The sequence below is a fragment of the Carassius auratus genome, chromosome 7 (genome assembly GCF_003368295.1).
Source record: "Carassius auratus strain Wakin chromosome 7, ASM336829v1, whole genome shotgun sequence".
NCBI classification, from domain to species: domain Eukaryota; kingdom Metazoa; phylum Chordata; class Actinopteri; order Cypriniformes; family Cyprinidae; genus Carassius; species Carassius auratus.
In genome coordinates this window covers 10,443,915-10,507,146 of record NC_039249.1, presented here as the reverse complement: position 1 = coordinate 10,507,146, position 63,232 = coordinate 10,443,915, and the positions used below count along the sequence as shown (strand labels likewise).

Sequence of the window (63,232 nt, the reverse complement as noted above, 5' to 3'; positions counted from 1 at the left end):
AAAATGGGGACATGGGTTATGTCCTCATAAGTCACCCTCTCCTTGTAATACCTGTGTCATACCCATGTCATTATACACAGTTGTGTCCTGATATGATACACACACACGCCCACACAACACAAGTCAGAAACAAACGTGTGTGTGTGTGTTTGTGCTCTTCTTATTCTGGTGATCGGACAACAGTTGATCTTTCCTCCTCCACAAAGACACACGAGTGGAGCGGCTGTTTGTTTACTGTGTTTGTGTGGAAGGGAGGAGGGGATACGGCAACAGTGTGGCATTGATTTGCAAACGAGTTTGTAATTAGCTGTTTGCAATAGGGTATTAGTGTGTGTGTGTGTGTGTGTGTGTGTGTGTCAGTCCTTAAGCACATTTTTGTGATTGTGTGTCGCTCTTGTCTTTGGTAAATGAGGTGCTCCATGATAAGCAGATAACACTAATTAGTTCTCCACCCATTTACTTGTTAAGTGTGTTTGTGTGGGTTTCTAGGCCGAGGTAATTCTGCATCCCACCCGCGGCTTCTGCCCGCTGGCCACGTTAAGGAGCCATATTTAAGCCTAATTAATTATGCCAAGTGGGGTTCCATGGCAAAGACTGGAAATAATGTGAAGAGACACTTCATACATGATCCGATCTTATCCGATCATAACCCATATAAACAAAGACCAGATCATTAATAAGCATATTGTGCATACAATTAGCATTTGATTGATTTTGTCATTTTTTAAATCTGTCTGTAGGAACTGTAATCTGTTTGCTCTACTTTAGTTTGCAGGATAAAAAAATACAATTAATTACGCTTAAGAATAATCAACCTATTACTTTTAATTGATTTCAGTGTAATATTTACTTTTTTAGTTTTAATTTATCATTTTAACTTATTGAAATTTAATATTTTGATTGTTTTCAGAAATAACAACTAATTATTAATTTTAAGATAATCTATCTATAACTTTGAATACTGTAAATGTTTGAAAAAATAATAACATTAACTTAATAAATCAGGGGAAGTACATTTTAGATTTCTTAAACAGTTATAAACTTTAGCTTTTTTATTAATTTTATAATTTTTTTAAATTGTATTAATAAGTAATATTTTTATATTATTTAATAAAAAATAATGACAGAAAATACAGCTACAGCATTATTTATGTTAAATGTGTACTTTTGGACTTTTGAATCAATTGAAATTCAAAAGGACGGTTCAGTTAAAAATTCTATATTTTTTCATATTATTTTAAAAGTTTTACATGTTTAAAAGTATTTTTTTTTTTTTATAACATGACACTGACACACTGAAGACAACTGAAATCAAAGGATTTATGAAAGTGATCACAGAACCTTTGAATTAATTCAAGTTTTGAAGGACAATTAAATTTACAATGAACAAATCAGTCATTATGTTTTACAGTTTAAAGGAGAAATTAAAAAACCAAAGAAACCTTGGATTACAATCCAGTTAAGAAAGTGTGTTACTCTGATCTGCTCCAGCCGCATTCACTGACTGAAGAATCGATCAATAAGACAATAAGTGAGACACACACACACACACACACACACACACATGTGCAGACACACACACACACGCAGACACACACGCACAGACACACACACGTAGACACACACACACACGCGCAGACACACACATGTGAACAGACACGCGCAGACACATGTGTGTGCATATTTTGAGTTAAAGTGTTAAAACAGACCGGATGTGGATGTGTTTTTGTGCTGTATTGTGTCTGTCTGTGTGTGTGTGTGAGTGTGTGTCTGCGTGTGTGTGCGTGTGTATGTCTGTGTGTGTGTGTGTGTCTGTGTGTGTGTGTGTGTCAGCATGTGTGTGTCTGCGTGTGTGTGTCTACGTGTGTGTGTCTGCCCGTGTGTGTGTTTGTCTGTGTGTGTGTCTGCGTGTGTGTGTCTGCGTGCGTGTGTGTCTGTGTGTGTGTGTGCGTGCGTCTGCGTGTGTGTCTGTGTGTGTGTGTGTCTGCGTGTGTGTGTGGGTCTGCGTGTGTGTCTGAGAGTCAGATTTATAGAGAAAATGATCTTCACTGAGCTAATTTCTCCCCTTCTGTCTTTTGTTGTTAATTTAATCACTTAATATTTTTTATTTTAATTATATAGTTTGTAAGATTAAAATGTCTAAAATCAGCTCATATAATAATTATAATTATATTTTAATTATACATATATTAATATATACATATTTTTGTAATAAAAAATATACAACTGGTATTTTATATATACACGAATACAGTAATCAGTAATTATAGGCCTGTGTCAATTCTATCTTCCTTATCCAAAGTGTTTGAAAAGATTTTATTTGACCAAATTGAAGAATATATTTTTAAATGTAATATTTTCTATGACTTCAGTCTGGCTTTAGGAGGAAGCCTCCACTGAAACAACAATTTTGTATTTGACAGATTACATAAAGAAAGAATTGGATAAAGGTAAATTAAGTGGGATGGTATTACTAGATTTACAGAAAGCCTTTGACACAGTTGACCATAATATTTTGTTATTAAAATTAAATGCTAAAGCATGTAAATGGATTAACTCTTATCTTTCAAAAAGGTGTCAAATGGTAGACTTAAACGGAGTGTTTTCAGATAATTTACCCATCTCTTGTGGTGTACCACAAGGCAGCGTATTGGGACCCTTACTCTTTTTAATATAAATGATCTAAAAATGGCCTGTTCTAGCCACCTTCTATTATATGCTGATGATGCAACAATAATTGTTACTGATGAGAAGAAAGAAATAATAGAAAATGAATTAAGAAGAGAGATTGGGGAAGTATCCAGCTGTTATTTTTCAAAATAAACTGATTTTACATTTAGGCAAAACTGAAGCTATTTTATTTGGTTCTGCGGCTAAATTGAGAAAATGTTCCAAATCAGAAGTGAGGGTTGGAGATTTGACGATTACTGCTAAGAAGTGAAATATTTAGGATGTACTTTGGATGATAAATTAACTGGGGATAGTATGGCTGTTCAGGTTAAAATTCTTAGGAAGACAGGCTGCTTACTTAGATACTCAAACCTTAAAAATGTTAGCTGGTGCATTAGTGCACACACATTTTGATTATGAGGCAACTTTCTGGTATAGTGGCTCTACGAAACGAGTGAAAATTTAATTACAGACTGCTCAGAACAAGTTGTGTAGAATTATTCTATGACTTCATCCACAAATGCATTTAAATACTAATCATTTTAGGGAAATAGGGTTTTTAAAAGTGGACAAGAGGGTAATTTTTCTTAAGTTGATGATGGTGTATAAAATATTACAGAGAAATGTTCCAGTATTTGTGTGATTATTATGTTTTCATAAGAGATATTCATAGTTTTTCTACAAGGTCAAGGATAAACAATATATATTTGTGTCGGTATAAGAGTTTAAATGGGAAGAATTCGTTTTTGTATTCTAGCGCTGTTGCTTGAAATGAATTGCCTGATTGCTTAAAACAAATAAAGGTTTTTTTAGAAGAGAAGTTAAAAATGTATTTTTAACAATGTTTGAGGTATTATATGATGATGTGTGTTGTTTGATCTCATTCCCATTTTTTAATTCTGAGGACCACAATGGAAATAAGCCTATGGCTTTTTTGTGTATTTTATCCTCGACAGTTTCTTTTTAAAGATGTGTATGAACTGGTCTTTTGGGCTTGATTGTACTTGTTTTAAATATATTGTCAAATAAATCAAATCAAAATAAATAAAAATCATGATGATGGCTTTGAGTATTCTTCTTTAGGTATATTTAATGAGATCATTATTAATGTCCTCTCAGGGTGTATTAGCTGTGATTTATTACAGGAAACAGATGTTAATGGAACAAAGGCTTTTGTGTTTCATGACAACAAACTTTCTGAACACATGCACAAATCCCTCCATAATGACAGATCAGTGTAGATCTAGACAGATCAGATAAAAGCCTCCAAATCTCGACCTTCACCTGACTGCAACCTTTACTGAGCAGTCCGTATCAAGATTTAGCATCATTTGCCCCGAGAGCACGATTAAGACTGGTTATGAGCCATATGCAGTCTGCAGACGCTCCACACACACACACACACACACACACACACACACACACACACACACACTTCTGTCGGATCTTTTCTCAGCACACAGTGTTTCACTGAAAGAATCCAATCGAAACACAAGAAGCTCTGAACTTAATAAATAAAAAATCCATTCTGATGTCAAAGGAGACCGATGAAGTGTACACTTTCTTCAGAAATGGTCTAAAGTGAATTTTAAATATTTGAAACATTCAAAAAGTGTTAAATGCATAATTGCTGTCGCTATATTAATGTATGTTGACTGGCGAAAAAATGCATATGATAAAAGTATAAAATAAAGGAGATTGAGTCTATATCTATATTTCAGGTCTCCTTAATAATGATTCTGAATGATTGCTTATTAATTTGTTTATTTATTAATTATTTGACATGTCCATGTAAATTTGAAATGATTCCTATTTATTATATTTCCTTGAGTTTTATCTAAAAACAGAAAATCCTCTATGTATGATATTATTGTGATATAGATATGAAATTAGTTTGCAGTATTAGTAGTATTAGTATTATAAGTTCATCATTTTATAAGATGTCATTGTTTGTTTAAAAACATTTATAGGTAGAATAAATACAAAATGTTTTAATAAACTTTTAATACATATTATTCACACAATTATATATATATATAGTCACAGCTGATGTCGGATATTCATTTATTAACATTAAGAAGAAAAACCAGCCTGTAATGAAACCCATTTCAGCAGTAAGGGTATAGTTGCAGGTTTGTTTAACCAGTTTGTTGACAGATGCTTATGCTAAACCGGATTAATAGTAAAATGGTCTTGTGCCGGCCTGATTAATGGCCAGAAGATCTGGAGGGGGATATTATTGTAATAAGGTGCTCAGAGCTGCTCCAGGGTCACAGAGGAGACGGTGCAACCGCGTCCAGATTAATTAAGGAGGTATTAGTCAGTCGGGATTGTGGTGGATTCTGAAGCGATTTAGGAAACATGCATCTCGAAATGTCTCCTCATGTGATAGTGATTTCCACGGCCTAAGCACCTCGCTCTGATCAAATCCCAATTAAAGACAGTATGACAACACCAAAGGCCTCTGGTCTATTTATCACATACAGCGCCTGAGCAACCCAAACACATTAGTGCATCTTTCTGTCCTGTATGGACAAATAAAGCCAAGAAAATGTATTAAAATAAACTAAAATCAGAACTGGCTCGACTGTTCAGAGTTTGAGCAAAATTTAAGCAAATAATTTTTTTTCTCAATTCTAGTTTTGGCACAGAATAATATTTTTATAACTATTTAGATTTTTTTTAATTAAGATTAATTTTCACCAACATGGATGCAAGTATTAAGGGTTACAAAGATAGACAGAATATTTATAATATTTATAAAGAACAATTATAAATATATTTTAATGACTAACATTTCTGTTAAATATTATTTTTAATTTAAATGTATTTATTATTATTAATAATAATTTTCTTTTTAAACAAAATTTTGTATTTTACCTCTAACATGCCATCTTTACTCAACCACAAATGATCTGCAACTTGTTTGACAGATTTCATTAAAAAAAAGTTTATTATAAGTGCAACAGAAAATGCATCATGTGCACAAATTGACAATTACAAAAAATCACTTGCAACGCCATCATATTCTTATACAAGCAAATATTTTAACATAAGATATTAATTGTTTACTTTTTCAGACGTGGATAGTGCATGCACTAAAATTGAAATTAATATATTTCTGCATCATATGATATCTAAAATAAGAACAAAAATACAAGGTTTCATAATATATCTAAGCAGACGGTTCCACTTTTCTTATATTAGGAACTTTTTAAGAACCTTTTTCCACGGTAAAGAACCATACAGTATGTGGGATGGAAAGGTTGCATCTTATCATCACGTGCTGTCTCCAGCAGAACACTTTTCACTGGCTGCATCGGGTTTCCATTCATGCAGCAGAATGAAATAAGTCTGTGACAGTTAATGTGCTCCACAGTTAGTCAAACAACCCGATCATCCCGTCAGTTCCTCCGCGAACAGCCCCCCGCCGAGCGGCTAATGACCGAGGCGCATAATCCTCCCCAAAACAAGCGCAAAGATGCTCAATCAATCTCTCTATAAATAGGCTTGATTCCGCCGCTCCTCCTTTACTAGAACTGGAAGACACCGCCGTTCCGCGATTCCCCCCAGATCCTACCGGGAAGTCGGTCGCTTTAGAGGTGTGTTATATAACAGGTGCATCCCGGAGTGATCGTGAAGCGGAACTTGCGCGCGCAATGGTGATATAAACCGACGCGCCAAACGCAGCTCTAAACCCCAGCCATGTTTCCTCTGCCGCTGTTCACACCTGAGCAGGTGGCTCGAGTCTGCGAGAATCTGGAGGAGACGGGAGATATGGAGCGCTTGGGGCGCTTCCTCTGGTCGCTGCCCGCCGCGGTGCCCGGTTCCGCCGGAGAGCTGCTCAACCGGCACGAGTCAGTGATGCGCGCGCGCGCTCTCGTCGCCTTCCACGGCGGGAACTTCGAGGCTCTGTATCAGATCCTGCAGAGCCACCGCTTCACGCGGGAGTCCCACGCCAAGCTGCAGGACCTGTGGCTGGACGCACATTACCGCGAGGCGGAGCGGCTTCGGGGGAGACCCCTGGGGCCCGTGGAGAAGTACCGCATCCGGAAGAAGTTCCCCCTTCCTCGGACCATCTGGGACGGAGAGCAGAAGACGCACTGCTTTAAGGTGAGACACACGGGGAACATGCACGCTAAAAAACGCTGGGTTAAAAACAACCAAACTTGGGTTATTTGGCAACCCAGCGCTGGAGGACACACGTGTTGGGTTAGTGTTTTTTATTTAATGTTTTAAGTATTTTAGTGTAAAGTTATAAAGACTGAAGGAAGGATATTTTGGATACACACACTCATTTAAAGTACTTGGCACATTTTTAAATGAATATTAGTCATAAAAGCTTGGAAGCAGCACAGATGGAAAGATGAGGGATGTGCAGTGACCATAAATCCAAACTCCCTCATGTTTCATCTTCTTTGAAGAACAACAACACGTGCAAGCTTTTCCTTCGCCTTTGTTTTGGCTCGTAACTCATGCATTTCAATTACATTTTTAGTTTTCTAAAGAAATTCAAATGCACAAATTATAGTGGTCTACAAAGCTAATTTCAAGTATCGACTTTCTGAAAGGTTTTTGACATCACAAGAAATAAAAATTCTACGCTGATTTAATTATTTAACCTAGAAACCACTTTTTACAGTTTAACTTAAAGTCTAACAAACTCTAAGTGACAAAGGCACGCTGAAAGTGCAATGCTTCAAATCAAAGTGTGCATGAATCAGGCTTTGCATCTGATCTAAAAACACAAGTGATACTTTTTCTGGCTCAGTTCTAACCGAATGTGACAAAGACATTTCGAAGGCCTGGCTGAGTAGAAATAGCTCTACATTTTCACTTTTAAAGTGTATTTAAACAGTGGCAGTGCAAACAAATGAAGGCTTAATTGCTCTTCATTCTCCACACTACAATGCAAACCCAGCATCTCTGACAGCATGAGAGACTTCTTAAGCCTCTTGAGCCGAGGACCACCTGTGGCATTTAAGCTCTCGTTCCCCATGATGACTTTCTACCTTTTCACCCTGCTCCAGATTAACTCACAGCTAAACTGCTTTGCAAAGCCCTCATAACGATTCCCTGAGTCCGTGATTGTTTTTGCAGACCGGCCGAATGTGAACTGAAACGGAAAGTGGATTATAAAGTGGTTCACTTCACAAAGGTGCAGGAAATGCTGGAAGTGAAGCGTAATCACTGCAGCAGACGGTGTATGATCGCTAGCCTCTTAACACACAAACTGGGATTGACTTCAGAAGGCCTGATCCCAGAACAGTGCTTTAAGCACGATAACAACTTCTGCCCTTCTTAGCTTGGATTTCCAAGGACATCATGATGAAATATCAACTGTTGCATGATTATGAGTGTATACTGTGAAGCTAATTACAATAAAGCAACACTATAAACATTGCATATGAAGGATAGTTGTTTTTTAGATGAATAACACTGGTTAATGTAATGCTACTTGCATTCTTTTTTTTTTTTTTTTTTGTCAGTGTAATGAGACTGATCCTCTTTAGCACCCAGTGTTTCTTCAGGTTATAGCGATCTATAAATACATCCTAACCTGCAGACCGATTATTTGAAATGTGCTTCAATTAGATATAATGCTGTTATCCATCTCAAGCTTTTTAAAAGACACTTAGCTTCACCAAATGTGACCCTGGAGCATGAAACCAGTCTTAAGTCGCTCGAGTATACTTGTAGCAATAGCCAACAATACATTGTATGGGTCAAAATTAACCATTTTTCTTTTATGCCAAAAATCATTAGGATATTAAGTAAAGATCATGCTCCATGAAGATATTTTGTAAATTTCCTACCGTAATATCAAAACTTCATTTTTGATAAGTAATATGCATGGCTAAGAACTTCATTTGGACAACTTTAAAGATGATTTTCTCAGTGTTTACCCCTTATGACTGGTTTTGTTGTCCAGGGTCACAAACATGTTATTACAGGTCATTCCAGGCTTTCTTGAGCAGTAAATCAGTATAATCAGACTGATCTCTGAAGGATCATGTGACACTGAAGACTGGAGGAAAGATGAGCAGAAAAGACAGAAAACAGCAGAAATATTAAAAAACTCAGAATTTTTGAACGATGCTGTAACTTTGAAGTCACTGTCAGTCTTTGGACTTCGTGACAGCTGTGTCTTGTTCTTGTGTTTTTTAGGAGCGAACCCGTAGTCTCCTGAGGGAGTGGTACCTGCAGGACCCCTATCCAAACCCCTCCAGAAAGCGTCATCTGGCTCAGGCCACGGGACTCACACCCACTCAGGTGGGCAACTGGTTCAAAAACAGGAGACAGCGGGACAGAGCGGCGTCTGCTAAAAACAGGTACACAGACGAACATTACAGCTACACTGTAAAAATAAATGGCTGAGAAACAAAACACAAGACAACATGATAACTTGAGATTTGTCTTGAAACTTGAATTTGCCAATTTGTATTTCACTGCTCATTTGGTGTTGTTAATGTTAGCCAAAACCATTAAAATCATTTTCATTATTCAAATGATGGTTCAAGTAAAACAAAATATGAATAGCAAGTAGAAATAAAAACACATAAATGTAAAATGTTGCCTCAACCACTAATTGAAATTAGTTGATGTACAAAAATTACATTATAATGACAAATGAAATTAAGGCTATATTAGAAATATATATAAAATCCTATAAAAATTAAAAAAGCACATTATGAAATGCTAAAACATCAGAAAATATAAAAGATTTATGCATACATAAATTAAAGCTTATTCAATGTTTTAATGAATACTATAATAATGTATTAAATATACTACATATAAGACATTACATGGTATTAAATAATGTTAATTAATGCATTTACTAATATTAACTAACAGTGAGCAATACATTTGTTGCAGTATTTTTAATCTTTATTAATGTTAATTAATACAAGTGTTAAACTGTTCTTTGTTAATTCATGTTTGTTTCAGGTCCATTAATTAAGTCAAAAGCACTGTAAAAGTATGCATGCGACTATATAGTTACATTTTGGAGCGTTTCTGACACAAATATTAAATAGCATGTTTCTATGCACACGATTATATGGACTTCCCTTATGGTCCTCTTAAAAATAAAGTTTTTTTTTTTTTTTTACTTCAATGGCTCCATGAAGAGCCATAGAACTATTCAATTCCACAAAAGGGTATTTTTAGTGGAATTTTTTACATTTTTTTATGGCTCAGAAAAATAGCAAGGAGATCTGTAAAATAATCCATGTGACATCAGCTATGAGATTACTTTTTGTATGCAAAGAAAACAAAAATAACTACTTTATTCAACAATTCGTCTCCTCCGTTTCACATGCGTAAACAACGCAACATACAGTATGTACACAGATATGTTAGTTTACTTTAAGATAAAGTGTAAACAGCGTAAACAGTGTATCCAAGTACATATGTTGTCTACGCATGTGATACCCTCCAAAATGGCAGGGGTGCACATAATGGTCCGCATGCACGAGCAAAATAAAAAATGCATTAGCCTATATAAATATGTTCTGACAGCGCATTTGCGTACCGACATGGTTGACAGCTGTTAATACACAATTACCATTTTAGATCACAAAACTGTACTATACAAGTTTTATTTTCAACCTGAAAGCATAAATCTAGGCTGTGTTTTCAAAACACAGTGCAAAACATCTCGGTTACGTATGTAACCTTGGTTCCCTGAATAGGGAACGAGATGCTGCGGTGACGTCACCACGTATGGGAACACCTCCGGTGTGACGAATGTCTGAAGCCCAATACCATCCCGCCAATCCTATTGGCCAAATGGCGCATAGCACCACCCTACGCATGCGCACGCATGATATACCTGGGTGCAGCGCGCCATTTCGCTCAGATTTCATGACTGAAGATGAAGAAGTTATCAAGGTACGGAACGGCCAGAACCGCAGCATCTCGTTCCCTATTCAGGGAACCAAGGTTACATACGTAACCGAGATGTTCCCTATCATAGGTCACTTCGATGCTGCGGTGACGTCACCACGTATGGGAACGATATACCAAAACGCCTGACGTACCTGATAACTGAGATCCGAGGAAGCATCTGCTCAAGCGGAAAAAAACCCGGGAGCCAGGAGCCATCCTCACATCCAGACTGTAGGACTTGATAAAAGTGCTCGGTGAGGACCATCCTGCCGCAGCACAGATATCATTCATAGAAGATCCACTGAGAAAAGCTTGAGAAGAAGCCACAGCTCAAGTGGAATGAGCCTTAATTCCTAAGGGCGAAGCGAGTCCGCGCGCCTCATAGGCCAAAGAAATTGCCTCCACCAGCCAATGGGACATGCGCTGCTTTGTAACCGCATGGCCCTTACTTTTATGTCCAAGACAGACAAACAGCTGGTCAGATTCACGCCAAGGGGCTGTACGATCCACATAAGTCTTTAAAGCTCTCACAGGGCAAAGACTTAGATCTTCTGATCCAGCCTCAGCAGGTGAAAAAGCTTCCAGGACCACTTGCTGAAAGCGAAAGAGGTTAGATGCGACCTTAGGAACATAGTTAGGCCTGGGCCGCAGCAGCACCTTCACAGGGCCCGGTGCAAATTCCATGCATGAGGGTGAAACAGAAAGAGCCTGTAAATCCCCAACTCTCTTGAGGGAGGATAAAGCCATGAGAAGAAGTGTCTTCAGTGACAAAAATTTATCCGATACGGTCTCCAAGGGCTCAAACGGATGCTCTGATAAACCTAGCAACACAATGGATAAACCCCATGAAGGAACTCGCACAGGGCGGAAAGGCCTCAGCCGTCGCGCACGCTGTACGAAACGAGAAACTAGTGGATGACGCCTCATAGAGGCACCGCCTATGTATTCGTGGTAAGCTGAAATGGCTGCCACGTAAACCTTAAAAGTGGCTGGTGTTACGCCATCCGAAAAACAATCCTGGAGGAACTCCAGCACTGAAGCCACTGGGCAGTAAACTGGATCCACATTACGATTGCCACACCAGGCTGTAATCAGTCTCCACTTGAAAGCATATAAGCGTCTCGTAGAAGCTGCTCTAGAATTCAATATAGTCTCAGTGGTTTCAACAGAAAGACCGGGACATACTAATGCACTCCGCTCAGTGGCCACGCCCACAGTTTCCACAGATCCGGCCTCGGGTGCCAAATCAGCCCCTGTGCTTGTGATAATAAATCCTGTCTGAGGGGAATCTCCAAGGAGAGCCCGCTAGCAGACTGATCAGATCCGCAAACCACGGCTGCGTGTGCCATCGCGGAGCCACCAGCAGCAGCTGTTCCACTCTGTCCCGCCGTATTCTGCATAATACCGCTGGGATCAAACGAATCGGAGGAAAAGCATACAGACTGGTCCTGGGCCAGCTGTGAGCTAATGCATCCACGCCCAGGGGCGATGGGGGGCATAGGGAGAACCATAGCGGGCAATGCGTAGTCATGTTTGACGCGAATAAATCCACTTTCGCTTGCCGAATATCCGCCATAAAAGATTCACCGTCTGGAGGTGTAATCTCCATTCTCCCTGTTCCAGAGCCTGTCTGGATAGCATATCTGCTCCGAAGTTCAAACGTCCGGGGACATGAACAACTCGGATCGACAGAAATTTCTCTGAGACCAGAGAAGAACATGTCTCGCCAGCCTGCACAGGGGGCGAGAGCGTAATCCTTCCTAATGATTCAGGTATGAGACAAACGCTGTGTTGTCTGATCTGAGCAGCACAAGACGGCCGATCAGCAGATTCGCGAATTACTGGAGAGCCAGAAAACTGCCAGTAATTCCAACCGGTTTATATACCAACTGCGTTGTGCAGCTGTCCACACTCCATGGGCTGGTAGCCCTTGACAAACAGCTCCCCAACCGGTCAAAGACGCATCCGTCGTGACGGTCTCTGGGAAAGCTCAAATCCCCAGCCGAACCCCGGTAGGAGAACTCGGTTGGCATCCATAGCTTTAATGACATCACACAACTCCGTGTCACCGAAATCGTCGGATGCGGAAGACAACGGGGTGAAATATTTCGTCTTTCCGCCCACTTTTCCACTGAAAAGGGCGCATGTGAAGTAACCCCAGACAAATTACGGGGAATGCCGCTGCCAATCGTCCAAGTGGTTAACAGACGGACGCCCTGGAGCCGCAACGGGGCCAGAGCTACATCCATGCATTGAGAAGTACGGGGTCTACGACTTCTATAGCCCCTTTGCTCAGCAGAGTTGACATCTCCTGTCACAACACTGCTATTACCATCAGTCTACCACCGTGGAAAGAATTCAGCGGAAAGAGGCGGGCCTCTAAAAACGAATTGGTGTATCCGTGACAATTGTGCGTAACACCCATTGAGAAATGCCGGGCAAGCGTTCCACGCGACCCAAAACGATACTAGCAGTCTCAAATTTCCGCTTTCTGCAACGCTGTCATACACATAATGTCCGTGCACGGAAAAGCCTGCGGCATTCGTGCACAGGGGAAGTGTATGCATAAGAGCTATTGCGTCCCGTTGTGTATAATCCTGAACGTGTCCACGGCAGGAATTAGACCAACGAATTGAACATCAGGCTCTGCCGCTAACTAAAACGGCGGCTGTGCGAGCCGTCATAAACGGGTCGTCTGTGTAAGACCCTTGAATCGCCCCTCAAGATCTGAAAGCTGGATTGCGCAGTGTCTGAGGGATTATTTTTTATTATTTACGCCTGGCGTCACAGCCCGATCCAATGCTGCTCGAAGCGCTGTTTGCTGCGAGACAGTCAATGTTAGAGCGTAGGGACTGCAGTGAGAGTGTTGGATGCGCATTAGCGGTCCAACAGCACTCTATAGTGGAGGGCACAGTCCCTGGCGAACATGAAGTAAAGCGCATGCGTAAACTTGCTGCGTTTCGTTGTGTATAATCCTGAAGCGTATCCACGGCAGGATTTAATTCACCAAGATAAAAATCGGGCCACGTCGCCATTGCGAGAATGTGGCGGCTGTATGAGCAGTCATAAACTGGCCATCTCTGCCAGCCTTTTGTGCCGTCCCTCAAACTCTGAAGGCTGGATTGTGCAGAGTGTCTGAGGGGGCGCTCAAATGATAGCTCAATCCAATGATGCTCGAGGTGGCTTTGCTGCGAGACAGTCAATGTTAGAGCGTGGGGACTGCAGTGAAAGGGTTGGATGTGCATTAGCAGTCCAACAGCACTCTCTAGTGGAGGGCACAGACCCTGGCAAACATAGAAGGAAAGTGCAAGCGTCAAACTCGCCGCGTTTCGTTGTGTATAATCCTGAAGCGTGTTCACGGCAGGATTTAATCCAACAAGATAACATTAGGCCACGCCGCTAGCGAGAACGCGGCAGCTGTGTGAGCCGTCATAACTGGCCATATTCGCCAGTCTCTCGTGGCGTCCCTCAGACTCTGAAGGCTGGATTGTGCAGAGTGTCTGAGGGGGCGCTCAAATGATAGCTCAATCCAATGATGCTCGAGGTGCCTTTGCTGCGAGACAGTCAATGTTAGAGCGTGGGGACTGCAGTGAAAGGGTTGGATGTGCATTAGCAGTCCAACAGCACTCTCTAGTGGAGGGCACAGACCCTGGCAAACATGAAGTAAAGCGCATGCGTCAAACTCGCTGCGTTTCGTTGTGTATAATCCTGAAGCGTGTTCACGGCAGGATTTAATCCAACAAGAAAACATTAGGGCCACGCCGCTAGCGAGAACCGTCATAAACTGGCCATATTTGCCAGCCTCTTGTGGCGTCCCTCAGACTCTGAAGGCTGAATAGTGCAGAGTGTCTGAGGGGGCGCTCAAATAACAGCTCAGTTCAGTGACGCTCGAAGTGCTTGTGCTGCGAGACAGTCAATGTTAGAGCGTGGGGACTGCAGTGAGAGGGTTGGATGTGCATTAGCAGTCCAACAGCACTCTTCAGTGGAGGGCACAGACCCCGGCAAACATAGAAGGAAATGCATGCGTCAAACTCGCTGTGTTTCGTTGTGTATAATCCTGAAGCGTGTCCACGGCAGGATTTAATCCAACAAGATAAACATAGGGCCACGCCGCTAGCGAGAACGCGGCAGCTGTGTGAGCCGTCATAAACTGGCCAAATTCGCCAGTCTTTTGTGCCGTTCCTCAAACTCTGAAGACTGAATTGTGCAGTGTCTGAGGGGCGCTCAAATAACAGCTCAGTTCAGTGACGCTCGAAGTGCTTGTGCTGCGAGACGGTCAATGTTAGAGTGTGGGGAAAGAACGAGAGGCTTCTCGTAAAGAACCGTAATAAGAGAATAAAATTTGCCGAAATAGACACGACTCGATACGTCTAGACGAGACTAGGTCGCGGCGGAGTTTGGCGCGATCCGTTCGGCTAGAGAGGTAGTCAAACGGCATCGCTATATAATAGCAGTCCGCCATGTCACTTAATCGTGGCAAAAACCCGCGCCGTTCGTGATATGCGCTGATAAGGCTGCTTCCAGGACCTCGAAACCTCTTGGTGGAGGTCCGTGAGAAGGGTAATTTATCCACCGCGCGGATAGCCACATAATAGCACACTGAGGAAGGGGAAGCGCGTTTCTCCTGTCCGCTCGGAGGGAGAGAACCGCTTATGCCGGTCAGAGCCTACTCTGAGTAGAAGCTGCGGTTAGACAACATAGTATAAAAGCAAAACTGCTCTGATTAACGCGCTCGAGTAGGGGAGAGCGAGCAAGTGGAAAACTCCAGTGCATCACTGTACTCATAGTCAAGCCGCACATATCGCCCCTAACCAACACCTCGTGCGGGGCCTCGGCGACCGCAGAAGCGAACGGTGGGGGTTAGACGCGAGGCGACTGAAGAAATAGACTCCAGAGCGCGGATACTTTTCTTATTTTACCATAGCCGTAGGCTATCACAGAGAGAACATGAGAGAGGCTGCAAACGAATCTCTCATGAGTGCCTCCCTGTGATAAACCCATATACGGCTCTTACCTTTCGTTGACTCATCGCGTCCGCGAAAGAGGAGTTAACACTGCTCGAAGAAAATCGCTGGAGAACGCGAGATGATAGGGCACAGATGATTCGCTATTCCTGAAGGAATGAAATCTGAGCGAAATGGCGCGCTGCACCCAGGTATATCATGCGTGCGCATGCGTAGGGTGGTGCTATGCGCCATTTGGCCAATAGGATTGGCGGGATGGTATTGGGCTTCAGACATTCGTCACACCGGAGGTGTTCCCATACGTGGTGACGTCACCGCAGCATCGAAGTGACCTATGATAGGGAACTGTGACATGCATCCACTGACGCTCTTTAATCAGCAGCAGCGCTAAAACCGGAAGCGCGTATACTTACTTCCCGGAAACCCGCCAAAATAAAAGCCTAATTTTTAAGTTTGAATGTGATGAAAATGCTTTTATTTATTTATTTATTTTTAGACTCTTTTATCCAAAGCGACTTAAAAATTGGGGATTACATAAAGCGATTCTTCTTAAAAAGGCAAAGAAAGAAAGTAGTAGTAAATATTAGCATTTTATTTTTAAGTTTACTATAAAATAAATGTATTTGTATTTAATTCTAGGACTGCCTTTTATTTTTAATAATATTAGCACACACTATTATTTAGTTTATTTACTTTTATTTTATAAAAAAAACTAAATAAAGTGCAATAATATTATACCTATTATTAATAATTTTTTTATAGTTTTTATAGTGTTCCTCAATTGGTAGAGCATTGCACTATCAAGCGCATGGTTGGGGGTTCAATTCCCCAGGATCACGTGATAGGTAAAAATTGATAGCCTGAATGCACTGTAAGCCGCATTTTATAAAAGCATCTGCTAAATGTATTTAATTTATAGTTATATTTAATGGGTCAAGCTATATGCAGGGTGAGGACCAAACCAAATCTCCACGTTCTCTTATGAGAACCAGGCTGAACAAATGATGTGCACCCCTGACTATAGAGTGACGCGGAGTGTCACATGGATTATTTTACAGATCTCCTTGCTGTTTCTGAGCCTTGTTCGTGTAAGGGTCAGAGAGCTCTCGGATTTCATCAGAAACATCTTAATTTGTGTTTTCCGAAGGTCGTACTGGTTTTTGAAATGACATGAGGGTGTGTAAATTCATGACAGAATTTTTATTTTTGGGTGAACTATCCCTTTAAATATAAAGGTTCCAAAAGAACGTTTTTCACAGTGATGCCATAGAAACAACCATTTTTGGTTTCCCAAAGAGCCCTTCAGTGAACATTCCTTGTTTTCCCGCTTTAAGAGAATGCATCTATGTTGATTTGCATCTCACGAGTAACTCTTTTTCCCCCAGGCTGCAGCAAGATTCCTCCCGTCATCCCTCGGGAAGTTCTCCTGAATGTTCCTCGGAGCACAACACACACCTGCAGGGCTCCTCACCGCATCGTCCCGGGAGCCCGGGGGAGAACAGCGACTGCAGCTCGGGCACGGGGCCGCGGGGGACCGGGGCCTCCACCCCAGACATATCCATCAGCAGCGACAGCGACTTTGAGTCGTGAAGAACGCCTGCACCGGAAACACACGAGCGTTTGAAGCGTCTGGAGAGCTGCTTAGACATGCACTTACAAGAAAAGACTAAACTAAAACTCCCTTTTTATGTTTGGTCCGTCCTTGACCAAAGAGGAGCTACACGTTTAAGACTGGTCCTCTTAAAAGGCACGTGCCAAATCAATCTCTTCAGGTTCATTGGCTTTTTTCAATCGTTCTTATACTCAGGTGGCACATGAATACGAGACATATCGCACAGAAGGATATATATTGTAGATCACCTTTCATAGCACTACAAACATGAAACGGTTTGATCTGCTTCGATCTTTTATAAGAGTATAGTGTAGTTTGTGTCAGTTGCTTGTGTTAAATGAGGATTTAGGACCACTGAAGTGTAATATTACATAGTTTAACTCACATGTTATGCTGCTGACCTTGCTGTGAATTTCTGAGCCACCGAAAGGTGTTGTAAAAACAGCAGCCGAACAGGTTTCTGTGTCAACATCTCACAAATCACACATCAACATACTCTACGTTTCATTTCAGTGAACACTCAGCTTTCTATGTGCCTACACTCATCAAACTCATTTCCACACCCATACTCACCGAAGTCACGTGAAGAACGCCACGGTCTTGTCTTCATTTGTCTGTTGCTTGCAGTTTTGAAATAAATGAAATTATTTTTGAAGAGACTCGACGTGTGAATTGAACCGCAGGTAAAACAAAGGCTGCTCACAACTTATAACAAGTGTACAATTAACTGTTCAAATAATACAGCTTTACAAAACCTAAATCACCATTTGAAGGAATAAATTAAAATACTGTCATGTCATTAAAAGCCTTTATGACTTTCTGTAAAACACAAAAGAAGAAATTCGGCTCTTCTGATCCATACTTGTATAAAATAGAGCTATATTTTATTCTGAAACTACATGTATTGCATTGCTTAATATAATATATTTTCACCTGTAAATAATAAGCCAAATCTTTTCATACAAAGCAGTTTTCTGTATAAATATGTATATTGCTTTAACATATAAATTTTCTCAATTATAAGGTAATATTTTACAGGAATTTAAATATCTGTCTTCTAAAATAAAATGCATCATAATTTGTAAATAAGTACATTTACTGTATGATAAGTTCAACAATTATTATTATTATTTTTTTACTATACATTAAAAAAAACATTGAATTACAAATTTACGAGTTTTTCTTTTGTGTTTACATTATTTATTTTAAAGTTTTACTGTAAAAGTTGCTTTGTTAAATAGACTAAAAGTTTTCTCAATTATACGGTAATTTTAAATAACATGTATTATCTTATAAAATGTAGCATTTTATTGTATGACGATGACTCAGTTTTCAAGATTTGCAAGATTTCTGCAATATTTTTCCATTAAATCACATAAGAGTTCAACTCTGCAACATAAAAGAAGAGGTAAGAGTCATTATTATAATGGATCTAAAGATCTATGTAAGAACTAAATCTGCTGCTATAGAATATCACTGATTTAAATACTGGATACTGATGCACAGGACTGAACATCAACACTATTTGTGTTGAAATGAATGTTGAAGAAACGTACATAGAACGAAATACACTGCAGTAACATTCTTAACTAAACTAAATGACATCCCATCATTCAATCAGACACAAAAGCTGGGAATACAGAGATCAAGGCCCCCAAAAAAGATAAAAAGACAAAACTGAAATAAAAATGTTAAACATATTATATGAAGAAATGAATGAACTTTTGAAATGTTGTAAAACCACATTTAAAACAACACAATTACACTGAAATAAAACAGCTAAAATAAACAAAAAGAAAATAAAGTTAGAAAATATAGAAATACTTAAAACAAACCAGTGATAAAAATAACAAAAGTTAATAAAAACGACTAAAACGTGAACTAAAATACAACCTCAAAATATTAAAATATAAAACAATTCAAAATATGAATAAACATATAAAGCTAATATAGTATAAATAAATAACACTAATAATACACATTGTCATTTAACAAGGTAGAAATACAAACATCTCTCATTAATTATAGATTTATTATTATTAAGAATAATTCCATTCCTCGTTTCAATATATCTTTTATTCTACATTTAAGTGCCTTATTCGATATTATCTAATCAGTGTTGTGATTCAAAGTAAAAAAAAATTAATAAATCTCTAATTAATGGGAAAAAACCCACTCAAAAAGCAGGCACTGATGCACTCTGTGTATCTGCAGATAGGGGGCAGCAGAGAGCTGTGATAAGTTTCTCATGCATGTACATTATATTTAAACTTATGCAAGCCCATTTCTGCCACTACATAAGAAATAAAATAAGGTCATTGCGACTTTTTATCTCACAATTCTGACTTTTTTTCTCAGAATTGCAAGTTCATACCTGGATTTTCTTGACTTAATAACATGCATTTGCGATATATAGTCAAAATTGTGAGTTTTAAAGTCAGAATTGCGAGCTATAAAGTCACCAATCTGAGTTTTTTTTTCTCACAATTGCAATTCTGACTTTCTTTTTTTCTCAGAATTGTATTATAAAGTCAGATTGCAAGATATGAACCATCTTCTGAGAAAAAAAGCTAATTTTTATTTAGTGGCAGAAACGGGCTTCCATATAAACTTGACTGGGCTTTTTACAGAAAATAAAAGTTTGACTGACCTTTCTTGTGTGCAGTTACCAGACGATAATGGTCGGAGGAGAGAGGTTTTGAGGCTCTCATCTCATCTCATTAAGGTGGAGGGTGTTGGTGTGCCATCCAGGCAGCACACATTGACACCAGGTCAGCATCATCCTCAATTAGACCCTCAATGCTTGACCCTGTGCAGAAGTTGCCCTGACGTATGATCAGTAATTGGACAGATTTGTTCTGCAAATGCAAAAGTTAGGGGACATTTTTATCCAAGACCTTCCGGAGAGACATTTCAGGATAAATACAACCGAAGCACTTTTTCCGAGGCCATTCTCAGCATGTCACAGTTGTTCCTGCATCTGGATTTCTCCCTCATGTCTTACCGTCCATCTGAAGGTCAGATTTCCTCAAGCTCATCGTCCTCTGTCTGGAAGAAGCACCATGTTCCCGTCTGGAGCGAGAGATCAAGCAGCTGGAGACACTGAGAGACTGTCTGTAAGCTGTTATAATGCTAATGATGCTCATTTATATGCTAGGATGTCTGTATGATTCCCCCTCGTAGAAACACCCTCAAAACTAGATACATATATATAATAATGTTCAATACTGAGACTTTGTTTTAAGCTTACTTGTATTATTTTCCCATTAGAAATATGTATAAACCTCAGAATTGCTAGATTTATGCATAAAACAAGACAAAAACTAATTGCAATTGATAAAAATAAAACAGATAATATAATATAAAAACTAACTCAAAATATGAAATAAAACTATAATAATTATATCGCAATAATACTTAAATAACCCTCATAGTTTAGACTTCATACCATATTGATTATTTCAAATAAGACTAAATATTATTACTGTTGTCTTACTAAACTGAAACACCAAACCTTATCATTTTAAAAAATAAAAATAAATATTTTTTTCTCTATTTATGAGCTGTTTTAATTTCGATTTTGTCTAACTCCTGGAGATTTCGACCAAGCAAATTTGTCATCAAGAATAAATTTTGAATGATGCTGAAATAAAATATAAATATTAGATGGAAAGGTTAAACCTAAAATAACTTCAAAATTAAACTAATACTGAAATAAAAATGTAATCTCTCTCTCCTAATATATATATATATATATATATATATATATATATATATATATATATATATATATATAAGATGAAAGCACCTAAAATGACTAAGCAAAACCAAACTAAGACAAAAATTTTTTTTTTTTTAGAAATAACAAATAAAATGTATTTATTTATGAATAGATTTTAATTTTAAACCAGTTATTGTTTTGTCATATTTAAAGCTGCAGTAGGTAACTTTTGTAAAAATATATTTTTTACATATTTATTAAACGTGTCATTATGTCCTGACAGTAGAATATGAGACAGATAATCTGTGAATAAATCAAGCTCCTCTGGCTCCTCCCAGTGGTCCTATTGCCATTTGCAGAAAGACATCCGCTCCCAGTAAGAAATAACCAATCAGAGCTGCGGTCCGTAACTTTGTTTGTGTTCAAAATGTAGAAAATGTATATAATAAGCGAGTACACCATGAATCCATTTTCCAAACCGTGTTTTTAGCTTGTCCTGAATCACTAGGGTGCACCTATAATAAGTGTTTATATTCGGACTATTTTAGATTGCTTCGGGATACCGCGGCAGAGTAACCCAGTACCTTTGTGATTCTTCATAGACATAAACAGAGAGAAGTAGTTCCGGCTACGATGTTCTTCCGCAAGACGCAAGCAGTTCTGTTTATTAACCGCTAGAGCATCAAAAGTTACCTACCGCAGCTTTAACTAACTGGAGACTTGAGACTTGTATCCCAGCCAATTCTGCCCTCAGAATATGAACCACATCATGAATGTAATTAAATAAATGACAAATTTAAAGTAAAGACACTGAGAGAAAGGTCTGACCTGGCTAAACTTTTTTTTTTTTTTACATTTTAAAATAGATCAATCAAAGTAGTTTGTTGATCATGAATATTACTAATTGTTATTTTTCCAACCAATCCACAAAATATAATTCAAACCAGAAATAGAGCTGCATAACTACACTCTCCTCGCTACTGTAGATACTGCTGCCATCTGGTGGACTACAAACTAATGCTGAGGTTAATGTGAATAACCCATAACCACCAACCAGCGGCTCCAGAGAGACACAAGTCAGGCGTTTGCATTCAGAACACTGTATGTTTAATACTGCATGTCAGTGAACAAGGCAGTACACATTCAGAGAAATTAATCTGAGCGAGATGATGCCATATGAAGCATATTGTTCACTCATGCATCACAATGAACCGCATCACAAACGAGCGCATGCATCGGCCACGAGTTCAACTGATCGCGCGAGAAGAAGCATCGAAGTCATCATCAGAGCCCCATCAATCATAGAAGAAGCATTACATAAGAGCTGCACAGTTCACTGTAGAAAGAAAGCATCACATCGTCACATTCAGAGAGAGGGAGTCTGGCGGGAGATTCGCAGGAAACGCTGCCGTGTGTGTGTGTGTGTGTGTGTGTGTCGTCCAATGATCAATCATTCAGAAATGACACATTTGCATATTATACCCATACATCACCATTTCATTGTAATAGGATAAATAGTGTTAGAATAAACTAATATGAACCAAAATATTAGACATTTTGACACTGATGTTCAAGCCTGAATGATTGGTAATACTGATAATTATATATGTGTGTGTGTGTGTGTGTGTTTGTGTGTTTATTAGCAAAAACTAGTTTTGATAAATTTTCATAAATCATTATTTTTATTGTTTTCATGTTTTGATTGTGTTAGATTACTTATGTTGTAGTCATTATTATTTAATAATAATAATAATAATAATAATAATAAACAAGTGCAGTTTGATTGATATTAATTCCAATGCAAGATAAAATATAATATAACAATATCTATTTATTTGGAGTTGAACAGCAGTGCAAAATGTCCCACAAAAATAAATAAGAAATGTCAAAATTAATTCAATTAAAATCCCAAAACTATGTGATTGTATTTTTAAATGCAAGTATAATTTAATTACATTTTTTTTAATTTAATGTTGTAAGGCACACAAAACTATTGATACTACTAGAATTATCTTTTGTCAAAACTGTTTTTTTATGGTAACAGTTACATTAAATGCTGTGTAATAGTTAAGTCATTTAAATGGGTTATTAATTCTGGTTCAAACAATAAAATCTTTTGTAAAAATCAGGCATTTTTCAGGCACAAACGGCACCGTTTCATGCATATGCCCTGGTTTAAAACTAAAACCTATGAAACACCCAAGCTTGGTCATGTTGAGAATCACATTCCTCTCCTCAGCCGAGAGGGAAATTCATCCCGACTTAACAAAATTTGCTTCCCAGTATGAGCTGAGTTGTGGGCAGCTCCTGACAGTTTTATCTGCCCACCGTGAGCTGAAACCAGAGCCGCACACAACTCACAATATCAGAGCTGAACACAACCAGCTGCTTCTTTGGAGTCTATTTACACGAGTATTCACAAATGATCATAATGCCACGTTTACTACATCCTTCACACAATGAAATAGTCTTGCTTTCTGAAGAATATGAAGGAAAAAAATCTAATAAACACAAATATCAGGCCAGTGGTGATCAGTTAATAATGTTCAGCGAACAAAACAGCCAGAGCAGTTCAAGTAAAACTGGTAAGACTCACTCCAGAATCACACTGTATTCACACTGGAAGCGTGTCGCTGTCCACACTGGAGGTGCTGAAGCTGCACGGCATCTCATGAACACATATACATACTGTACATACGCAATACAGCAAGAGCAAAATTAAGAAATGTTTCTTGAGCAGTGAATTATCATATTACATTGATTTCTGAAGATCATGTGACACTGAAGACCGCAGTAATGATGCTGGAAATACAGCTTTGATCACAGGAATAAATTATACTTGAATATATATTCACATAGAAAATAGTTATTTAAAATTATAATAATATTTCAGAAATATTACTGTTTTTACTGTATTTTTTAAAACATAAATGCAGCCTTGGTGAGCAGAAGAGATAAAACATTAAAATACCTTTACCTTTTCGAATGGTAAAAATACAACTACATATTTTAACGAAATAAACTGGTATACAAATGTATTTATGTAATGGACGTTACATATGAAATAATCCTATTTGCCTATTTCTCTAATTTGCTAAAACTTAAAAATAAATTAATGAGCATTTCAGTGAAGTTGATGCATTCGAGATCTCGAGCTACAACAGAGCTTCAAATAAAAATCTAAAATTGATTTTTTTGTGCTTTTTTTTAAAGGGTATAATCTTAGGCCAAAATTAAATCAATAAAAAAATTCCAGATTTTATGTAATCTTATGGGCACCGATGTAGAATTAAAAAACCGAATATCTATCAATTAACACGTATGATATTAGTAAATACGTTTTTGTATTTCAGATGAATACAAAAAATGAAGTGAAAGTGCAGTCCAGTGTAAACAGCTCCAGTGATTCAATGCAGCATGCTACATGCGTCCAGTGCAGACACAGTGCCATTACTCAGATGTGCACATATACTGTTTAAACATTACTCATTTTTATTTAGATTTTTGTGTGTGTGTATAATCAACACTTTGGTATTACTCTGCAATGCACACCTCTGCAAGCCAATCGATAAGTGATGGTTTGGCAGATATTGCTTTTTGCATTATTACCAAGTATCCATTTGAAATGCTATTGTGCTTTCTGATTACACGCGACACACCCAAACACACAAAAATAATCACCATCATCCATAGAACTGAACACATGTACAGCATTCAAATACTTTATGACATCCATAATCCTCTTGCCACCGACGTGACAACAAATATAAATGTAAAAGTCACATTTGTGCACCTGCGTCTCTTCACTCCTCGCACACCGACTCGCCCAGATCTACGGCGCCTCCTCTGGTCAGTCTGCGCATCTTGCTGAAGTCGTGATCGGAGCGGAGGTAAGACAGCGACACTGCCTCGTGCATGCCCAGCTGATGTGGCTGAATATGGGCCGGTAGAGGACGCATTTCCCCTTCACTCCTCCAGAACAGACAGTAGTGCTGCGGCTCCGTCACGCCGAACAGACCGGCGCAGGTTTGGGATAAAGCCTCCACATTTTCCCCTGCCTTCCAGAGGAGCGTTCGCACTCCACTACGACAGTCGTCCTGGAACAACACTCGCACAAACCTCTGCACTCCGGCAGGAAACAACAGAAACAAACACAAAACACACATAGCTGATTTAAAGGAATAGTTCCCAAACTGAAAATGATGAGAAATGTAGCAATGGGTGCTCTGCGGTGAATGGGTGCCGTCAGAATGAGAGTCCAAACAGCTGATAAAAACATCACAATAATCCACAAGTAACCCACACCTCTCAAGTCCATCAGTTATGCATGTTTATAAGAAAGAAATTGATCATTAAGATGTTTAACAGCTAATATACAAGCCCATATTCTATAATAATGCATTATCCATTTCAAAAGTCCTCTTACTTCAAAATCCATCAGCGTTATTTGTTATGATTATGTTGTAAATGGTACCTGATTTGTGCATATTTCTCTCCTTATTCAGAGCACTGGAGAAATCAATATTATTGACAAATATTTTAGCTGAAACAAATGGTTTAAAGTTAAAAATGCCTTAATGATCACTTTGTTTCTTACAAACACACATCTTTCACTTCACAAGTCATTAACTGATGGACTGGAGTGGTGTTGATTACTTGTGATGTTTTTATCAGCTGTTTGTACTCTCATTCTGACGGCACCCATTCACTGCAGAGCATGCAATCGTGAGCAAATGATGCTACATTTCTCCAAATCTGATGAGGAAACAAACTCATTTATGTCTTGGTTGGCCTGGAGGCGCATCCCTTTTCAGCATATTTCCATTTTTGCATGAACTATTAAACTAGTAAATAAATATATAAACAACCAACTGTTTATAGTGTTAATACAGTTTCAGTGTGCATTACTTAACTGTTCACACTATTAAATGTTTAATCAAAGTTGTCCTAAAACCTAAAACCAAAACGTGTTTGATGAACTTTTTTGATCCTCTTCAAATCTCGACCACTTGTATTATAAAATATTATTACAAGTCAGTTGATTTGGACCTACCATCCCTTTAAAAATTACTTTTGACTACACGGAAGACAAATCCACAGCAGTATATTATTAAATATAAAATGTAAAAGAGGAATAATATATATATACATAAAAATATATATATGTAGACTATGGTTTCAACCTGTTTCAGCTGATTGTCTTTCTGGGTCTTGGCTTCTTGGCCCCGCCTCCTGCTCCACTCCCTCAAGTACTCTTGAGCCTCATTGGTTATACTGCAGGTGGGCGTGGCCCCAGGCTTGCTCTGGATCAGACATAGGCTGGCATACACACTCGTCAAATAATATCCACCTACAATCAAACAAAAAAACATTAAAACTCCTCAGTTCAGGGTCATGAACAATGAACACTTCTAAATCGAAGAAAATCTGAATTCATAAAGAGAATACATAACTAGTTTTAAAGCGTAGGTAGATCAACCGGATTACATAATTCATAAGACTTTATGGAAGTCTGCTGGGTTTCCATGGTAACAGCAACTTGTGATTGCCGTTGCTGTGTTCAGGTAGTGTAGTTCTTCACTGGGAGTACGGTTACTGAAGTTGATGGAGATAAATGATAAATGATGTGGAAATCACACCCACTCGCAGCTCGGAGCTCAAGGTAGGTCTGTCTTGAAAGGTCTGTGTTTTATTGTAAAAAATCACGAGTTTCACGATCTTTAGAGCTGATTCATTTTTAAATGAAACCATTTTGATTTACATTTTCCTGTAATTAATGTAAATTTTTATATTTATAATTGCCTTTGTATATCCCTTTGATTCTGTTCCTCGCGGTCCGGGATTCTGTGAAGGATGCATGCAGTACCTGTTATCTAACAAATGATCTTACACAGTAGCATAAAAGTGCTTGTCTGCTCAATGGATCGGTTAGAACTGAGTCTAACAAACGTGGATTTTAGACAGTCTGTTTGTGTTTATTTCTCCTTTACCTTCTCCTGTCAGCCATGACGGCTCAAGCAGCTCCATCATGTACTCTGTCTCCAGCAGCAGTTGTGGGATATTACATTGAACTAACACGTAGGACAGCGCTGGTAGGAAGTCCTCAGACCCCACGTCCTGATCTGCAAAGAAGAAATACGTCTTAAAGGGGTCATGAACTAAGAAACCAAGTTCCATTGATCTCTTGACATATAAGAAAGATGTCACTGTACTATAAAAACATCCTGTATGTTTCAGAAAACTTTCTTGTTAGTCTAAAAACAGCTTATATTGAAGGCAGTTTGAAAAAATGACACTTTGCTTGTGGAATGTACAACGTTATGATGTAATAGTGTGGATAAGCTCCGCCTCCGCAGAAGAAGATCAATGCCTGCTTCTACATCACTGCCTGTTTAGCCCCGCCCACCGATTCTCACATGTAGTGTGAATAACAAGAGAGTCAAATGCAGGACTATGCAGAAACCAAACTAATAAAGACGCACTAAAGACAAAAAGATGCTGAGCAGTGCTTAGCTGTGGAAAAACTGTGCATTGCCTTCCTTCTGATCCCAGCGTTAGGAAACAAGTAATGAACTTTATTTTAAATGAAGATCAAGACCACATCACGTCCTTTGTTCTCTTAATATTACCACGGATTCGTTTACAAACAAGGCACAATTCGATGCAGGATTTTCAGAAAGATGTGAACTAAAAGACGATGTTGTGCAACTATATGGATCAGACAGTAATGTATCAACACAATTGTAACAACTCTTTTATTACGTGATCACTATTGCTTGTCTGTTAAACAGATCGTTTGAAATTATCACTTAATGCATTTTTAACCTAAATCACTGAAGCGTCCATCTGTGTAGGATGTGGCTGTCAATCATACATAACTGTTAGCCAATCACAGCAGTGGGCGTGTCAGGGAATCTGCCATGCCTATTCAAACAGAGCATTCTGATGAGGGGGGAAATAGCCAATTCTTGATAACATTATAAGTGGACCTCAGAAAACAGTAAAAAATAAAAAACAAGAGGCAGTTCATGACCCCTTTAAATCAACAGTGAAACAGCGAAAGTTGCCCTAAAGATGACAAACCAGTATCTAAATCTTTGCTCACCAGGTTGAGTTCCCATGGCTTTGTACACACTCTTGCACACCTGCAGCAGAAGCAGCACCTTGTCAATGGGCGAATGGCTGCGCTGCATCAGTGTGAGCTTTGCCTTCGCTCTGTCCATGCCGCGAACGTCCAGGACGCCGACTCGTACAGCCAGGCGCTCCAGTGCGCCCTCCTGGTAGGCCAGCAAGCTGTCTGTGATCTTCTGTAAGGAGCCGTCCTTAGTGTGGAGGGAAACGAGCGTCTGCTGCAGCTGAACCTTCAACGGCTTCAACACGCAGCCAAACAGAGCCTTTTCCAGGGCAAGATCTGTGGGTCACATAACAGGAAATATGCATCTTTTATTGTTGGTAAAGCACATGGTGTTATTTAAAGCTGTAAAGTAAAATTGTCCCTGTGAAATACTGTGTGTGGATATTTCTGAATGATAACAGTCTCTTTGTGTGCCAGTTACATTATTTGCTGGCTTTGTATGGCCTTGTCAAGGACTGAAATATAGAATGGAACTTTTAATAGACAATGTTAATGATTTTAAATGAATTTCACACAACGTTGTCGCTATACTTTATAAATAATCTGCATCTCAATGTGTATTGTGGTGCAAGGCCTTGGCCTGTAGACTAACACTGTAAATGCATTACTATGCATGCACATTTTTCTGTCAATGCTGCCAACAGAGCATTACAGATCTATTATTGAACCCAGAATACTTCTTCATACATTCATTTCTAATTTAATAATGCTTGGATCAACCAAAATGAATGCTTACGTTTTACACTGATTTGGCAGAAAATTAGAAGATATGGCACAGATTGCATAATGGCCTACTCATGTTTGGCTAAAGCTATTTGAAACGTGCACGTTTTCTCCTGTAGCTCTATATAAACATGGTTATGTCTTTGGTAGTGAACACAAAGGCACACAGCCACTGAGCAGCTTGACGAAAATAAATAAGCTCTGTTCAATAGCAAATTAATGTTTGTACAGCAGAAGAAAGAGCCAGACACATTATAGCAAACAAGAAAATCCGTGCACTGAGCAAAATCTCCTCCCCATCCCTCCTTCTATATCTTCTCTCTCTCTCCACACGCTTCCTGAAGTATGCGTGGGAATGTGCTATGTGCTAATGATAAATGCAAAGTGGAAAATGCGAATGCCTCCACCAACATCTGAAACAGCATCCATCTCCAGGGATGTGGCCAGCTTTTAGATTTCTTGCTTTGATTTGGGGGAGATATCTCATAATCAGCTCATAATCCCAGCTATGCAGGCTTATAAAGTATTGGATGTTCTTATTTGACTGATGTAATTGTTCTGCAGTATAAAAATAGAGCTACAGTAACTTAAACTTGTGTCTTAAGCTCTGCTGTGCTGCCAGAAGTTAAATGCTGCATTAACGGTAACACATTTTCCTACAGAAACTCTGCAAAGAACATTTTTGGAAATATATACAATTTGTGCATCATAGAACAGCAGTCATCATCTCACACCAAAACTGTTAAAGCTGTGCAGATAAAAGCTACATAAAACATTGAAATTCAAATATGAATGCTATTTCCCAGAGATCAATTATTTCAAAGGATTCTAGGAAACCAATCACATCTTTTATCCACTCCAGTGGTTTTAGAGTTTTTAAAACCTACTGATTGGATTCCATGATGCAATCCATAGCGTTGAGTCATTTACTTCCTGTAAAAGCCTTAGTGGTGTTTGCCAAGTCAAGCATCACAATTAATATTGCTCATGCTTAGAGTTAATTATCTGAACAAACTCCTAGTGCATCCTAGGTGTATTAAACCTACCTTCATTAAAATTAACTTAACTGCACCATTTGTGCTGTGAACAGAACTTGAATGATGAATCATGCTTCTTGTTGATAGTTTACTTTCATGAACAATCAGACCTTCAGTTTCCACCAGACAGACATTAACGTGAGCAAATACTCATTTAAAGACATCAAAACGATATTAAAACAGGGACATATTTAAAGACAAGACTTTCATAAGGATGACCCATCTACAAACTGCTCAGAACATCCAGGCAACTTTCTAGCAATGTCCCACCAACTTAGTCACATTTTATTTAATTAAAAGAAAACAGGTCTACTTTCATTAATATTCTATTCTATATGACTGGTAAGAATTGGGGGTGGTATAGCCTAGTGCAGGGGTTCTCAACTCTGGCCCTCAAGGTCTACTTTCCTGCAGAGTTTAGCTCCAACCCCAATCAAGCACACCTGAACAATCTAATAAACATCTTCAGAATTACTAGAAAGTTTACTAGAATTACTAGAAGAGTTTGATAAAGGTTGGAGGTAAACTCTACAGAAGGGGTGGGGAACGTTGATCCTGGAGGGCTTGTGTCCCTTCAGAGTTTAGCTCCAACCTTAATCAAACACACCTGAACAAGCTAATCAAGGTACAGGTAAACAGGTTGGAACTAAACTCTGCAGGGAAACAGGCCCTCCAGGATCGACGTTTCCCACCCCTGCTCTACAGTAAAGTAGTCCTCGAGGGAGTTGCTAGATTCTAGTGGTTGCTGGTCTGGTAACCAAAACTAGGAGGTTTGACTTATATTGCATGCAAATGTGAACCCCTTCAGCCCTAACCACCCCGCTCCAAGGAGGACTCAATCCCAGGTCGCCATTATGGCAGGCGGGCACACAAACAAGAATGTTAAAGACCGCAGCCTATAACGGTTTTTACATTCATTCCCTTAAACCTCTATCCCATCCGGGTCACGGCACCAATGTAACCCCTCCGGTCCTAACCACCTTACTCTGAGCAGGAATAAAACCTAGGTCACCAGAACTCGAACCCAGGTCACCAATATGGGAGGTGGCCACACTAACAAGAACGTTAAAGACTGCAGTCTATAGCCTTCTTTACACTGACCCCCTAAATTTTATCCGGGACACTGCACCAATGTAACCCCTCCGGTCCTAACCACCTTACTCTGACCAGGACTCAAACCTAGGTCACCATGACTTGAACTCAGGTCGCCAATATGGGAGGCGGGCATGCTAACAAGGATGTTAAAGGCCACAGTCTATAGCTTTATACTGACCCCCTACACCTTATCCAGGTCACGGCACCAATGTAACCACTCCGGTCCTAACCGCCTCTCTCTGAGCGTGACTCAAACTCAGGTTGCTGGCATGGGAGGCACTAACCCTAACCCAATGTTAACAAGGATGCTAGCATGCGTCAGTTGTAGTGCACCTTCTGAAATCAGGGGAGTGAGGTTTACTTGCGCACCTCTTACCAGCTGGTAAAGTTCACTGGAAATTTAACTCCTATCCTTGGCATTGTTAGCATCTGCTCTGCTGTTTGAGATACAGGAAGTAATGCATCAAAACTGGGTCACTGATTAAATCTCAAGTGATGCCTCCTTACCTTTCTCATTCTCAGGCACCAGTGTCTCAATTGGAGGTTCTATTTCTCCTGCTTCCAGAAGGAGACTTTTGGCTTGGGACAGAAATCTTCTCATCCCCTGAAGCAGCTCCACAGCAGAACTATGCTTTGAGGCCTCCATCTCCTGCCTCTGCTTCTCTAAAAAGTCCTGCACCAGCGACCCAAATGTGGAGCGCTTGTCACATGAGAGTTCATCCACCAATCTGGCAACTCTGCGCTCAGGAGCGAACACGCAAACAAAGGCGGCGGTCATGCGGCGCAGAGTCGATGTGGGGTTTGCTGAGGGAAAACGGGTACCACGTGCGGCAGGTGGCCATTGGTGGGCAAGGTCCGCCTGGGCTTCCTCCTCCTCCAGACTGCTGAAGGAACTATTGCTGTCCAATTCAGCAAGGGAAGGAGCTCGAGTCCTTTCCAAAGCCAGACACACCTCACCATCTTCAGTATCTTTGTTGAGGTCAGTGTTGCCTTGCTGGGGTAAGGAATTACTCTAGAGAACCACGCAATGTGGAGGGGGGGTAAGGTAAAAAAAAAAAAAGAAAACGTTATTTTTAGAAATTGACACTAGGGAAACAGTTTCATACACACATCACGATCATGACCTTCCAGAACCACAAGTGCAGTGTAGGCACAGTATGTGGAATATCATTATATTGTTTGTAGGAGGCAGTTAAGCAGTAATGGTTATATTTGTGCAAACCTCTTTCCACCCGCGCTAACTACTGCACAGTTGCATGGGGACTGTGATTTAATCCAGTGGTTTTCAGTCCTTGTCCTGGGGACCCATCACTCTCATTTAACACACCTATTTAAGATCATCAGCTGGTTTGAAAGGAGCTCCATAAACTTAAAGGCGTGCGTCAGATAAAAGAGAGCAGTGTGTCCTCGGGACCATGACTGAAATCCAAAGATTTAGCCAAGTAGGATGTGCTGCTGTGTTGCACTTTTTTGGTCCGAAAACAATGTTACTGTAAAACAAAGACCCTCTAAACCCTTTCCATATGCAATTATTAATGATTAACTATCTCTAATATGAGAGTGAAATGAGAGTTGATCAGAATTTTGCTGCTGTTAGATGGCAATTTTCCTGCAGAGTTTAGCTCCAACACACCTGCCCAAAAGTTTCGGAAGACCTTGATTAGCTCACTCAAGTGAGAGAGGTTCAAAGACGCCATTTTCATGGTCTTGCGACCAAAGACACAGTGTGTTTGCTGGTATGATCCACGTTTACTGACCAGCCAATACAAATGTGACATTAAATCAATGTGACATGGCGATAAAACATAAAACAAGATCTTATTCCTTCCTCTTTTGCCACTTCCACTTTTTTTTCAGCACACATAAAAATACAACTGCTTAAGTGTGATTTATCATGCTCTTTTTGTTTACCACTAGTGCATGCTGATGACATTTCTTCTTCCATAGAAACGTGCATCTTATTGTACAAGTTAATAATTGTAATCATCATATAGTCTACACACTTGTAGCCAAATTTACCAGATGTTTTTATCCAAAGCGACATACAGTGCATTCAGGCTGCACATTTTTTTTACCAGTATGTGTGCTCCCTGGGAATTGAACCCACAACCTTTTGTGTTGCTAACGCAATGTTCTACCACTGAGCCACAGGAACCATATTAGATACCATATATTATCACACAGTGTGACATGCAGTGATCTTATAGGATTGCATAAATCGTGCAGTGTTCTTTAGGCTTAAGGAGAGATTAGCTCGAGCTCTAATTAGACACCCTATCCAGCTAATCAAGGTCTTCAAGAGCAGTGCTTCTCCAACCTGTCCTGGGCACCCCAGCCACTGTACATTTCATATGTCTCCCCAAAGGTCACAACCAAGACTTGCAGACTCTACTAATGAGCTGTTGAGCTGAATCGGGTGTGTTAAATGAGGGATACATACAAATATTCAGTGGCTGGGGGCACCGAGGACAGGTTTGAGAAACACTAGAAACTATACTTGTGTATTGGAACGAAACTATAAAATGGACCTACAAGACAAAGGGTTGGACAACCATGTCCGAATCACACCCTTGAGCCACAGTAACCCTTAACGTTGTCCCAAGACCAAGAAGTTTCAGTCAGCCAAAGGTACATAAACTTACAGGTGGTATATATCCCAACATCTGCTCATCTTCCTCTTGTGAAGTGGGAGTAAGTGCCGGGGTCCTCCTGAGCACACTTAATCCTCCCGTTCGTCTCGGGCCACCCTGGTTGGAATTCTGTCCATGTGTCTCCCCTTGGGTTAGGTCCGATTCTCCACCCGACAAGCTGAGGGAGGTTTCATTGGACACACGGACCCTGAGGCTGCGTTTAAAGCGGTGGCGTTTGTGTGAGGCAGATCTGCTGGGTTGGGGAGGCTGAAGGAATAGGGGGTTTACAAAACATGGGCTGATCAATCTGAATGTCCGGTGTGGCACTGAGGGTGGAGGGGGGCCGTTAGGAAGGCCAGGAGATGTCTGAGAGCTCCAGAACTCTGAAAAATCCATGGAAGTTTGCAAAGAATGGAAATGAGAAAGAAAAGATAGTATTTCAGAGCATTTGTGCCATATTCTAGTATCTATTGAAACTAAAGCATTTTAATGTATCATGAAAACATATCATGAGATCCTTTTACTATATCTGTTTTGTGAAACGTGACCTGCCCTGTTTTGGTATGATAATAAGGATGCTATTTGGCATGCTTGTTGGAATTGCTTAGGCATGTGGTATTTGTCCATTGGTAATTAAAAGTATGGGTACGTTGTTGGGAAAGTTTGCCAAATGTTGTTGAGTCACTCTTGCTCTCAGTACAAAATAATTATCCCTGAGTTTGAGCAGTACATTTCAGCACTTTTTCAGATGTACATTTCAACAGATTTTGTGACAGTGTCAAAAGGAAACACTAACTTTGCAAAGAGGCTGTTATTGAAGCATGGATGGGAAAATTAAAAACTATAGAGGACAAAACTGCACACCCGCAGGTGGGCATAAGCACAGAAAATTGCTGCAGCTGGTTGCAAGAGGGTGTTAAGGATGCTTAGTTGGTGTTTACATATAAGCATTAAAGTTCCATCAGAAAAAATAGCTAGTTTAGTTTTAAAGGTCAGAAAGAGGGGTGGAAATGGTCGTGATACACATGCATTCTTACCTAAACCCAAATGTGAAATGCTTTCCAGCTGGGTGTGTGTTGTTGCCTGTATAATTGCATCTGGGAGCTCAAGTGGGAAAGGCAATACATCTCTGTTGAACACATACATAAAGAGCAGAGATTATATATAAAACACTTGTTTAATTTACACTAATCATTGTCCTATCATGTTTGATGTGTGTTACCTGCTAATAGTGTAAAATGCCACTAGTCTGCAGAGATCAGGGAAGCTCAGGGCAGAACTTTCAAGAGAAAATGCTAAACAGTGTGAAAGAAGATGCAAAAATTTGACATAGAAATTGCTACCAGGCATAAACCTTTTTTTGGGATAGTGAAACTGTGCATGCTTGTCTTATTGGTGAAAATAAAATAAAATGCATGTCAGGTAGTCATGCATAGACAAAATAATAGCTTACATTGCAAGTTAAAATACCAGTTGTTTAGGATTTTAATTAGCTTTAAAATAATAGAAGCTCCACAGCACAATACAACAACAAATAAACAGTATATGGGACCAAAGGATTGTTTGTTAGGTTTAGGGGATGGAAAATACCATTAGCTTAGTTTAAAAGCTGTGACATGTTGAACTCACTGGAGTCTTCCTCACGGATGGGATACTGTGACACTCCTCCCTCCTGCAGCCGCACACACAAAACCTTCCTGTGGGACGCACTACACTTACACACCAGAAACGTCTGTGGATGAAGAAGGGATATACAGCATTCATTACCTCTCATTAGATGATGTTGTACATATGTTAAATAATTATACTTTATATAACTACAAAGTTGATATTTAATGGAACAGGGGTGGGTGATAAACCTTAAAATAAAATGACTGTATATGAAGGTAATGCAGCAGGCTGTCTGTAGTTCAGTGTAATTAGTTGATTTGTTGCAGATTACACCCACCATACTGGACATTGTTATGCAGTCAAAGGTAATACTGAGGTGCATCACTGCATGATTACTGTAATTATGACTTTAGGTTGTGAAGAAAACATGATGATTTGATTGCAAGAGGCTGTTGGCATTCCCTCACCCCAACTATCTCTCGTTGCAGGATCTGGTGGGCGGAGTCTGGGTTGATTGACAGCTGCAACCATATGGAGTGTGTGAGGAGAAGACGATCCAAAACACTCAAACTCCTCGAGTCCATCTATAACACATGGGACAGGGGTCAACAAACATGCAATAACTTCACAGAAAGTCAAATATAATGTTATATAATGGCTCTATTTGTGTAGTTAACATGAACAGTTTAAAATGTATATTTTAAATTAATTTTAAATTATTAATGTACTGTTATCAATGAACAGTTGTTCATTATTAGTTCATTATTATTTCATTATGTTCGTTATTAGTGCATGCCAATATCATTACATCTTTAACATTGTCATTAGATTACTAATGTCTCTTTCTAAGTGCATAGTAGTTAAGGCCACTAAAACTGCATACATTATTAGTGAATGGACCAGAGCATTTAATGGGAGAAGGTTACATTAAAAACATGCATTAATTTTTTTATGTTAAATCCACTATGTTTTATATAGAATTGTTCCATAGTCTTAGTAAATAGTAGTAGTATAACATTTACATTTAATCATTTAGCAGACGCTTTTATCCAAAGCGACTTACAAATGAGAGCAACAGAAGCAGTCAGGTCAACAAGAGAACAACAACAGTATACAAGTCCCATGACAAATCTCAGTTAGTCTAGTATAGAACGCATAGCCAGGTTTTTTTTTTTTTTTTTTTTATAAATGAAAAGACAAGAAAAGGAAAAGTGCTAGTATTAGTTGGTTAAGTGCAGGCGAAAAAGATGAGTCTTTAGATGTTTCTTGAAAATGAGTAAAGACTCAGCTGTATGAATTGAGATTGGGAGGTCACTCCACCAGCTGGACACAGTCCAGGAAAAGGTCTGTGAGAGTGATTTTGAACTTCTTTGGGATGGCACCACAAGGCGTCGTTCACTTGCAGAGCACAAAATAATGATGTCATGTAGATGGAGAAGAGAAGTGGTCCAAGTACTGAGCCTTGAGGAACCCCAGTAGCAAGGTGGTGTGACTTTGAAACATCAGTTTGATTGTACAAGTTCGAGTAGCAATGAACTTCTTCACACAGCCTGCACATGTGCAATGGTGCTTTTGAACAACAAAAAATGGGAGCCACGCAGTCGTCCGCTCAGAGCCTCCTCGCACACTCTCTGATGATGATTGTTAAGTCACGCCTACCATAGAGGATGCGGAGACTATAACACAGGCTTTACACCCAACGCTGTTTATAACACTAATGCAGATATGCTCAGCAGTTCTCTCTGCACAGTTGAACACTTTTTACCCGCAGAGGAACTGTGGAAAAACTCTGCAGGTTCTGTCTGGGCCTACATGAAACACGCAGACAGTGAGCCGTGCAGCCGTCACCGCTTCAAACGCTCGCTCTCTCTCTAAATATCGTTGCGATGACACTGTGTGGGCGGCCCGAGAGGAAGCTTATGCATAACAGCAGATGGTTGTCATGGCAACAGATGCCTACACGTCCTACCAGGCAGTCCCACTCATCCACAGACACCTACTCACCCGAAACACGCTTGCTCGCGCACAAGACAGACTGCGCTTTAAACAGGAGAGAGTAGAGAGGATGTTTTTTAATTCCTGCTCCTCTTGCCCTTTCCCAGCGGTGTCAGAGAGCTCTCCTGCACAATCAGGGCTCGTTGTGATATTTTTATATCGTTTTTGAAGCCCACGTCCCTTCCTCAAACACTATCCGACAGGTAGATTCAGCTGCCGTTGGTGTTTTATTCGCTTCGGAATGAAGAAAGGCGAGCGATGACATAAAAGTAACCATGCAACAGTGCTGAAACTGTGAGGTTTAGGTTTAGTAATATGATCTGCTTCTGTAAATGGCACAAGCACAATATACATACATTGGCTTTACAGCTTCCAAAAGCAGAAATGTGCATGTAATTGCATTTGTGCATCAAGCGTCTCAATACAGAGAGGTGTGCTAAGCACACAAACACACAGAGTTTGATAGCGTTACAGTACATTAACAAATTCAGTGTGTTGGTTTTCTTTATCGGTCATTCTCAGAAAATGGTGCGTTTTGTGCCTAAAACTGTCAGGAATTAATTAGCACATCAAATCAGCATATCAGCTTGAATAGAAGACTGATAGTATCACAGTAAATTAATTAATTAATTAACATGCGTACCCTTTATCTTTCAAAACTGGATTTGTGCTTTAATTGAGCTCTATTACAATGTTCTGGCAAAAAAGGAAAAAAAAACATCTGACGGCCAAGAAAATATCACTGCATCATAATTTGCAGTCCAAATGCTTGTTGTTTGTGCCAAGATTATTATTTTTTTTTTACAGTCAAATATTTATTAATATTTAGTCTAATGATTACATACACTTAAATATATATAAACACTTCAAGTCAAGTTACCATTAGTCATATATTGCTTTTTACAATGCAGATTGTGTCAAGGCAGATTTACGGTATTAAACAGGGAAATAGTGTGTAGCAAGCCAATATTCAGGAAGGATTAATTCAATTTTATAAGATTAATAAAAAAATTAGATTACTAACAAATTATGTCTCTTTTGAGCCAAAAATCAATAAAATGAAAAAATGCATCACTGTTTCTACATTATGAAGCAACTGTTTTCAACATTAATAATCAGAAATGTTTCTTGAGCAGCAAATCAGTTTATTAGACTGATTTCTGAAGGATCCTGAAGGAAGACTAGAGGAATGATGCTGAAAATACAGATTTGATCACAGGAATAAATTACATTCTACAATATATTCAAATAGTAAACAGCTTTTAAAATTCTAATAACATTGAACTGTTTTTATGGTATTTTTGATCAAATGAATGCAGCTTTGGTGAGCAGAAGAGTTTTCTATCATAAAAACCGAGTGAGTCATAAACCTTGACATTTCCATCCAGCTTCCAGTTTTTTCTTCTCACAAAAATAAAAATAAAAAATACATTTAATTAATTAATAAAAAAAAAATCAAATACACTCTTAAAATATAGTCTCGTCAAAGGGACTGTACTGTAAAATGTGACCAGCATATTATATTTATAATCAGTGTTGAGTAAGTTACTCAATCAGTTACTAGCTACGAATTACATCTTTAACATTGTCATTAGATTACTAATTTCTCTTTCTAAATGCATAGTAGTTAAGGCCACTAAAACAGCATACATTATTAGTGAATGGACCAGAGCATTTAAAGGGAGAAGGTTACATTAAAAACATGCATTAATTTTTTATGTTAAATCCACTATGTTTTATATAGAATTGTTCCATAGTCTATAGTAAATAGTAGTAGTATAAGTTTATACATCATCTGAGCTGAAAGCTGAATAAATATTGGCCGATATATATAAATAACTATTTGTAAATCTGGAATCTGAGGGAACAAAAAATCTAAATATTGAGAAAATCATCTTTAAAGTTGTTCAGAAGAAGTTCTTAGCAATGCATATCACCAATCAAAAAATACGTTTTGATATATTTACGGTAGTAGATTAACAAAATATCTTCATGGAACGTGGTCTTTACTTAATATCCTAATAATTTTTGGCAAAAAAGAAAGAACTGATAATTTTGACATATACAATATTTTGTTCTCTATGGTGCTACTTATGATTCACATAAAAAAAAAAAAAATTAATAAATAATAAAAATTTAATTAATTAATAAAAAAATAAAATACACTCTTAAAATACAGGTTCTTCACAGCGATGCTATATTATGCATACAGTATATTCTGTCTAAATGGTTCCATAAAGAATGTTTAACATCTGAAGAACCTTTCTGTTTCACAAAAAGTTATTTGTGGTGAAAGAAGGTTCTTATAAGATAAGAAAGAGATGGTTCTTTAAAGGATTTTTGACTGAATGGTTATTCTATGGCATCGCTGTGAAGATCCTTTAAGCACCTTCAATAAATCACATTCTCCTCTGGCTAAACGCAGCCTTGACTGGAAATTGTGAAGAAAACGGTTCAATGGTGTGAATGGTCTCCAAAATATACCAGACGATCCATTCAGCAGCACAATGCCAGCTATTATATCTCAGTCCTGCTTTGTTTATTCCATGTGTACGTTGTAGACCTCTAACACCCATCTGAGGTTTATGTAGAGGGTTTATTACATAAACATCACATCATGACTTTACCACCCACAAACGCAAGCACTAACCCACTGCAAGAGAACCTGAGAACGAGTGCCATAAGCACATAAAGCTGATGGGTCAGTAACCTCCAAACCGCAAACCCTAACCAGATAACAACTGAAGAGAGACAGATGATGTCCGATTGCAGCGTAGGCCTCCTTACATAAAGCCCCGAGCAGCCTACACACAGAGTTATGCAATTAAGCATCACACGGGGAGAAACACGGGAAGAGATGCAGAGAACGAACAGGAGAAGAGGGAGGTGAGTTCGATTTCAGCAGCGAGTCGCTTTCTCCACTTCAAGAACCTTTTTTTTTTTCTTGATGCTATTTTTGAGTCTGAGTTCAGGAAGATTATAATTACGAATCAAGCTAGTTTTAAATGAGCACATAAAAAGGCAGATTTAAGAATCACTGTCTTTTAAATACGCAGAGGGTTTTTATTGCTCACCATCTGAGACATTGTTGAGATATCTACGGCGAATGCATGTGAGATTACCGGGGTTCTTAGGAAAGATATTAAATAGAGAGTTTATAATATTTCGAGTAAACTTAGTTTTGAAAGTTTGCTAAAATGTTTCTCAGATTTCAGAGAAATTTAACATTGCATCACTTTCTCACCAATGGAGGCTCTGCAGTGAATGGGTGCCGTCAGAATGAGAGTCCAAACAGCTGATTAAAAACATCACAGTAATCCACACCACCCCAGTCCATCAGTTAATGCCTTGGGAATCTAGTTTTTAAGAAAATTAAAACTTTTACTTTTAGCTATCCACATTAATATTTTTTACTCCAGTTAATGGTCTTGTCTGGATCGAGAGAGAAATCTGCACAAATCAAACATTGTTTACAAGAAAAACCAGTCCAAAACTGTTCTAAACTAATATGTGAGAGGACAACAGTGGATGGACTTTTTCCACTGGAGAAAGCGTTAATTATGGATTGTAGACACGTATTTTGTCCAGAAGTAATGGTTTAAATGTAAAAACTCTTTAATGATGGATTTGTTTCTTGCAAACATGTAGCTTTTGTCTTCTCAAGACATTTATTGATGGACTGGAGTGGTGTGGATTATTGTGATGTTTTTATCAGCTGTTTGGACTCTCATTCTGACGGCACCCATTCACTGTTGGTGAGCATGTAATGCTAAGTTTCTCCAAATCTGATGAAGAAACAAACTCATCTACATCTTGAAACTTCACTTTAAAGTAGTTTGACTGTAAATGAGATTTGAGAGTTACAGCAAAATGATAAATTCTGAGAACAGCTCAGATTGAGTTTTTGGAAACCAATGAAATTAATGCATTCCTCAAATTAAGTATCCAAGGCCACTGGGGAAAAAAACATGAAACGAGCGAGCCGTGGAGCAGGTGGTCATTTCGGCTGCTCTGCCGAGATGAAAAACTGAACTTCAGTGACATGAGGACAGTCTGTCAGACAGCTCACAACATTTCCAGTAACGAGCACAGAGATGGAGAGAAAGAGAGGACGAGGACTTGGAGACACTCAGAGAGGTGGTTTCATGAAGCAGAAGCGTGTGGGAGACCAAACACGAGTCGCAGCAAAAGCCTGTTGAGAAACATCTCCAGGGACAGAAAGGAGAGAAAGAGCGACTGGAGGAAGTGAGGAGAGATGGAGGGAGAGAGACAGGAAGCAGAGGAGGAGAGCGCTGCATCTTCAGCTGGAAAATGAGCAGCAGCAGATGTCAGAATAAAGGAGCTCAAACGGAGAACGTCTCAGATGAGATCCAGCCACCTATGATGGTGGAGGGGAAGATTTTGAGAAGAAAATGTGGAGCATGCAGAGCACAGATGTCAGACTGAATCACTCCACAATCTCATACACTTATAGCACTGCTAATATTAAGTTTATTATGATATGTCTTACATGTTATACATATTATGTTGGTTAATCTTACACACATATTATATATATATATATATATATATATATATATATATATATATATATATATATATAACACAAAACCAGACTTGAGTGTCAATTTTTCCAAATTGAGATTTATAAATCATCCAAAAGCTGAATAAATAAACTTTCAATTGATGTATGGTTTATTAGGATCAGAAAATATTTGGCTGAGATACAACTATTTGAAATTCTGGAATCTGAGGGTGCAATTAAAATCTAAATAATGAGAAAATCACCTTTGAAGTTGTCCAGATGAATTCTTAGCAATGCAAATTACTAATCAAAAATAAAGTTATAATATAAATCTTCATGGAACATGATCTTTACCTAATATCCTAATGAGTTTTGGCATAAAAAAAAAAATCGATAATTTTGATCCATGCAATGTTTTTTGGCTATTGCTACACATATACCCCAGAGACTTCAAACTCCAGGGTCACATATACATATATAATTAATAATTTTATAGGTGTGTGTGACTTTCTGCAGGCTTTTAAACAATGCATATAGGAAAAATACACTTTACAGTTAAATTAGATTTTACACAAATAAATATATAAAAGACTCATGCTACTGCTAGAATTACAGTTCATTTAATCTGAAGTCAGCCTGGTATAATTTAAGTTTAAATTTAAGTGTACTTAAGCATACTCAACCCCAAAACGAAAATGTTGTCATTAATCACTTACCCCCAACCCGTAAAATCTTCGTTCATCATCGGAACACAATCGAAGATATTTTGGATGAGAACCGGAAGGCTTGAGACTGTCCCATAGACTGGCAAATAACTTACACTGTCATCTGCTATCAGTAGTTCAACCGTAACATTATGAAGCAACAAAAATACTTTTTGTACGAAAAGAAAACAAAATTAATGACTGTCCTCTGTGGGAGAATATGAGCTGAACACAGGCAGCGTATCCTCTTCTGTGCGTACACTGCCTGCTTTCAGCTCATATTCTCCAAAATGGTGCTACGGTGATGTGGAGAGACACAGAGAAGTAAAATTGTTGAATAAAGTCATTAATTTTGTTTACTTCTCATACAAAGAGTATACTCGTGGCTTCATTGCGTTTCGATACTGATGGTAGATGGACTATTCTGACAACATCTTTCATACTTTTCTGGACCTTGACAGTGTAAGTTATTTGGCAGTCTATGGGACAGTCTCAAACCTCCCGGTTTTCATCCAAAATATCTTAAATTGTGTTATGAAGACGAACGAAACTTTAATGGGCTTGGAACGACATGGGGGTAAGTAATTAATGACTAAATTTTCATTTTGGGATGGAGTATCCCTTTAAAAAAAAATTAAGAGAGCAACTGAACTTAAGTTTTTAAGTTGAAATGTTTTCTGATTAAAAAGGAAATAGTTGATTAATTTAATCTGAATTCACTTCATTTTACTTCAGTCAGCTCAATTACATGTTCACTGAATTCATCTCCGCAACTTTAAATGAACTTAAACTCAATAATTTAAAGGGATAGTTCACCCCCTAAAAATAAAACTGTCATTATTTACTCACCTTCATGTTGTCCCAAATACATTTGACTTCATTCCTTCTAATAGAAATGTTTGTTGAATATTTTGAAAAAAAAAGTTTGTTTCTTTTCAATACAATGAAAGTCAAATGGGTCCAAAGTTGTTTGGTGAACTATCCCTTCAATATAATTCATCTCACCTCATCTTAACTCAGTTAAACTCATCTCATCCAATTTGATTCAGTTGTTAGTGACTACTATTAAGCGTTAAAATCTGTCCATGTTCTCATGTCATCTGAGTGAAATGTGTCTGAATGTGACTGTCATTATTAGCGCAGCGATGCTGTCATACTCTATTTAAGCGGCTGATGAATGATGACACAGCGCAGCCGAAGCGGATTGAGCTTGTGTCTAAAACAGGCCTAAAGTGACGGATAAGATGAGGTGGGATGTGTGAAATCAGGGGTCCTAATGCCAGCTGCCCACTGATGAGCCCGAATATAAAGCTAGCCTTTATTAAAACAGATGACGGAAGTGAGAGAAGAGAAACGGAGTTAACATTCACTCGCACGGAAACAAACATGACACACAGATGAAGGGCTATTAAAATGACCCTGATTATGACGAAGACCCAGCCATTGGAGAATATTGAGTATCACGTGTTTTCTCAAGAGAAAAAGACTTCAGTCTGTGTGTCTCACAGAGATTCAGAGGAAATATCAACCCTATCAAGACCACATTATACAATTACACATCAGAGAGAACAACGTGAACTCAAACATGAACTTAAATTCAGTTCAGTCTCAAAACATACAAGCTCTGAGCAATAACTTTGCAGCTCCTTGAAATGTTTTAGTAAAGTTAATGAAAAAAAATCAACAACAAATAAATCCTACAGTAAAATATTTGTACTGGTTAAGTATAGTTGAATATGGTGAAAAAAAAATGAATAAAGTACATTTATTTACACATTTCTTGGCACTAAAAGGCATGAAATACCTTTTAAAGTTACAAATAGAAAATATCTATAATATATTTGTAAAAAAAGATATGTATAATAATAATAATATAAAACGAAATAAATATAATACAAATATTTATTTATTTTGTTATATTATACTAAACATTTATTTATATTTAATATCATGTATGATATCATGTAATTTCACAATATTTTAAAATCTTGTTAAACGTATACATAAATGATTAATTAATTATGATAATAATAATAGTTGTTGTTTTAAAATTAATATTTAACACAATTACATTTAATTAGTATCAGTTAATAAAAAAACATATATATATTAATTTGTTATATTTATTGTATTTTATTTTTATTTATCTTTGTAATAAACAAGATAACATACTTTCATAATATTGTACTGCAATGCTATCTAAATAAATAGAAAAATAATAACTAATAATAATAATAATAACAACATATAATACAAACTATAAACATAATAAAAAAAGAAAGAAAGAAAGAAAAGCACAAGTAACTTTTTAATTTAGAGGAAAAACAAACTATGCTTCCATACAACTTACAAAATTACACCCCTCACATTTTGAATGCTGATTACTCTTAACGCCATTTCAGAAAAAAACAAACACTTCCTAAAATGCCTTTATTATAGTTTTAAACCTGTTCTCTCTCTCCAAAACAATCATGTAATCAAATAAAGCATCACTAGAGTAAAGATGAGGAGCTCACAGCGATGGAAAGCTCTGCTGTGGTGTGATGGAGGGAATGACTCATGTAAGCACACACGGCTGGCTGCTGAAGGGCTCTCCACATGCAGAAACACCGTTTATAATGTCCTAAAGCAGGGAGCTGGTGACTGTGAGCTCATTCAGACGTGTGATCGTTCTGCCACAGGTGCTCTCGCCACGTCTGAACACCACACACATCCAAAACTTCAGCCAGTACTCACTGAAAATATTTCCATTTACCAAACAGTCTTATTTTCTTTCATTTTTATGCACTTTATCATATGTTTCTTCATCAGATTCGGAGAAATGTAGCATTGCGTCACTTGCTCATCAATGGATGCTCTGAAGTGAATGGGTGCCGTCAGAATGAGAGTCCAAACAGCTGATAAAAACATCACAATAATCCACACCACTCATGTTCATGTCATGTCAAGTGAAAAGCAATGTGTATATAAGAAACAAATCCACCATTAAGACGTTTTGACTTTAAACTGTTGCTAAAACAATCCTCAATCATAGTTTTTTCCTCCAGTGAAAAATGTCTGAATCGGGAGAGAAATATGCAGTGATTAAGCACCGTTTACAAACGAAAACTTTTCTTACCAAATATGTGGATGGATTTTCACTGGAGGAAGTGTTATTATGGATTATGGACTCATATTTTAGCCAAAAGCGACAGTTTGAAGTTAAAACACCTTTATAACATCTTTGTTTCTTACAAACATGCATCATCACTTCAGAAGGCATTACCTGATGGACTGGAGTGGTGTGTGGATTATTGTGATGTTTTTATCAGCTGTTTGGACTCTCATTCTGACGGCACCCATTCACTGCAGAGCATCCATTGATGAGCAAGTGACGCAATGCTACATTTCTCCAAATATGTTTTCGATGGAGAAAAAAACTCATCTACATCTTGGATAATGTAGGGGTGAATAAAGATTTTCAGCAATTTCCCATTTCTGGATGAACTATTCCTTTAAATCAAATGCATTCCCTATAAATCCAGGCATGGTAAGCGGCATGCGCTACTGTCTGTGCTTGCTAATTTGTCATGTGAGTAGGAAATTGCATTTTAATGAAAAAAGGGAAAGAAAGGCAAATGGGTTTGACTTCTTTCAAAACTAATAATGGTGAGGGTGTTATGCATGCATATCAGTGACAAAACAGGATATATATATCTATATATAAATATATATACAGTGTCAACAATGAGTGATTATGACATGACAGCACAAATGACATCATTCTAATAGACTGATCATTATAGCACTGGAAAAACAAGAGTTTCATCCATCAGTCAATGTGCTGCGAACAAAGCCACTGCGAGTGTGAACAGACTGCTTATGTGTGTGTGTGTGTGTGTGTGTGTTTCTCCCAGGAGGCTCACCACCACACTTTTCACACTGCCACCCCCGCAGCCAAAGATGCTCAGAGCCGCGGTGGTTTTCTGTCTAACTACCACCAGGCAACAAACCTTTACTGTACATGCTAAAAAAAAAAAAAAAGATGTTTTCCAAACCAAAAGAATAAGACATTTTAGAGAGTGCTCTCATCCAAACTCTTCATTTAACAAGAAACCTGAATCATTGTAGAGATCGTCTATAAAAAAAATAACAATAAATAAAAAAGAAGCAGACGGACCACCCAGATTCACTGTAGAAAATCAAAACTGACTATCAATCCAAAACACAGACTATAATCACTCATTATACTTAATAGCTATATTCTGACAGTCTGCATTAAATATCCTCTTTATAACTTTCAAAATTCACTCTATCTTGTGATTCACTGTGTTTGATGTAATTATATCCTGGCTTCACATGGAAAATATCTTACCTTAAATACCATGGTATTTATGTGGTACCCCAAGTTGCATTAAAAGATAACATAGTATTACTATGGTGCATGTGCCAAAAACGCATGGTAATACTTTTAGGTGACAGAACCATGTCAAACTGATGGTACCTGACAGTAATACCATAGTACTCAATGATGGCTATATTATGTACAGTACTATAGTAATTCAAGGAATATCATGGTGCGCATCCAAACAAGCTGCATGGTAATACTTAAGTACTTTTTGTTAATCCTTTTATCCATTCACCTACCTGTCCTGCATCTCTTGAGATTACTGTGGTGACAAATGCATCGGTACAGTAATGTATAATACCATGATACTGCATGGTACCATGGTATTGATATGGTACCTCAGGTTGCTTCAAAGTATAACATGATATTACCATGGTACATGTGCACATAAGTACTTCTGCTTGGCATTTCTTAGCAATATTCAGCTATTCCTAAAAATACAGTAGTGTATCATGTGACACTGATGGTTTCGGATTGTAATAGCATGGTACTGAATGATGACCATATACAGTACTACAGTAATTCAAAGGATATCTCTTGTTCACATCCAAACGAAAAAAGCCTGGTATTGGTACTTTTTGTCAGTTCTTTTATCCATTCACCTACCTGTCCTGAAAGTACTGTGGTGATACCATGGGATTAAATTATGACCAATTTGGTACTCCAAAGAATACCAGATATAAGATTACAGACGCTTCAAATAATGCCATAAAACATTTTATCATAAAAAAAACATGGTATCACCATGATAGAAGCCACAATAATGCTAATTATTTTTAATTAGTGTCAAATGTTGATTGAAAAAGACTCTAGACGCGTGAATAACTTTACCTTCTCCGTTAATAGTTCTTCACCTCTTCGTCCATCATCATCATCATCATCAGGTTGGTGAATTCAGCTTTCGGTTGAGCATCGTTTGATCCGTTCGGCGGCACCGGGGCTTGTGAGGATGTGTTTGATCTGATGAGATGATCCTTGTTCATGTGATATGATGAGTTTGATATCATTAAACGATCCTCCGTGTTCATCACATCGTGATTCACGAGCACTGGAGCTCCGCGCGCAACTTTACCCACGCGACACAAACTCTCGTGTCACTGCGTGCGCAGGTACAGAAAAACAACAAGAATAATACACCTCAGCCAAGTAAAAATAATACGATAACGCACGAATATTTCGTACCAAGATGTAAAATCAAATAGAGTAAAAATAATTTAAGTCGTTTAAGTCATTCTTTGTCGCGGTTGTCGAATAGTCGGCTACAATAAAATTAGCTGAGTTGCATGTAAAAAAAAGAAACGAATATGCAAACACTGAAATATGTCACTTATAGCTAGCTCATAAATGAGACAGAAAGAGTGGAAGACAGCCTACATGACAGCGCCTGCGTTTCACGTCATATCCGCTGGATGTCGCTAGAGGAGAGAGAGAGAGAGAGAGAGAGGGGCAAAGCGCGCGAAAGAAAACGACCGTTAGATGATAGACAGGTCAGATGTGAGAAACTTAGACTTGAGATGACTAAGTCATGTTTTAACAATATAAAGTGGTTTTTAAAAATGAATAGGCGTTTAATTCACGACCTCACTTAGTCCTCAGCAGGAACACGATATCATATGCTTGTCGACATTTTGACATCCATTGTTCCCAAATGTAAGGTAGGCTAATTAAAAGCTCTCTTACTCGGTTTTTTTCTGAATTGGTGGTTTAGGTATGGTTTTTTAATGCAGACAGTATTCGTTTAAGCTTTAGATTTTCATGTGTAATGATCAAATTTTTAAAAGGCGTATTATAATTGTGCAAAATATTATTAGTATGTTTTGTTTCTACGAAGTTACATTGTTACCTACTATACTGTTGTATGCATTATTTATTTAGCCTATTAATCTAATATTTATTATTATTTAATTGTTTAATAATAATAAAAAACATTGAATAAATAATTTAATAAATTAGAAAATTGTAAATAATAAAACAATAGCAAACTTAAATAATACTATTGGTAAAATGTTTAGTCTCTATGAAGTTACATTGTCGTCGTCAAATTATTTTATAAAAAATAATTAATATAAAAAAATAGAATAAATACAATCAATGAAAAATATTTGTTTAAATAATACGAATAATATTAGTTATACATTCCAATATTTATTATACTTTTATAATTTTTATTTATTAATTTATTTTAATCACATTTTTCATAATCTATTTTAATCAAATTTCATTATATATTTATTTAATGGTTTTATTATATATTTTTAATATGTTTAATATTTTTATTTTCATTTTTATTTCATGTTTTTTTTTTTTTTTTTTACACAATTTTTTTTTTTTTTTCATGGACCGCCTAGCACTCCCTTGTGGCCCCTTGGGGGTTTGCCACTATTTTATGGTACATTTTATCCTTTTCTAAGCTTGATAACCCAAGCAAGTTTCTTGTTCCTACAAAAAAAAAAAAAAAAGGCCAAATAAGACTGTGAATGAGAGTGAGTGAAATGACAGAACTGTTCCTTTAAAGGGAAGAAATGTCATCATCACATGCTTAACAAACATACAGGCCTACGGTTCACACACAATTGTGAAAAAAAATTTGTGAATTGTGAAAAAACTTTTCAACCGAAAACCAAACACTTCAGGTCTGCAGACTTATTTAAATATTGCACAGGAAAGACCGATCCGATCGGTTATCCAGATAGAGAAGTCAGCTGATGAAGTGTAAACACTCCGTGTTCTGATTGACTTATGATCTGATCTGCTTGATCGGATCACGATGATCGCATGTTAATGCCAAGTGTAAACACAGCCAAAAAAATCTCTGCTTCAGCAGCAAGAGGTTAAAAAAAGCAACACGCCACAATCTCCTCGCGCTCCAGTGCCCTTATCCTCAGCCGTAATTAGTGCCGAGAGCTGACTGCTGCGCCTTTAGCAATCTCCATGCCTGAATAAGGTGGACGTTTCCCCTTCGGCGCAGAGTAGAGGACCACACCGCTGCGACAGAAGGCAGAAAGAGATACATCTCTCTAACAACAACCACGGGACAGTTTATAAAGGCATATAAGGACAGGGTCAACCCAGAGCAGGCTAAGAGCTAAAAAGAGCTAAAAAATTATAAATTGCATTTAATTCCCGTTCTATCATCCCAATATCAGTGGGTTTTTTTTGTTTTAATGTTTTGGGAGGTTTCAGTGAAATGCCTGAAATAAGGTCTGTGCCAAACATAAGTTCAACATATTTTCATGTTTTATTCTACAAGGCAGTTGTTTAGCTATTAAGTGGTGTATAAATGGGGCTACAGATGTTGTAAAACCACTTTCACAGCCTTGTCTGTATAATCCCACTCTTGCAAACAATTACAACTCATACTTTTTCATTTTTGTATTAGATTTTAAATAACCCCTGGAAGGGTGGTTGGCAGTTTGTTTATAGCCTACATTTGGCTTTTTACTACTTGTGATTATACTGTATTTAGGCTTCAAAATTCATAAAAGTTCTGTTCTTTTATCTTGATTAACGAAACATGCATAAAACCATGAATTTTTGTAGGTCACAGAGTTTCATTTCTGCAGTAATCCAAAAGCCAATGGAAAAATCCTGTTAGCTTATTGTCAAGGAAACCAGGATGATGTGAACCTACAGAAACATGTCATCCCTGCAGCACTTTGTGTAGTTGCTGCATTTTTCCTTTTTGTGGCAGTATAGGCTGACTAGTTGGTCATCATGGAGATCGTCTCAGCATCCACATTGACTATATTCACTTGATTGCGCCTACAGAACCCTGCCATCCGTACATCACCCATCATACACTTATCTCACCAAAATACGTCCGATTTGGATGAGGATTAACCCGCTGGCCTCTCTTCCCATCACATGCTCCAGATTTCCACATGGAAATCCCTCCCGAGGGACCCACAAGAGCCAGGATGCAAGCTGTTCATGGCTTCATCACCAAAGCAATGGCTATATAATTCAGTGACTCAAGATACCTGCAAGAAGGAACATTTTGTCAGTGCTGACTTTGATCCCGTGACCTGCTGAAGAAGAACAAGAGGAGGTTACAGCCTGTGCGATGGAGACAGGAGACGTGGAGAAGTAACTGCAGTAATTTAACTTCAACAAGCTTTTAGCATCCAATCATAAACAAACAAAAAACCTTTGCTCTACGATGGCGTTTCTAGACAATTACAGAAAATAAGTACATTACCATCCTGATGCCGGAGAGAGGCTGTAACTGCTCTCAGAAACAGATCATCAAAGATAATGCTTTGAATTAATTGATTAAGCTAACAGTTTTTTAACAATCAGTCTTAGACTAAGCTTTTAACCGAATTCATCAAATTTTTTTTATGCAACACAAAAAGAGAATATTTGAAGAATCTTTGTCTATTCTGCACAACGATGCTTCATATATTTTATATTCTTTACAAAGACAAGTCAGATAACTCAGAATAGTAATCAGTAGTTCACATCATACGACTTAAAAAACTACTCGTATGTCTTTTTTGACAGATGCACATGCCAATTAGCTCTCAGCAATGACTAAAATGTCTACTTTTCTGTGTCGTTGTCTTTTTTTGCCATTGTCTTTTACTCTAGTTCGTTAGAAATCAATAGTTGTCATAAAGAAACAGCAATGATCTAAAAAATAAATTAATTCAAAATGTTTGAGCTCATACTGAGATATTTTGATTGATTTATGGTATCTCTTGAGTTATGGTATTGATTGATTTATTGAAGAAACATATGACAAGTAGACTTAAGTAAAAGTGTCCTTTTGACATCCGTTTAACCTCACTGCAGTCTTGAACAGCAGCGATATTAAGGGTTCATTTGTCATCAGATCTGTGTATGTGTGTTTAGGCACATGTACATTCGTGTGAGTCAATGAGTGTGAAACTGTACATGGAGGGAGAACATCAGGATTGCAGCAGGATGGCGTGTGAGAAACAGTGAGACGGTGTGAGACGAACAGGCAGGGAACGGAGTATGTGAGTGGGTGCTGTTCAGCTCAGCCTCGATCTTCTAACCAGCTGCAGGCCACGTTCTCCACATTCAGCTTTAACCCTGCCCTCTGATAACACGGGTCACATCTGAGGCGCCTGCAGTGACCGAGTGATGAAAGAAACACGCATCAATATGAAATAATCCCCAAACATCAGATTCTCGGTCCAGGGCTTCACACCAATCCTCTTTCACATATATGTGTCAGCAAAAACACGCCGCAGTGTTACATAAGCAGCCCTCTGCCAGCTTCACAAACACACCGCAACCAGACGAGAGAGAGAGAGAATGGACAGAATAATGAGACTAAGAAAATGATGACAAAGAAAGAAAAGAGCAGCGGAAAAAGAACAGAATGATAAAAAGAAAAAGGATGACAAAGAAAAGGTACAGAAAAAGAAAAGGATGACGGAAAAGAATGATAGAAAAAGGATGGCAAACAAAGAACAACTGAAAGAGGATGACTGAAAGAAATGAAGACAGAAAAAGAGTGGCAGAAAGACAGAACAACAGAAAAAGAACAAAAAAGAGAGTAAAGGAATGAGCAAAAAATGAGAGAAAAGAAAGACAAAAAGAACAACATCTTCATTTGGTCATTTGGTAAGACAGTAACCCTTGTTTTATGGAAACTCGAGAGCATATTTGTCTCTATTATGGGATTAATCTACATCTGAGATTAATCTAAACCAGAGCTGTCCATTCCTGCTTCTGGACGGCCAAAGATTGAGCCTCAACACACCTGCTGGGATCCTGAAGAGCTTGATTACTGGAGCCGGAGCAGGACTGGACACCTCCAACTCATCTAATGGAAAGAAAGAACGGGAAAAAGAACAACAGAGAGATGGACAGAAATGAATGACGGACCGAAATATAGAAAAAGATAGACTGACACAGACAGAACGTACAACAAACAAAAGAATGTAGGACACTGAAAAACAGAAAAAGAACAACTGAACAGAAACATACAGAAAAAGGATAACAGACAAAATGACAACAGACACTGAAAAAGTAAGAAAGAGAAGATAAAGGGATATAGAAAAATACAAGGAATGAGAGGAGACAAAAAAGAAGCCAGAAGTATAGAAAAAGATAAACAGACAGAAAGAACAACAGACACAGAAAAGGACAACAGACAGACATAAAAAGGAATGACCAAAAGAAAGAAAATCAGAAAGACAGACTCTCTTCAGGACAGATGGTAATATGGATATGGAAAAATAGAGGGAACCAGAGGATAGAGACAGACAGAATTAACAACAGACACAGAAAACGACAAAACGAAAAAGAAATACTAATCTAACCGTAAGAACAAGGGTCATTATCTAACCAAAAATGGAAAGACGAGTAAGCAGGATTGATGTGTAATTGGAGGAAGGGTTTAGAGCTGATGAGAGTTTACACATCCACACAAACACATGGCAAATGTGTCCCAAAACACGATGGACACATCTGTTCCTCAGCCAAATTAATCACAGCAGAACAGTCTGACCACTCTCTCTCTCTCTCTCTCATGCAAAACAATCACGCAGAGACATTTACTGAGAGATTACGGTCATAATCCATCTTTCCATTCGCCAACAATCACACCTTTTGCCATTTGTGCAAGACAATTCCAAATTAGATGACGTCTGTCAGTTAGCGCTTAATCCCAGTCAACTGGAGAATTAAATCTGGCCGCGAATGCATCACAAGGCCAGGCTTGAGAAGAGACTTTACATTCATTCGTTAAACTCCCAGGCGGTTCTGCGTGGGAAAAGCATAGATTAACCGTAACGAGCAGCGGCGTGACAGTAGGGGGTTCTGCGGAGAACTCATCCAAGGGGAAAAGACCCCATTCACACACCGTAATCCAATTCTGAGAGTCCCTCGGAGGCCCCGCGCAGAACGGCCGGGCTTGATTTCAGACTCGATTGCAGGTCTTTAAAAACCGGAGCCTGAAGGGGGGGTCGTATTGCACATTTGCACACGCACAAAAAACACAAGCTGCCCCTGGTCCTCAAATCCCAGATCCACGCATAGTGACTAGTGAAAAACAACTCGGATTACCTAATGTCCATGCGCTTTTATTTAGGGATTGAGTTACAGGGGCTTTCAGAAACACAGACGGGAAAAAGAGCGAGGGGTATGGATTGGAAACTACCTCTCGAGGGACCCATATAGGCAATGCAGCATTGATGTTTAATGATGGCACATCTGCTTTCACTCGCTCTGTGTAATCGAAGGCACACTCGACCCGTCTGCTAATATCGAGCCGTGGCTTTTTAGTAAAGAGTTAAATCTTGTTCATCTTGGCACGAGTCTCTTCATGGTTCATCGATGGTATTAATCTCCGGGCGGGATATCGGGCGCTGTGCTTTACTGCCTGATAAACCAAACGAAGTGGAGATTGTATCCTCGGTCTTGACCGATATCAGATCTGGTGAAGGAAAAATAAACACTGAAGGTGAAGATTTAATGCAGTTACGTTCAGAATGGCAGATTAATCAACATGCAGTGTGTGTATGGTGCACATCATATGTTAATGCATGCATGCAAGTTTAAATGACCTGAAACATTCACCAAAATGTGCAGTACACAAGATATTATCCCATTATGCAATGCGCTCAACTTGACCTTCCACTTCCACTGTGATAAATTAACTGGAATATCAACACATGGGTATTCATTCATTCACTTGCATTATTAACTTAAAACTAAAGGTGAATGCCGAACATTTTAACACATAAATGAAAATTAAAATACGTGAAATAGAATGTAAATAAATACATACATACACACATAAATATTTGCCAGTCCAAAAAATATATATTTTTTATTTAAAGACATTTTAGTTGCTCATGTTCATAAATTAAAAAGTGAATGCCAAATATATATATTTTAAACAAACTAACAAATAAATAGACCTTTCATTTCATTGTGACAAATTAACTGAAATATCAATGGCCAGTCAAAACTTTTTTTATTTAAGGGTTGTAGCTGCTCTTTTACATGCAATAAAAAGTAAATATTGACCACAATATCAGGCCAGATTTTCAAAGCTAGGTTTTGAATGCAAACAGCCTTTCCCTCATGTCTTCACAACAAAACCTGCCCAATCGCTTCAGGGGGTAAAATACATGTTTTTTGGTGCGGTTCCCCCTGGTACAGTTCCCATTCCATGGGCCAAATATCACGTTTTTGGGGTCACTTCAACCTGTGGACATGGAATACAACCCGTGGCAACAGTGTTAAAGTGCCTGATTCCACGGGAAAACCACAGACTTGGCAACACTGCCCTCACATAAAGCATTGTATGATATATGAGCATAGTGTTTCCAAGACTTCAGAAGACGTGTAATATAACACAAGTCATGTGACTGTCTTTTAGGATACTTTTATGCCACGTTTTGTCTTTATAGGAGCTTGACAGCACCCTTCCACGTTCACTTTCATTGCTTTTTTTTTTTTCAAAACATCTCCTTTTGTGTTGCATGGAAGAATTTATTTGTTACAGTTTTCTAATGTAATAGCTAAAAATATATATATATATATTCCTGTGATTTAACCTCCATTTTCAGCATCATTCCTCCAGTCTTCAGTGTCACAGGATCCTTCAGAAATCATTCTAATATGCTGATTTGCTGCTCGAGAAACATTTCTTATTATTATTAAAGTTTTAAACATTTCTTATTATTATTTTTGTGGAAAACAGGATTCTTTGATTCTTTCAGAAAGTTGGAAAGAGCAGCATTGACTTAAAAACAGAAATCTTTTGTAACAATTTTGGTCAATTTAATGCATCCTTGTAAAAAAAAAAAAATAATAATAATTCTTCCTGACCTCCAGCATCTGATTGGCGGTGTACTGTATGTGGCACAATCCATGATATCTCAGCAGTCTAAAGAAGTCTTAAGATGGCTGTGACAGAGCAGCGCCTCACAAGCTGTTGTGTCTTTGCCCCGAGCGGCCTGCAATCTGTGCACACACACACACACACACACACATTTATTATTCTGTCACGCTCAGGACTTTCCACTGACCTCTGGTTTTTACAGAACTAAGGATAGTTTCCAACCTAAAACTTGACCTTCACTGTAACCTTTCTGCATTTTCATATTAAGCATATTTATTAACTGGTTTTCCTCATAGGAAGCATTAACTGAAGGAGACACACACACACACACACACACATTCCTCAGGGCAGTTGGGCTTGTTTATTCTCTAGTGATGGAGTTGATCTCTGAAAGTCTCTGTTGGCTGCAGGGTCTGTAAGAGTCCTGAATAATTCACCTCCGAGCATCATAAATATTTATTCTGCTGCTGAAAGATCAGCGGCCGCTCGCTCACAGACTAAACTGCCAGCGTGTGTGTGTTTGGGGCAGTGACGGGTTTTAAATCCTTACTGCTTAGAGTTAAAATCTCCCATCATCCTTCCTCTGCCTCTCATATTTCTGCTATTTTTCATCTACTCATCTGTTTTTTCCTCTGAAGGGTCGTCTGTGCCCACTCGCTCGCTCTCTCTCTCCCACACACACATTATTCTGCTCTCTGGGTCTGTTTCCTGGAGATTTCCTCTCTTTATCTCTCCATCACCTCACTTCTTTCTCTCTCACTCTTCAACTTGTGCATTTTACAGCTTGTTACATTCCTGTAAGACTTGAATATTCCATCAGATAAATAATGTGTTTAAGGGTTAATAATTGTGTCATTTTATACTAAATTAATGTTTAATGTTTAATATACTTTATTTAGATATGCAATCAGAAAGCAACCACAGGAAAATAAATAATTATGTAATTACTTAATAAGTGATGTTATTTGCTGTAAAAAAGTAAGGTATGGTAGTACTAGAAACCAACTTTAACTGAAATAAAATATTAAAATATGACATTATTTTATTTCAGCTATAGCTGCCAAGGCAACATTTCTTTACTTTGTGCTAAAATACAGAAAACTGCAATTAAAATAAATAAAAACTATATTGACAATAATAATAATAATAATAATGTTATTTTATTATTACAAAAACACAAAATTATTAAAACTTTACAAAATTAAATAAAAACATAATTATTAATAGAAAATATAATATCACCAAAATAACACAGATGTAATTCACTGTAAAAAATAAAAAAGGTGACCATGTTTACAGTATGATATATTATTGCCTGTATATCTGCTTTGACGACCAGTATCTGCCTTTTTCTTTAATGGACAGGGTAACACACACAACACTAAAACAATGCAATAAACATTCACTAAATAATAAGATGCAACACAGAACTCAACAACTGTAATAACAGAAATAATACAAAATATACTGATGAAATGCTTAATTACCTTGAGTTAGCCAAAGATGACCGATGTCATGTGACACTTAAGACTGGAGTAACGATGCTAAAATTCAGCTTTGCATCACAGGACTAAATTACATTTTACAAGTTACTTTGAATTGTAAAAATATGTCACAATATTACTATTTTACTGTATATTGTGATCAAATAAATACAGCAGTGGTGAGTGGAAGAGACTTCTTTAAAAACCATAAAAAATGTAATTATAACTTTTGACTGTTGATATTGTAAAAGTACATTTTTCACACACACACACACACACATGAGGGACACAGGTGGCACCTGTTCTGCAGAATGAGCCTCCTGCGGTTGCCATCCCTGTCTTTTCTGTCCTGTGTGTTTCTCCTTTTGCTCTTGAATGAACTGATCTGTTTGGTTAGAGACAGGACACACACACACACACACTCTTCACTCTTTAATGCCGCGGGGCAACCGCCTACAGAATGGCAGTGAACACACACACAGCGCTGATGCATCAGAAAGCTACAGGAGCAGAGCAACACACAGAATAGTCTGTGCACATCAGATTTGACCATGTTTCTGCTTGCTTATTATAGACCTACATCTGCAGGTTACTTGCATCCACAGAAAACACTCTTACCATGAGACTAGAAGCTAAAAGGATTACATTTCTGTAGGGAGAGTGGTTTCCAATGTAGAAGTCCTGAGAGTGTTTTAGTGAGTTGCTATGTTGTGGGTGTTCCTAAGGTCTTTTCACACTTTAACCCCAGGTAAACTAAATACTGAGTTTCCTTGCTTCAGGTTTCAAGCTATGCATGATTACCCAAGGTTAGTATTTAGTTTTATGCATTCATAACCTGATGTTTCACACTGTACATTCTTAAACCCCGGGTTAACGTTATTATTTGCGGTGTCCGTGTCACTAATTGGATGAATGCAGTCAAAGCGTCTCTACCTGCAGGTCATTCAGCTGTAGTGATATCTGATGCATTTGTCCATATAAAGGATTTCCTGGGTCTCACTTTAGAAACAGACATTAAAGTATGTGAGTGTTAGGATTAGGGTGAACCCTGCTCCATAATGCTCACATCGTCTCATCTTGGGTAAAAATAGAAAAATAATACTAAAGTATTTTGTAACGCAGTAACTTGAGTAGTTTTTCAGCAAACTACTTTTTTACTCTTACTGGAGTCATATTATTTTTCAGTACTTTTACTTGTATTCAAGTAAATTATTCCTTAAGTAGCAATACTTTTTAAATTATTATTATTATTTTTTTTATCTGTGTTTTTGTCTCGTCACTGTCATTCTGTTGCACTGGACGCTTCTGTTATAAAAACAAATTCCTCGTATGTGTAAACATACAAGGCAATAAACATAATTCAGATTCTAACTTTATTATTATTTATCTATTTATTTTGGTGAATAAAAAAAAAAATCTAAATTAGTCAAATGAAAATAAATAAATGTCACATTGGAAATGTCACAAGGTCAAGTCAAGCACACTGCATTTTCTTTAACCTAAAGTACTGAAGTTGATATAAGTATAAAAATAATAAAACTGCTTTGAAAGACCTAATGAAAATGTAAATATCAACCTTTAAATGAAAGGTTTTCCTCAATAGTACTGTTGTTATATAACTATTAAAAGAGTTTCACTGACATAGAAACCTGCCAACAAACATCCATGTTAAACCACGTGATTGTGTTCAGTATCTATAAGCTCCTCTTTTTTCATTTTATAGCCGTTCCTATAGAGATATAGATTAATGACACATCCATGACAGTGGTAGAAGTTTATAAAACACTGCCAAGCATTTTAAAAACATATGTTTTGGGTCATATTAAAATGCATATAAAAAAGCTTTTCCCAGCAGGGACAGGGCTTGTTAAATTCAATTTCTGTAAAACTTTAATATTCCATCAGATAAATAACTGTTTAACAGTTAATAATAGTGTAGTTTTATACTAAAATATGTTTAATACAGGTTACATAAATATGCAATTAGAACGCAGCCACTGTTAAAAAAAAGTGATCTTAAATTATCTTAAAAATAAAATAAAAATAAAGTTATTTAAAAAAATATATAAAAAAATTGAAAAGTTTTTCTAGCAGGAACATTACCAAAATCAAATGTTATGCATATATATATATATATATATATATATATATATATATATATATATATACAGTCTTGTTCAAAATAATAGCAGTACAATGTGACTAACCAGAATAATCAAGGTTTTTAGTATATTTTTTATTGCTACGTGGCAAACAAGTTACCAGTAGGTTCAGTAGATTGTCAGAAAACAAACAAGACCCAGCATTCATGATATGCACGCTCTTAAGGCTGTGCAATTGGGCAATTAGTTGAATTAGTTGAAAGGTGTGTGTTCAAAAAAATAGCAGTGTCTACCTTTGACTGTACAAACTCAAAACTATTTTGTACAAACATTTTTTTTTCTGGGATTTAGCAATCCTGTGAATCACTAAACTAATATTTAGTTGTATGACCACAGATTTTTAAAACTGCTTGACATCTGTGTGGCATGGAGTCAACCAACTTGTGGCACCTCTCAGCTGTTATTCCACTCCATGATTCTTTAACAACATTCCACAATTCATTCACATTTCTTGGTTTTGCTTCAGAAACAGCATTTTTGATATCACCCCACAAGTTCTCAATTGGATTAAGGTCTGGAGATTGGGCTGGCCACTCCATAACATTAATTTTGTTGGTTTGGAACCAAGACTTTGCCCGTTTACTAGTGTGTTTTGGGTCATTGTCTTGTTGAAACAACCATTTCAAGGGCATGTCCTCTTCAGCATAGGGCAACATGACCTCTTCAAGTATTTTAACATATGCAAACTGATCCATGATCCCTGGTATGCGATAAATAGGCCCAACACCATAGTAGGAGAAACATGCCCATATCATGATGCTTGCACCTCCATGCTTCACTGTCTTCACTGTGTACTGTGGCTTGAATTCAGAGTTTGGGGGTCGTCTCACAAACTGCCTGTGGCCCTTGGACCCAAAAAGAACAATTTTAGTCTCATCAGTCCACAAAATGTTCCTCCATTTCTCTTTAGGCCAGTTGATGTGTTCTTTGGCAAATTGTAACCTCTTCTGCACATGCCTTTTTTTTAACAGCGGGACTTTGCGGGGGATTCTTGAAAATAGATTAGCTTCACACAGACGTCTTCTAACTGTCACAGTACTTACAGGTAACTCCAGACTGTCTTTGATCATCCTGGAGGTGATCATTGGCTGAGCCTTTGCCATTCTGGTTATTCTTCTATCCATTTTGATGGTTGTCTTCCGTTTTCTTCCACGTCTCTCTGGTTTTGCTCTCCATTTTAAGGCATTGGAGATCATTTTAGCTGAACAGCCTATCATTTTTTGCACCTCTTTATAGGTTTTCCCCTCTCTAATCAACTTTTTAATCAAAGTACGCTGTTCTTCTGAACAATGTCTTGAACGACCCATTTTCCTCAGCTTTCAAATGCATGTTCAACAAGTGTTGGCTTCATCCTTAAATAGGGGCCACCTGATTCACACCTGTTTCTTCACAAAATTGATGACCTCAGTGATTGAATGCCACACTGCTATTTTTTTGAACACACCCCTTTCAACTAATTCAACTAATTGCCCAATTGCACAGCCTTAAGAGCGTGCATATCATGAATGCTGGGTCTTGTTTGTTTTCTGAGAATCTACTGAACCTACTGGTAACTTGTTTGCCACGTAGCAATAAAAAATATACTAAAAACCTTGATTATTCTGGTTAGTCACATTGTACTGCTATTATTTTGAACAAGACTGTATATATATATATATATACACACGCACACAAATACAGGTGCTTCATGCTATTAACTTAAGCTTCCATAATCACTCTAAATAGCATAGAAAACATGTTTGAAAATATTTTATTTTACATTTAAATTGCAAAGTGTCCCAGGGTGGGCCAGCTGAAATATCATGGCACCACCCTTTCTACTAAATGCTTAGCCCTTTGTTAGTCAAAATTTTTTAACCATTACCAGATTTGAATGAAGTGCGTGAGCCAGAAGGGTGTTGTTTTTCCAGCTTTAATGGTCAATGTTTTCACATATTATTACATAGCTTCAGAAGCCAACCTCTGATTGTCAGAAGCATCTTATTCAAAGCCCCTAAAAATCACTGAATATGTAGCAGTTAAATAAATAGAAAATGAAAGAATGATTTGGACGGGAAAACATCTACTGTCATCTAATCATTCAGCACAAAAAGCATGAAAATCTCTCTCTTCACAGTCTTCATGAAAAAGTTGTCCAGTTGTACAGCAGATTATTTGTATACAGTAAATTATGGCAAATCACTCCATGCTTTACTTCTCATTTCTCTTACAATACATCAGAAATGAAAAACAAACAAACAAACAAAACTTAAATTGGTAGCAGTTATCTACCGAGAGGTTTTCTAACCCAAAACAAGAATGCAGAACGAGTCATGTGCTCAAACTTCATCTTTACATTTTAACTCAAAATTGCGTTATGTTCCACAGAAAGTACATTATATACAATCAAAGAGCACTTTCTACATGTCTAATGGCTTGATAGTCTTTAAGGACTGAGATGCTTCCACTAACAACAGTTTTAATTTTTTTATCCAAGTTTTTTCTAATTTTGAAACATGAGAAAATGAGAATGTTGTCTTTTAGATTTGTAGATCCAGACTGTATGTTCACAACAGATAAAAACAGTATTTTTTTAGGTACTAACTAGCACTCCTAAAAAAGGAGTTGGTTTATGGGTGAATTGTTTCAAGGCTCTTGTGATGCTTTGATCTACATACCTTCATTTGACTAGTAATTTCCATTATGGTGTATACCATTGCTATAATGCTCCAGATACTATTCTCTACAATTCAGTACATCTGAAGAAATACAACAATGAGATGTTACCAAATGAAGGATGCCTTTTCATTTTGAAAAAAGAAAGGGAATTCTTATTGCCAGAAAGTTTGGGAGAGAGCTACAAATTTAGCATCCTGTCCAAAAATATATTCCTCTACCGAACAAACCTTGTGGCTTTGAACATCAAAGAAACAGATATTAAAAATGATGTTCTTTAAGAGGCTGTTCTTTCAGAGGTATTCAGTTTCTATTTGGTACCCTAAATCAGCAGTACACATTTTGGATGTGTCTCTTATCTGACCCATCCATATCAAGTCTTGGAGTCTCTAGTGAAGAGTTGAGTCAGGTGTGATTGATTAGGAAGTGTTGAAAAATGTGTAGTGTTGGGGTGCCTCCAGGAACAGAGTTGGGAAATACAGCACTAAACCAGTGGTTCTCAACCAGTTGGTTCCAAGTCTGAATTGCTGCGTCCAGTCATACTCTATGGTAATTTGGTGTAAATTTATTTCAAAGTCAGTCCTGTATTGCAAAAGCAAACCAGCTGAAAAGCACTGGCTTAAAAGATGGGAGTGTTGCGTTTTAAGTACAAAGACACAGTCAACAGACTATGCATTTACATTCCACCGGCACGAGTCTTTGTGTGGGTGGCCACCATTCACCCAGTCACCACCCAGTACCTCTACATCACAGTGCCTTTGTTAAGTGAAGCTCCAGTAAAGAAACGTTAGGCCAAAAGCACACTCTACACAAGTATGCAAAAACGGTCGTTAACTTCAATCTCACACAGCTAGACGTTTTTGTGTTTGCCTACTTGTGTGTAGAGTATGTCTTAACAGTATTTCCTACTATAATTTAATTACATAAGTTAAGATATTTGCAAGTGCACTGCAGTATAAGCATTATCCCCTAAAAAAAACATAAAGATGAAACTAACACACTTCTTACTCTGGCTTATAGCATATAGCAATTCTTCATAGCTGACCTCGTTTGGGTCCATGTGGATGAAGTGTCACTATTCCCAGGTTCGAGTCGAGGCTGAACCTCTCTGGCTTGGTCTGTAGCGGCCTCATAAAAATGCAGGGATGTGTAACCCTAGCACTGCCCAAAGAGAGTCTAAAGAATAAATGATTAAATATTTAAATGTCCTTCGAGACGTTTGCATCATCATGACACATGATGCTGGGTTTTTGGACCACAACTGAAGAGTCAATTATGGTGATTTGTGGCTCAGGTGCAGCTGTCAGTATGTTGATAAGCATGTGTAAAAGATTACGCTCAAACAGAGCACCATTGGTAAAAAGGAAGCGTAACAATGGCCAGATGAAGTTACCAGAAAAAA

The 63,232-nt window shown here is 38.0% G+C and overlaps 2 protein-coding genes across 2 annotated transcripts; one reads left to right on the top strand and one right to left on the bottom strand.

The window, feature by feature from the left end:
- The first annotated feature begins 6,179 nt into the window (after positions 1–6,179).
- Positions 6,180–17,729, top strand: LOC113105885 (homeobox protein SIX6-like). Its single transcript, XM_026267256.1, has 3 exons — positions 6,180–6,783; positions 8,839–9,002; positions 16,913–17,729. The coding sequence occupies exons 1-3, from the start codon at positions 6,376–6,378 to the stop codon at positions 17,115–17,117; spliced, it is 777 nt and encodes a 258-aa protein (XP_026123041.1). The 5' UTR covers positions 6,180–6,375; the 3' UTR covers positions 17,118–17,729.
- A 6,924-nt stretch (positions 17,730–24,653) lies between these two features.
- On the bottom strand, positions 24,654–47,843 carry LOC113105861 (ras and Rab interactor 3-like). Its single transcript, XM_026267215.1, has 11 exons — positions 47,534–47,843; positions 35,559–35,675; positions 35,110–35,212; positions 34,703–34,775; positions 34,518–34,609; positions 33,493–33,863; positions 31,358–31,862; positions 27,966–28,271; positions 26,851–26,982; positions 26,044–26,210; positions 24,654–24,981 (listed from the first exon to the last, which is right to left on the bottom strand). The coding sequence occupies exons 2-11, from the start codon at positions 35,673–35,675 to the stop codon at positions 24,664–24,666; spliced, it is 2,184 nt and encodes a 727-aa protein (XP_026123000.1). The 5' UTR covers positions 47,534–47,843; the 3' UTR covers positions 24,654–24,663.
- Positions 47,844–63,232: the final 15,389 nt, after the last annotated feature.

Bases quoted from the DNA above. Each gene is read 5' to 3' on its own strand.
- LOC113105885 (XM_026267256.1), top strand. From the start codon at position 6,376: ATGTTTCCTCTGCCGCTGTTCACACCTGAGCAGGTGGCTCGAGTCTGC. The intron at 6,784-8,838 runs GTGAGACACACG...TGTGTTTTTTAG, and splicing joins AGAAGACGCACTGCTTTAAG to GAGCGAACCCGTAGTCTCCT. The intron at 9,003-16,912 runs GTACACAGACGA...TTTTTCCCCCAG, and splicing joins GCGGCGTCTGCTAAAAACAG to GCTGCAGCAAGATTCCTCCC.
- LOC113105861 (XM_026267215.1), bottom strand. From the start codon at position 35,675: ATGGACTCGAGGAGTTTGAGTGTTTTGGATCGTCTTCTCCTCACACAC. The intron at 34,610-34,702 runs GTAACACACATC...TGTGTTCAACAG, and splicing joins GCATTTTACACTATTAGCAG to AGATGTATTGCCTTTCCCAC. The intron at 28,272-31,357 runs GTAAGGAGGCAT...TGTGACCCACAG, and splicing joins GGTGCCTGAGAATGAGAAAG to ATCTTGCCCTGGAAAAGGCT.